The 72,089-nt window shown below is 38.9% G+C and overlaps 1 protein-coding gene across 1 annotated transcript; it reads left to right on the forward strand.

The window, feature by feature from the left end:
- The first annotated feature begins 25,719 nt into the window (after positions 1 to 25,719).
- BTLA (B and T lymphocyte associated) lies at positions 25,720 to 55,745 on the forward strand. Its single transcript, XM_005601997.4, has 6 exons — positions 25,720 to 26,123; positions 40,849 to 41,172; positions 47,238 to 47,273; positions 48,416 to 48,556; positions 50,366 to 50,412; positions 53,413 to 55,745. Exons 1-6 carry the CDS (start codon positions 26,036 to 26,038, stop codon positions 53,686 to 53,688), a joined length of 912 nt encoding a protein of 303 aa, XP_005602054.1. The 5' UTR covers positions 25,720 to 26,035; the 3' UTR covers positions 53,689 to 55,745.
- The last annotated feature ends 16,344 nt before the right edge of the window (positions 55,746 to 72,089 follow it).

The following is a 72,089-nucleotide window of genomic DNA, read 5'->3' on the forward strand; positions in this document are numbered from 1 at the left end:
AGATACTTGGAATGGTTTCAATCTTCTTAAATTTGTTGACTTGTTTTGTGACCTAACATGTGTTCTTTCCTGGGGAATGTGTTCCATGTGCACTTGAGAAGAAAGTGTAGTTTTTGCTGTTGTATGGAAAGTTCTGTATACGTCAGTTAGGTTGATTTACTCTATAATATTCAAGTCAGCTATTTCTTTATTGATTTTCTGGGTGGATGTTCTATCCATTATTGTAAATGGGATATTGAAATCCCCTACTATTATTGCATTGCTGTCAATTTCTGCCTTCAGATCTGTCAATATTTGATTTATATATTTAGGTGCTCTGATGTTGAGTGTGTTATGTATTTATAATTGTTATATCTTCCAGTTGAATTGGCCCCTTTATTATTATATAAAGACCTTTGTCTCTAGAGACAGTTTTAGACTTAATATGTATTTTGTCTGATATCGGTATAGCTACCCCTACTTTCTTTTGTTTACAATTTGCATAAAATATCTTTTTCCATTCCTTCTCTTTCAGCCTATGTGTATCTTTAATTCAAAAGTGAGTCTCTTGTAGACAGTATATTGATGGATCTTGTTTATTTATTCATTTAGCCACTCTGTGACTTTTGCTTGGTAAGTTTAACCCATTTATATTTTAAGTTAATTATTGATAAGTGATGACTTACATTGCCATTTTGTTGTTTTCTTTCAATTGTTATGTCCCTCTGTTCCTCTCTTGCTCTCTTCCTTTGTTATTTGATGACTTTTCAAGAGTGATTTGCTTTGTTTATTCTCTTCATCTTTTGTGTATCTAGTATAGGTTTTCTTGTTGCTTAGCTTGAGGCTTTTATAAAATATCTTGTAGTTATAATCTTCTATTTTAAACTGATAGCAACTTAACTTTAAATTCATGGAAAACACCGCTCTTTTACTCCCCCCACCCCAACGCTTTGTGTTCTTGTAGACAGTTGGCTTCATTTATATTGTGTATCCACAAACAAATTTTTATCTAGTAAATTTTGTATTAGGGTTAAAAGTAATTTGTGCACCACCCTTACTGTGTTTGTATATGTCTATATATTTACCTTTTTCTGTGAGATTTACACTTTCACATGCTTTTGTGGTGTTGTTTACCATGTTTTCATTTTACTTGAGCAAGTCACAGCTGAGGGGATACCTCTTGGTGTGGGTCCAGCATGCATGCACACTTGCTACAGTGGTGGAGCCAGTGTCTAATGTGCAGACTCACATGGAGTGTTTGCAGAGATAGGGCCTGGGGTGTGGGCATGGTTGCAGAAGAGTGGTGTCAGCTCTGGCACTGGGGGCCATGGGGTCCAGCAATGTGCACAGGTAGCTCTAGCTCTGAGGAGGGGTCAGCACTGTGCAGAGGCGTCTCTGGCCCTTGGGGTGAGGGCGCAGCTGCTACTTGGGTCCCAGCAGGGGATTGGGTACAGCAGTGGCTCCTTCTCCAGAGGAGGCACAGCATGTGGACTCCAGGCACCTCCATCAGCTGGTTTCAGCACATCTGTAGACGGTGGGGGTCCTTGGTGGCAAAAGCTTTGGGTGTCCACAGCAGTCATGAAGGCTACTGAGGTCCTCATGTTCTCCTTTTCCCTAATAGGGGGTAGTCACACTCATCTTTGTTAGCAATAAACTGTGCCAGACTGGGGGAAGAGGTGACATAGGTATGCTTCCCATGCTTTTCTATGCAACTATCCTTGGTTTTTGTGCTCCACAGGGTTTCTGCAGCTACTTTTTTGTGCTCTGGAGCTCTCCCAGAGCTATTGTCATCAGTATGTAGTTGTTTATTCATTATTTTTGGGGGTGAGGGGAAGCATTTTATCCTCCTAGTCTACCATCCTACTGATGTTACCTGTTTTCATATCTTTGGGGTAAATACTTAGGGGTAGAATTCTTGGGTCATAAGATATATGTGTAGTTGTATTTAAAAGCAGAAAACAAAAACACTGCCAGATCTTTTTCTAACATGGTATGCTACTTTACATTCCCACCAAGAATGCCTGAGAGATCTAGTTGCTCCAAAACTTCACCAACATTTGATATTGTCAATCTTTAATTTTAGCCATTCTGGTAGTTGTGGTGTCGAGTTTAAGTTTTAATTTGCATTTCCGTGATGACTAATAATCTTGAACATTTTTTCTACGTGCTTACTGGCCATATATATGTCTTCTTTTGTAAAGTGTCTATTTAGATATTTTGCCTATTTTTATTGGACTGGTTTTTTTAATTTTTCATTTGTAATTCTTTATATATCCTGCATAATAGACCTTTAGCATTTGTATGTTTTGCAAATATTTGCTTCTAGTCTGTGGCTTACCTATTCATTTTCTTAATTGTCTCTTTGAAGAATAGACTTTTTAGTTTTGATGATGTTTAATTTTTCAATTTCCTCTTTTCTGTTGCTTTCTGTATCCTGTCTAAGAAGGTTTTCTACCCATAAATCATGAACCTATTTGCTGTTTTACCTCTAAACGTTTTATTATTTTTAGCTATTGTCTTTATGTTTAGGTTTGTGTATATGGATGAAATACTGGTCAGTGTTCAGTCCCCACTCCCCCAATTTGTTTAAAAGACTTTCCCTTCTCCATTGGATTGCTTTGGCATCTTGTTGAATATCAAATGATCATAAAAGTATAGGTCTATTTCTGGACTTTCTTATCTGTTCCTGTGATCTACTTGTCAGTCCTTACACCAACATACCTGGTCTTGATTGATAGTTTTATAGGAAGACTTGAAATCAGGTAGTGTATATCCTCAAAGTTTTTCTTCCTCTTCCTAGATTGCTTTGGATGTTCTAGGTCCTTTAAATTTTCATACAAAAGTATAAATAAGTTTGCCAATTTCTACACAAAAAAATCCTCTTGGAATTCTTATTGGAAATGTTAAATCTGTAGACAAATTTGGAGAGAGTTGACATCTTCACAAGATTGAGTATTCTAATCCATGGATATGGTATATCTCTTCATTTACTTAGGTGTTCTTTTATTTATCTCAGCAATATTTTGCAATTTCCAGTGTAGATGTTTTGAACATCTGAAATTTATTCCTAAATATTTTGGTTTTTACACAGTTGTAAATGATATTCTTCTATTTCATTATTTGATTGCTTCTAGTATGTAAGAATACAATTGATTTCTTATATTAACCATATTATCATATAACCTGGCTAAATTGACTTATTTCTAGTAGTTATTTCTAGATTCCTTAAGATTTTCCAAGTACACAATTATGTCATCTGCATATAGAGATGGTTTTACTTTTTCTTTTTTAAACTTTATGCTTTTATTTCTTTGTCTTGTGTTCTTGCAATGATTAGGACCTTCAGTACAATGTTGACTCTAAGTGATATGACTGTGCATCCTTTCCTTGCTCCTGATCTTGTGGCAAAAGCATTCAATATTTATTATCAGTTGTCTTAGCTATGGGATATATGTAGCCTGTTGGGAGACAGTTCTCCATGAGTCTCTCATGTTGCTCTACATCTTGTAAGAATATGTATTAACCACCCTTTTGTTCTGGACTATCTTTTCAAAGATTTTTTTTATAGCAGAAAGCCTTGGAATATATGATATCTCCCATGAGAGCAAAGGGTGCATTTATTTACTGTCCAGTGTAATAAGGATAATATCTCCCTCTGGGGCAAAGCTTAGGCAAGTTCACTTGCAGCCCATTGCATTTGGGTTTGCTAAGCTCAAGATTCCTCTTCTGTAATGCAAACCACCATGTGTACAGGTGACACCTGGCCCTCGTTGTGTCACCCTTGGAGAACTGGGGCTTGAGAAAGTGGAACAAGAAAATGTTAATACTCTGACTACTGTTTTTGTTATGAGAAATAAACTGTCCTTTACACCTGACCCAGGAGACTTGTGTTTTCTGCTAGCATCCATTAAACTATGGCAGGCTGATTTGTTAACTTGTAAGTAGAGTAAAATCTCAACTCTTTCCAACTCTTGATAATGACCTCGATCAGATTGTGGAAAGTCCCTTCTATTCTTAATTTGATGAGATTTTTTTGCAGATCTGATTCTCGGGACTCTCTTCCTCTCCTAAATTGCAAATCACTTAATATAATAAATTTAGAATTTTCAATATAAGCGGTGCCATGCTTGTTGCCTCTCTGAATGATGATTACCACTATCCACCACCATATTAACATGTGCAAATTCAAATAACTTGTTCGTCTTGGCATTGAAAGGACTCCAAAAATAAAAATATGTATACTCCAAATAGGATTTGCCTTTTCCCTAAAATAATCTCAGGCTTCTTTTTTATTGTGAATGAGTGTTGAATTTTGTTAAATGCTTTATTTTTTCAATCTATTGAAATTGTATCTGAATTCTCCTTTATTTTATTTTGTTGTGAATTTCACTGATTTTTGAATATTCAACTAATCTTAATACAGCATATTTGGTTATAGTGTATTATCTATTTTATGTATTGCTGGATTTGATTTACTAATATTTTGTTAAAAGATATTTTGCATCTATGTTCATGAGGTATATTGGTCTGTAATTTTTCCTCTCCTTCCCCACCTTCTTCCTTTCCTTCTCTGTCTCTTTCTCTTCTTTCTCTGTATTTTGCAATATTTTTGTCAAGTTTTGATATTCTGGGCACACTGACCTCATAAAACTAGTTGGGAAAACTTCTTTTTTCTGTTATGTTCTGATGGGATTTATGTAAGATAGGTCATACTGTTTTTCCTTAAATGTTTGATGGAATCCACTAGTGCAAATGTCTGGGTCTGTATTCTTTCTGTGATGATTTGATAACAGATATAATTTCTTTAATATATGTAAACATATTCAAATTTTCTGTTTCATTTTGTACCTGTGTTAGTTTGTTGTATTTTTTAAAGAATTTGTCCATTCATCTAAGATGTCAAATTTGTTTGTATACAGTTATTCATTCTATTTTCTTTATTATCTTTTTAATGTATGTTGGATCTGTGGGGATAACTTCTCTTTCATTTCTTTTTTTTTCACTGAAGAAGACTCGCCCTGAGCTAACATCTGCTGCCAATCTTCTATTTTGCACATGAGCCACTGCCACAGCATGGCCACTGACAGACAAGCAGTGTATGTCCACACCCAGGAACCAAACCTGGGCCACTGAAGCAGAACACGCCAAACTTAACCATTAGGCCACCAGGGCTGGCCCCTTTTCATTTCTTATATTGGAAATTTATGTTCTTTCTAGCTAGAACGTTATCAATTTTGTTGAACTTCTCAAAGAACTAACTTTTGCCTTTAATAACTTTCCCTGTTGTTTTATTTCCTGTATTTCTGCTCTTCATTATTGTCTTCCTCCTACTACTTTAGGTATACTTTGCTCTCCTTTTGTTAGTTTTTTGAGCTTTAAACTTAGCCAATTAATTTTGACCTTTCTTCTTTTCTAAAATAGGCATTTAAAACTATAAGTTTCTCTCTAATCACTACTTTAGCTGCATCCACAAATTTTGATATATTTTCATTATCATTCTATTCAAATAGTTTCCAATTTCTCTTATGATTTCTTCTTTGACTCATAGACTATTGAAAAGTCTGTTGTTTAATTTCCAAATTAGAGAGTTTTTCCAAATATCTTATTACTCATTTCTAATTCAATTCAGTAGTAGTCAAAGTACATACTCTGTAGAATTTCAGTCATTTTGAGTTGATTGAGACTTGTTAGATTCCAACATTTGGTCTATCTTAGTGAACACACCATGTGCACTTGAAAAGAATATATATTTTGCAGTTGCAAGATATATTGCTCTATAAAAATCTATTAGGTCAAGGTAGTCAATAGTGTTATACAGATCTGTCTTTATTATCAATTCAAGTACATAAAAAAAATGTCATTCACTTTAGACTATGTAGTATGTATGAAAAGGAGGGAAAAGAGGGGATAAAAGCACCTTTTGTCTGTGAGTTTGATGTTTTAGAACTCTGACTTTATTATAATTTTACATTAAAGCTTTCTCTGTATAGTTACTAATTATTAGAACTAATGCTTGGTATAATTATGGTTAATTACCCATACCTGCTAATAGAAACAACAAAAGCTCCATCTTAAAAACTACATAAAAGTAAGAGGTTGTTGGTGACCTCTTGGGAGTGGGAGGAAAAAGAGTTAGGTGCAGGAGGAATTAGATCAGATTTGCGGCATCTTGAGTCATGGTTTGTCCTGCTCTTCAATGAGTCTGTTGTGTTATGACAGGTTTGCCAGGAAATCCCTTTTCCAGGGAAGAAAATGAATGAGCCCCATTGTATGCAAAGCATTGTGCAATGAACTTTACACATATCGGTTCATTTTCATTCTTTAAGAAACTCTATTAGGTAGACATAATTATCTCCATTTTTCAAACGACGACACTAAGATTAATTAAATTGTCAGGTTCATGAGGTTAGAAAGCATGGCACAGACGATGCTTTGTGTTCAATGTTTAGTTCGATGTTTTTCTTTTCTGGAAATGAAAAGTTTACTCCTCATCTCCGTTGCAGTTAAGTGGGGCCATGTGATAGCTCTTATCAGTGAGCTGAGATGAAGCAGCGAGAAGGCCCTGCATACGTCTGCAGTCTCTCTCTCTTCCCCTCGTACTGAGAGGATGGAACTATAAATAGAAAAACCTGAATTATTGAGTCACTGCTGAAGGCATGTTGCCCTGCAGTTGCCTGGACTTCAAGCAGACACTTGAAAAGTGAGGAATAAACTTGTTTTGTTAAACCACTGAGCTTTGGGAGTTTTTTGTTATTGTATCACAGCCTAATCTATTCTGATTAAAATAGAGGAAGCTGGAATTTGAACCCAGATCTGTTCAACTCTGAAAGCTATGGTTTTTGTACTACCTTTTCTGAGTCCCAAAGACACAGGAATCAGAGCGAATATAGAAGGAGGGGATAGACATCCTCCATTAGCTAGAGTTGGGGGGCTGGATATATGTTAAGAACCTAGTGGGCATTTGTTGACTATTTTTGAAACTACCAAAAACTGAGCTCTTTAGCTGCTCTGTGTACTTCTCATTACCAACCACACATCAACTGTACACTGAAAAAAAATTCCATTCTTGCATAGGTCTATCTTTGTTTTTAATACAGATTGCTTGACCTAAGTAGATATTGCTGTTAATTTCTGTTGCTTGACTCACCCCTTTCTTTTTTGCAAAATTTTGAGTGTGAGTACATATTTGCCTTTTTGGGATCTTAGATACTATAGAGCTGTAGTAAACAATATGGTAGCCATGAGCCACATGTGACTATTTAAATTTAATTTAAATGAATTAAAATTAAACAAATTAAAAATTTAGTTCCTCAGGGGGCTAGCCCTGTGGCGCAGTGGTTAAGTGTGCACTTTCTGCTTTGGCGGCCCAGGGTTTACCGGTTCGGATCCTGGGTGCGGACACGGCACCGCTTGGCAAGCCATGCTGTGGTAGGCATCCCACATGTAAAGTGGAGGAAGATGGGCACGGATGTTAGCTCAGGGCCTGTCTTCCTCAGCCAAAAGAGGAGGATTGGCAAGAGTTAGCTCAGGGCTAATCTTCCTCCCCCCCCAAAAAAATTCAGTTCCTCAGTTGCACTAGTCACGTTTCAAGAGCTTGATAGTTTGCTTCTGGCTAAAGGCTACCATACTGGACAATGCAGATTAGGGGAAATTTCCATTATCTCAGAAAGTTCAGTTGAACAGTGCTGCTATAGAGCTTTCATCCATTTTCAAAGGAATCTGACTACAAAAATGTTAAAAAACATTCAATTAGTATGGGTGGTTGACTCACAGTGTATAAAAGTATCTTTGTCCCTAAGAAGTGGGCTAATCCTGGGTTAATGATGATTGTGAAATGCCTGGGGTATGAAACACGAGGACCCAAAGCATAACACCCTGGTCCCTCAGGTTGCAGTAAAGGGAAGTTAGAGGGACCTCAGTCACTCGGGGCACCTCAGTCACCTCTTTTGGATGTGTGCATGAGACAGACCAGGGAAGGGCACTGTGTCAGTCTGCTTGGACTGCCGTAACAAAACACCACAGACTGGGTGACTTAAACAACAGAAATCTAGCTCTTCACAGTCCATGATCAAGATGCAGGCAAATTCTGTTTCCAGTGAGGACTTCTTCGTGGCTTTCGGGCAGCCGCTTTCCCACTGTGTCCTCCCACGGCCTTTCCTCTGTGTTGTGCAGGGAGAGAGGGAGAGAGAGCAAGGGAAATCTCTTATAAGAAAACGACACTAGCCCTGTTGGATTAAGGCCTCATCTTTATGACTTCACTTAACCTTTATTACCTCCTTACGCGTCCTATGTCCAAATACAGTCACACTGGGGGTTAGAGCTTTAACGTCTGTGTTGAGGAAGGGAGGGAGACACAGTTCCATTCAAACAGGCATTTTTCAGAGAAGTGAATCAATTCCTATAGCTGATGACAGAAAACAGGTAGCTTCTTCATAGAATAAGTGCTAAGGGGTATTGAATACAGAAAAACTTAGTAGTGTCAGCCGGGGATATGGAAGGCTTTCGAAGGAAATGAGTCATGCCCATTCATTCATTTATTTATTTGAGAAATAATTATCGAGCATCTACTGGATGTCTAGCGTGACGTTTGGAATTACGAACATGTAAGATTAACTGGATACGATAAATGCCGTTGACGATCTCCAGTCACCTGGGGGATGTGGAAATGCACACACAGGCAGATCTGTGTAAGGTGTTAGGAGCCTGGGATCCTGGTCTGGTGAGTCACAGATCCTGTTATGTAAGCTGGGGTCTGTGGTTCCGAGTTAATGTTTTTGTTTTAGATTTCCTGTGGTTTCTATGTGCCGTGATTGGAAATAATTAGAGATTACCTCAAAATAGGTTTGGGGAAAATCTAGCTCCCTGAAGGCCTGCTTCCAGCCTCAAAACACAGCAACACATCTCAAAATATTAGAGAGGAGGAGGAAAAGACTTCTAGTTCTCACTTAGGCAAGGAAGAGAGTATGGACAGAGTGATAATTTAGTCAGGCTCTTTTAGGGTCGATATTTAAGCACCAAACAATCTTGACTTTTAGGACAAATTTAATTCCCTTACTTTACAAACACGGGCATGAAGCCCAGAGAAGTTCAAAGGCTTGCCTGTGGTCACACAGAGCCCTGATGACAGAGCCAGGAACAGTATCCTGTTTTGGGGTCACTTCCTCTGAGTGCTACTGAAGCGTGTTGGTGTTTATTTTATATTTACCACCAATTATTTCAAAAACCAAAAGTAAGCTTGCAGAAAATTTAACAGCGATTTGGTATTGCCATAACAACCAAGCACTTGATCGTTTTTCTAGTAATTAACTTTTGTTGATTTTACAAAAGTATCCATCACAAGAAATTGGAAAGAGAAACCCGGCCTCTTAGATTGTGAAGCACGGCTCTACAGTGTGCTCCCTCTCAAACGGTACCCAGGGAAGGTCAGGTTGATTTCCTCCACACCTGCGGGGCGGCCTAAGCCCTGGGAGGCTGGCTTACGCAGGACAACAGCCCCAGGCCTCTGCCCTTCCCTCCATCCATTCCTCCTGCCTGCACCAAAGGTCGGTCTCTCCCAAAGGCCTGCCGTTGAACGCCTTCTTTTCTTTCTCTACACTCCCTTGAATTCTCATTTACTCCCACAGAGTCGCATTTTTAGACCTGTCTCACAAAACTCTGTTTCTTTCCCCAGCCCCTCTCTGATTCCAGTCTCTCATTTCAATCGTCGTACACCACCTAGTCAACATAGCTTCAAGTCTATAAAGCACAAGATTCTCTCCTCACCCACCAGAGCTCTTTGCAATCACTCAGGCTCAGACCCTCAGGTATCCTTACCCACTTCCCGTTTCTCAGCTCCCTGATGGTTCATCGTCATCATTTATCAAAAATCCATTTTGCTTTTTCCTTCATAACGTTTCTGGCACCTCTCTCTTCCTTTCCATCCCCACTGCCACCATGGCAGGTCAGTTCTTTAAGGATTGCAATGGCCTCCTCGCTGGTCTCTCTGCTTCCACATGCTCTGCCCTTTAACAGATCCGTCATGCATCCTAAAATGCTAGTTTAGTTGGTAGGACTTCCTCCCGTTTAAAAACCTTCAGGGACTCTCTATTATAAGATAAATTCCAAACTTTTACTCTGATTATAAAGGCCCTGTCCAAATTCCCAATCCCTTTCCATCCTTCCAGCCTTGTCTCTCACACCTCCGTCCCACGTCTGCTCCAGACAATTGGAATTTCCTGTTGAGTTTAACACGTTCCCCACACTTCCCTAAGCCGCATTTCTGTTCAAGCTATTTCTTCAGCTAGTGTGTTCTCACTCTCCTCTCGGACCACTAAACACCACTCATCCTTTAAAGACCAGCTCAGATCTTACTATTCTCTCTCGCCATTGTCAGAAATGATATTTCCACCTACCCAACTGCAGAATTTTGGTTGTGCCTCCACTGTGGCACTGAGTTCTTATGATTTTGCATTATAGTTATTTGTACACATGAAATCTTTCCTAGGTTATCTGCTGCTTGGGGACAGATGCATCACATTTTATGCATGTAGCTAGTATGTTGAATAAACATGACACATGGATTAAACAAAAACAATTTTATTTTTATCCTCCACAATTGCTTCAAACTTTATTCAGTAGCAGTCGTTTTTCCCCTGACTCTGGGTAAAGGCTCCAGCAGGCCCATGACTGTTCGGCTCTTTCTTGAGTAATAGATTGTCCTGGAATCATTTTTGCAAACACAGTTGTAATTTGGTAATCCCTATGGTCAATCCAAGGTAGAAAACAAAACCCCAGGATTGACATTAAGCTTTCTCTCTTTGCCTTGCTGGGATAGGCACCCTGTTTTCTGTTCTCGTTTCTTCCACTTCTTTCTTTCCTCACATTTGATGGGTTTTACTAAATTGCAATTATCCATTTATCTGTTCAATTGTCCCGTCTCTGGCCAATGAGAGCCTCTTCAAGTTGGCTCTGAATCCTTTTGCTATAAGCCTAGTAATCTTTCATAGCTTCCTTGCTCTCCTTTTGACAATATGTTCCAGGTTTATTTGGTACATTTTCCGCCCCAGGTCCTGAATCAACTGTTTCTCCAAGAAGCCCTGGTTTTTGTTTTTGTTTATTTTGTTTTGGGAAATGGTGTGTTAGCGCCACAATTCGGGTGCTAGAGATAGATGCTCGTTGATACTTGGTTGGTCATTGTTTCCAGGCATCTTCAGTGGACAGAGGAAAGTCCCCCCCCCCCCGTCCCCTCCTTCCTCCATCTTTCCTTCCCTTCCTCCTTCCTTGCCTTCTTTCCTTCCTTTTCTTCTTCCCATCTATCTCCTAGCTCTGTCATTACGTATATACGTATTTTAGAATAAAAAGCTTAATACCACCAACTAAAATGTGGGAACACGGCAGAGTCTTTGACCTCTGTCTTGCATCTGTATCTCCTTTCTTTCACAGAGACTTGTAGTTCTCAGAGACATAGGGGTTGATAGATTTAGATTATCCCATTATTACTTATCTACTATATCCTGTGTTACACATGTAATAGTCTTAAAATAACAATATTTTTTTATTTCAGGAAAATTTTTAAATTATATTTATTAGTATTTTTTCTCTTGCTTTGGTTTTCTTCACCAGGGAGTTATATTAACCGTATATTGGATCCTTTGCCTACTTTCAATATTGTTATTTTTTCTCAAATCATTTCTACCTGTTCATTTCATTTTTTTTCTTCTTCTCCCCAAAGCCCCCCCAGTACATAGCTGTATATAATAGTTGTAGGTCCTTCAGGTTGTACTCTGTGGGACACCACCTCAGCGTGGCTTGATGGGTGGTGCCATGTCTGCGCCCAGGATCTGAACCAGCAAAACCCTGGGTCGCTGAAGTGGAGCATGCAAATTTAACCACTCAGCCACAGGGTGCCTCCCTCCCCCCCGTTCATTTCTTTTGAATTTAAAAACTTGTCTCATTCTCACCTTCTATTTTATTAAGGCATTATCTATTGTGCTGATTCACTCTTGTGTTCCTTCTTGTTTAGTTTTTGTTTCTGAAATACGTTACTTTAATTTTTTTCTAATTCTTTTCTGAATTGTCACCTTATTTTGAGTTTTTCTGATCTAAATTATGTTGTTCTTTCAAGTCTTGTATATTTTAATTTCTTTTATCTTTTTAAAAATTTGTTCTATGGACATATCTTTCTGGCATACTTTCATTGTTTGTTGGGAAGTTAATCTGTTCTTTATTCTCTTTTCCAGTAATAACTTAGTATGGGATTTGACTTCAATACTTTCCTGTTTCTTAATTAGTTTTCCCAAATTTTTAGAAGCCTTATTAGGAAGGATTCAGGGTAGCTTTTCTAACTTCAGAGAGCACTATTTTCTGGGGTTCTTTTTTCTTTTTATAGAGTTCAAAAATATTGTGGCTTGCTTTTTGAACTCTCTTTCTCTCCCTCACCTTTATATGAACATTTTCTTCATCTTTATCATCCCAGTCCTGTTCTACTCTGATGCCACTCCTAGTAGTTACTACTCAGTGTAGGGCCCTTTTCTGGGAGGGAGCCATGGTGGTTCAGTTTGGAAAGTTCACGGAAACTAGTCTTCTCCAGCCCTCCTACAGCAGGCTCCTGGGATTATCTGCTAACGGGGCGGGCACCTCCCCTCCCAGTTTCAGCTACTATTTCCCATTTGGCCCACTTTGTGCTCCAGTGAGTTCCCTTGGCTATTTGGAGGTTCTGCTATTCTCAGGTCTGCAGATGCCCTGTCGCACCCCTTTGCTTCCTCCCGCACGCAGTGATACCACGCGGATTTATGGCTGTTGGTAGTGTGTCTTCATCTGTAGTCTGTGGGCCAATTTGTTACCTGGGAGTTTTTGTTTATTTGTTTGTTCTGGTATCTTTGCAGATGTCATTTATGAGTTTTTGGTTTTGCTATATAGTTGCTCTGTTTCGATGTGGGGATTTGGAAAGATTCAAAAACCGTGCCACTGCCACCCCCATCTTCCCAAAATGAACTCTTGAATTATGTTAAAAACACAAAATTTTCTAAAATTTATTCTGTCTCTCTTAATAAGTCCCTTTCAAAGAAAGGAGTTTCCTGTGATTCTTCAGAATACTCTCTCTTTGTTTTAAGTGTTCAAAAATACATGGCTTGCTTTTTGGACTCTGTCCCTCCTCCATTTTTATATAAACTTTTTTCAAATATGAACAATACTTTTACGTGGCTGTCCTATGATTTTTATCCTTTCTCATCCCCTCCCTTCCTTCCTTCCTCTCTTAAACCAAAACAAAAAATAATAAAAGGGTTGTCCGTGCTTTTCAGTTACTGACTTATAGCCAAGAGGAACTGCAGCCCCCCATATCCCTCGCCCCACTTCGTGCACACTGCCCAACTTCCAGTTGCTGGCACCTGCTCTTCTTTGCTTACAGACTTCTCCTGGCCCCCAAGGGCTTGCTTTGTTTACCTGAGCGGGAGGCTAGAAGCGCTACTGCCCCCCTTGGGAGGAGTCTCCAGCTAATGACTGATGAGAGTAGACATGGAAGATATGGCCCACTCGGAGATGTGCATATGCTAATCCCCCATATCTATGAATATATGAAAGTTATCCCGCAGAGGTGACTAAATTAATGATCTTGAGATGGAAGATTATCCTGGATTATCCAGGTAGGCCCAATATTATCACATGAGCACTTAAAAAATGGAAGAAGGAGGTCATTGTCAGAGAGAAATTTGAAAATGCTGTGTTCCTGGCTTTGAAGACAGGAGAAGGAACACCAGCCAAGAAATGCAGGTGCCCTCTAGAAGCTGCAAGGGCGAGGAAACACATTCTCCCCGAGAGCTTCCAGAGGCAGCCCTGCTGTCACCTTCATTTTATCCAAGTATGACCCATTTTGGACTCCTGACCCACAGAACTGTAAGATAATAAATTTGTGTTATTTTAGGCTACTATGTTTGTGGCAGTTTGCTACAGGAGCAATAGGAAACTAATAAAGTGACTTAAAACCCAGCTTCCTCAGTCCTTGAGTGGGACGGCTCTGAGGCATTCATTCAATGTTGGTGCTCAAGAGTGCCCAGGGGTGGGGAAGGTGCCTTATCTACAAGGGCAACTTCCTAAACGACAAATCACTTATTAACTTCCTTCCCTTTCCTGTGTAACTTTTCACTCCACTGCTGTGTTGAGAACTCCTGCAAATAAACTGTTTGCACTCCAGTCCTTGAATTGGGATTTGCTTCAGGGGAAACCTTGAATCTAAAACAGAAGTTGAAATGGCTTTGGTAAGAGACTGATGTAGGTACATGTTCAAATTCTTCAAGTTCAGATTGAAAGAGAGAGAGTTTTCTATTTATCATAAATTTTTATCGGTTATAAGATGCCGTGATGCAGAGTCTTGGGAAGTGAAGTGGAAGCCTGAAGCTCAGTGGTCACAAAACATAGACCCTATCTTTGCTACAGAGTCTTTTCTGGGGATGCGTTCATTGTGTCAGTCTTCAGGACTCAGAGTAAGACTGCATTGGGAGCCTCTAGAAGTGACTCCTAGGGCCTCCACTGCCACCCGGGACTGTGAATCTGAGCAGGAAGTTTGAGGCAGACACTGTAGATTAGCTCACTCTACGCCAGGATTTCTCAACCTTGGCACCATTAACATTTCGGGTTGGATAACTCTTTGTTGTGAAGTTTGTCCTGTGCATTGTAAGAGGTTTATCAGCATCCTTGACTTCTATCCACTAGATGCTATTATTACCCCCATCCCAGATGTGACAACCAAAAATGTCTCCAAACATTGTCAAATATCCCTAAGGGGCAAAATCAAAACTTGGAACACGGAAGTGAACATCATAAGGCAGCGGCCATGTGATTTTTCTGAAAAGTATGGTCGTGGAGATATTTGTTTTGTTTCTAGAATGGTAGTGATGAAGTTCTAGTCTCTGGCTTCACAGGTACTGAGTGCAGTAGAAGCAGTGTGATTTCATTATAACAGCCCTACTGGATAACTTGCTATTTCTCTCTGCTGTATTTTCTTCTCACTCTGTAGCACCTAAGTTGATTTCCTGGTGCTTCAAGAAATTTGAAATGAATCCTTTTCTGATTAAACTAGCTATAGATGATCCTGGTATCTGAAATGCAGTCATTTTTACCAGGACTGTGTACAAGGAGCATTGCAACCTAAATTGTGGCTTTGGCTTCATGAAGGAAGTAGGGAGAAAAATACTAAGAATTTAGAAAGATACTAAGGATTTAGATTTTGCTACCAGAAATAGTACTTGGTTAGGAGAGGCCATGGGCCCGTGGCCAGCAATCTAAGTAGACTGAGCCTTCAGTAATTTGGGATCTTGCAGAGTTAAAAAATTCAACTGTGGTGTTTACCCAAATGAGTTAAAAATTTCTGTCCACACAAAAACCTACACATGGATGTTTATAGCAGCTTTATTCATAATTGCCAAAACTTCTAAGAAGCCAAGATCTCCTTCAGTAGGTGAGTGGATAAATCAAACTGGGCTACATTCTGATAATAATGGAATATTATTCAATGTTAAAAAGAAATGAGCTGTCAAGTCACGAAAAAATGTGGAGGACCTTAAATGCATATTATACTAAATGGAAGAAGCCAATCTGAAAAGGCGACATACTGTATGATTCCAACTAGATGACGATCTGGAAAAAGTGAATTTATGGCCACAGTGGTTGCCAGGGGTTAGAGAGGAGGAAAGGAGGGATGAACATGGAAAGTTCAGTGATTTTTAGGGCTGTGAAATTACTCCGTATGATACTATAACAGTGAATAAATGTCATCATACATTTGTCAAAACCCATAGAAGGTAAAATACAAAGAGTGAATCTTAATGTAAACTATGGGCTTTTCAATCTGTCAGTGTTGGTTCGTCTATAGTAACAGAGGCACTACTCTGGTGTAGGATGTTCATCGTGGGAGATGCTCTGCCTGGAAGGGGGGAAGGGGGTCTATGGAAACTCTGTACTTTTCATTCCATTTTGCTGTGAACCCTAAAACCTCTCTAAAAACTAAAGTCTATTTTGAAAAGTCAACTACTTCCTTACCCGAACAGTGACGGCTGTAAAACTGCAATCTGTATTTACAGTAGCCTTAACTGTAACTGTGGCCTTAGAAGGAGATAAGGCTCTGATCTCAAGTTTTTTCAAACAAATACCTTAATAATTCTTTGCCTGATAGTGGGAGCTGACTCACTGATAAAGATCAGATTAAGAATAACCTTCCCACCCAATCTTCCTTCAAATAGTCTCGGGATAACTATGATTAAATGGGAGCTAGAGGATGGACAGAGCATAGCGGCCAGTAAGTCTTCTGGCTTAAAAATCCATGACTATACAAGCTGCTTAACTGTGGTTATTTGCATATGAAACTTACTGAAAAATAACAGAAAGAAATCCTACTAGGTTTTTGAGGGAATCCTAAGACTGTCTTGTAATAACCTGTGACTCTTAAATACCACACTGTATCTGGACCCCAACTTGCACAAACAGGAAGTAAAAGGATGAAGCTGTGCCCCCACCAAAGTCATCCTCTCCAATTTCCACCTTAACTGTGGTCACAAAGAAAAAGGGACCAGTGTAATGGAGGCTGTAATGCACCATCCAGATCCCCTTCAGGATGGAAGGACTTATTTCTCCAGCTGCTGGGAGTGTTCTGGCTGAGAGTTCCCAGCTTCTGTCTTGTCTGGAATTTTGCTGAAGAGAAGTTCTTTACCAAAGGACATACCACCTGGAGACAGTCTACATCCAATGACTGGTCAATGTGGGGACACAAAGTTCCCATCTTCTTAGCCAAACTTGAAAGTACTCTGAGAGGCCAAGCCAGTTTCAGACCTCCCCAAGGTTGGCTGAGGCCTTGCTGAGACTGCGTCACAGCCTTGTGTCTCCCTCCACTTAATCCTGCTCGCTTCCCTTCCTCTATACTCGATGATCCCTAGAGCACTCTTTCATAAATTTCGTGCATGCTAATCTCTGCCTCATAGTCTGCTTCCATGGGAACTTAGTCTTCACAAAACAGGAAGAAACTGCAGAGGGCAAAGGCTAGGGCAGTTGGATGCATTAACTGAGAAGTTCGTGCACTGTTGCAGCAGGGTACCCTCATTCTTGATCAGTAACTACCTATATTTTCTCTACACTCTTTTCTGAATAGAGTGTGTGTGTGTGCATCTTTTTCCTAGAAGCTGAAAAGAAATCATGTCAACATTTTTGCCCTTGGCCTAAAGTAGCCTTCTATATAATATGGAGCATTGATGTGCCATGGCCTAGAAAAGATATGCAGAAACTTATGCTATTTTTATCAAAATGGACCAAATATTATCCAATTCGAATTGACTACTGTCAGAAAATAATTTGAACTATGAATATATATTCTTTCTTCATTTTGGGAGACCACTTGTTCTAAAAGTGGAACTCTTTATTATTATGTTTTATTATTGCAGGTGGCACTCAACAATGAAAAATTGTTCACGAAATTTTTTTAAGCACTATTATGGAAATGTTGGGAGCATATAACTTGCCTTTTGAGTTCATAGTTCGTGGAACCATGAGGAGCTACATGTAAATCTAATGGATATGTGTTCTCGGAATACTTTGACTTTGGACAAGCCAGCAAGGTGAAACAATGCTATTGTCCTTCTTGCAGAGGGGAGTGTGTTCTTCGTGGATATTTAGGTGGCCAAAGTGGTGGATGTGGTAGAGACAGCTTTGGCCCTTGTTTCATAGTAATGGAACCTAGAAATTTAGTTAGCTATTTTTTCTGCCGAAACAGAAGATTTTATTTCCAAGTTTTCCTTGCAGGAAGGTGTGGTCATATGATCAAGCCATGTCAGTGTGTTGTTAAGTAAAAGTTTGGTGTTGGATTTCCAGAAGGTCTCCTTAAAGGGTCTCACTCATCCCTAAGGGCTGCCCCTTTTGCCCTTCTGCCTCTTTTCAAGCTTACAACTCAGACATGATGACTGAAGCTGAGATCATCTATCTTGGACCATGGACCCAGAAGATGGATGTTAGAGTTAAGATAGCGAAGCAAAAAGACAGAAGGAGAGAGGGTTGCTGCAATATCAGCCCTGTCCTCTCTACTTCTAAACCTCTTTTTGCATGTGAAAGAAATAATCTTCTGTTTTATTTAAGCCATCACTATTTTGGATTTTTCCATTATATACAGCTGAACTTAATCCAAACTGATACAGAATTCAAATGATGAAATCCGAAAATAGCCCCTTGATCTGTCAGTACTCTTCCAAGGGAGGATTAAGGACGTGCTGCCTGGTCTCCTCCATAGTTATCAGGTACACTGAGCCTCACAGGAGATTAATTAGGACTGAGAACTTCATAGCTTCTTGTGGTCCATCCTCATTCACACTATTTCTAAAAGAAATCCCGTGAAAGTTCTATAGTGAGGCAAGTTCCCTCTTGTATTAGTACAGAATATTTACTAGACATTCAACACTTTGACATCCCCTGGGAGTTTGTGTGATGGAGAGCAAAATAACATCACTGGTTACTTTTCTACTGCCACTGTAACAAATTACAACATAAGTTTGTCCTGGAGATCAGAAGTCCAAAATGAGTCTTACAAGGCGAAAATCAAGATGTCAGCAGAGCTAGCTCCTTTCAGTGGCTCCAGTGGGAGAACCTGTTCCTTGTCTCTTGCAGCTTCTAGAGGCTGCTGGCATTCCTTGTCTTGTGGCCACATCACTTCAACCTCTGCTTCTGTTGTCACATTGCCTTCTATTCCAACTCTGACTCCTGTGTCTCTCTTACAAGATCATGTGGTTACATCGGGCCCACCTGGATAATCCAAGATAATATCTGATCTCAAGGTCTTTAATGTAATCAAATCTGGAAGGTAACTTTTGCCATACACGGTAGCAGGTGTTCCAGGGTTCCAGGCTTTAGGATGTGAACAGATTTGGGAGGCTGCTATTCAGCTACCACACTCATCTAGACATCTTAATTAGAAATCATTCAGGAAAGGTTTTCTTTCCTAATTTAAAAGCAACAGAAATTGTTAGATATGGTTACTTCAAAGCAGGCAACTTCTATAAATCAAAAACTACTATTCAAATGTTAAGAGGCAAAACAAACTATTTGCTGACAATATAATAGGTGAGGCGACAGAGTTTAATATAGTCAATATATACACTATTAAATTTTTTAAAATAGTAAGAAAAGGGGCCAGCCTGGTGGTGTGGTGGTGAAGTTCTTATGCTCCACTTTGGCGGCCTGGGTTCACAGGTTCAGATCCCAGGTGCAGACCTACACACCACTCACCAACCCATGCTGTGGTGGCATCCCACATACACAATAGAGGGAGATTGGCACAGATGTTAGCTCAGGGCCAATCTTCCTCAGCAAAAAAGAAAGAAAGAAAGAAAACCACTAAGACTCCAATATCCTGATAAACAGTTAATTGTGCATGAATAACAAATCACAAATGATAAAACTCCCCCAAGCCTGTTCACCCTCCTTAACCATAAAAATCCAGAATAAACTGGATGTTTTACTTTTAAAATTATGATGATCACAACAAGATATTACTAATGGTAAGAGTGCAGTTAACCAGATCTTAATACAACTTGCCTCTAGGAATGTTGGTCTTTCTTGGAAGTTATGTAGCACTAGGTATTAAGACTGCTAAAAATGTTCATATCTTCAACCCAGTAATTCCATTTTTGGGAAATCATCCAAAATGCAGCAAAGCAAAAATGTTCATCTTTATGTGAAAGAATGGAAAAACTTAAATGTCCTGTAATAGGAAAATGGCTAAATAAATAGTGCTATAATTATAAGATGGAATATTATTCAGTTATTTAAGGATATGTTTCTGGAGAATACTCTTTCTAAATCACTTGGAGAAATGCCTATGATGAGGGCAGGGAGAGAAACCCTACAAGGCAGCCCGGCAGCCAGCTGAACGTCTGCTCAAAGGTCATGAGAACATTCCTCCTCCGGACCTGGGCTTTCCGAGTTTCCTCTCAAACCATTATGTTGGACAACTTAGACATATAGTTATTTGGGTTTATTAACACTGTCTCCAATCAGCATTAAAGGGATAAACAGGACTGAAATTCAGTTGGTTACCATTAGCATGGCTCTACCAAATGTTAAAATGTGAAATGCTGCTCTCTGCGCCCGTTGGTGAATGGCAACTCATTGCTGCCCTGGGCCCTCGAGTGCCCCCTGCTTCTTGAGCTCCCGGGACACGTCATTGGGATTCCTTGCTAGGACCTCCTCATCATTGATCAAGTAAAATAACCAGCACAGCTGGGACCTCCAGGAAGCTGCTCCAGCTCTGTGGCCAGCATGTGGCTGACTGGCACGATACTGGTTACTAAATATGTATATGAATTTTTTTTCATTTCAGAACAAACTTCTCCCAAATTCTTTCTTAGATCTTACTCTAAAATAAAGCTAACTCCATTTCATTTTGTTTTGAATTACTATTTACTTCATTTGCATGTTCTTTTTCTCACAAAGCCATATAAATAAGGAGAGGGTTCTATGCTAAGACAAATGAGAGTGGAGCCTGTGCCGTGCGGCTCTGAAAAAGGCTTTCACTTTATTTGGTCCAACACCTACGATGTTCTTAGCTACTTTCACTTTTATCGTCAAAAGAACATGAATTTTCCATGTTTCTGCCTGTTTTCTATGCCTGTTTTTTCACTCTTTTTCCCATTGTTTTGGCTGATCTTCAATTTCTCCCAAATTGACTAATTTAATCCTGCTATTTCTGCTAACTAGCATTCATGCCTTCCTTCTTCTATAAAATAGATTCCCCCTACGAAGAATATGACCCATTGAACAAGGGGTAATGGAAAGCAAAATAAAAAGTTGCGTATTTAATATTGTCATAACTATACAAAATTAATGAGTTAGATTGGGTTCTCCACAAAGCAGACTCTAAAACAGGATGAAATGTGCAAAGATTAGATTAGGGGAAATGGCTGTGAGAAAAAGTGGGGAGGTAGGAGAGCTGGGATAAGTATTAGACCACAAAGCAAGCTTGATCCCCAGCGACAGACAGCAGGAAGTAGGTTGGGTGGAAGCATGCTAGACTGCTGTGTACTCTAAGGAAGTTCGGCAAAGCTCTAGGGGAGCCCTTAAACCAGTCAGTCATTGGAGGAGTCCTGTGTCTCCCAGAAATGGACCTGCCTTGGTATTTCTGTTGTGTTCAGTCACTGTCTGGGAAGCAAGGCCCCATGGCACAAATGGGTGATGAATTTCAGAGTGCAGAACCTGGGGCTCCTGGTCAATTACACCCCTTGTAGTTAGAAATCTACAAGGCACACCGCCCTTATTTTCTGTGTAACACCCCTAGTGCTTCCAGGAAAAACAAGCTCATGGCTGCAGACCCTAACATTTTGCTGAGATCTGAAGCTGTAGGCACATCAAAGCAAGTGCACATCCACAAAAGTAAAAGATAAAACAGTTTGCAAAGCAATGATGCTTGCAAAAGTTGGTTTCATGAGGAAAGCAATGAGGTAAACATACACAGTGGCTCGAAAACATAGGCGCGTACAAATATAGTATGCACCGGTGCAGAGGATATAAGAAGTCAACTCAGTCTGCCCATGCTTTAAAGATACAAATAAACAAGACATCGGAACTCTATACTTTTCTGTCTGAGTGAGAGGGGAGAAAGGAAAATGCATTTATCAGGATCCTAGTTTTATGACAGGCACTGTGGTAGGTGGTTTCATATATGTTAACTTAAAATAAGTCCCTTATTAAATCCTCATAACAACCCTCATGGAAGATATTGTTCCTGCCTTACAGAGGAAGTAAGGGGGTTTAAGAGGTAATAGACTCAAAGTTAAGTAACTTGTCTGAGGTCACACATCTGGTAAATGATAGAACCAGAATACATCTCAAGTCTTCCAAGAGGAAATAAAGGTAAAAGGGCTTCTTGAGTATTCTCTGCATATATTTAATATATAATGCATAATTATAATAAATAAAATGCATAATAAAATAAAATAAATAAAAATGTATATGTTTTTTATTGCAAAGAATTTTTTTCCCAAAGCATCTTCAGTCTTCTGACTTTTACACCTGAAAGTCTTTTTATACCATCTTTCTGGATCAGCCTGATCCACCTGACAGTATGGGAGCAATCCTCTGACCAAAGGGATACTTCCAGGAGCCAAGGGGAGCAGTTCAAGACTGTCGGCATCCTCGCCCATCTCAGGTGTGGTGCCGATGACTGTGATCCCATCCTGTATCCCAGTTTCAGGAAGTGGTCCCTCCTTGGTTACCTATGCAGCCCTCCAGTCTTCCTGTGACTGCACATCTGCTTTGACTTGCTCCAGCCTGTGGGAAGATTCGAGCCTTTTCCCTGAGGGATAGTCTAAACGGCTGCACCCTTTTTTCGATCTGCTGTCCTCAGGCGTTTAATTCTTTCTGCCCTTAACTTCTGAGGGCTCCCTGCAGGGTTGATTCATCCTCGTGAATCTTTCAGAACTTAGACCATCTTTAATCTGTTACATTTCTCAGCTAATCAAAGCTTCGTTGTAACACTTACTTCAGAGTCTTGATCTCTATGCAACAATGACACCTATTAGCAAATCAACATTTTTAACTTGCTCCACTATCATTATCTTTTGGCTTGTTAATACAGGGCTTCCTGGTGTCCATCTTGTCTAAGTGAAAGCCTTTGTTTCAAGCATAATTATAGGTGCAATTTACTGATCACTGCATGCGTTATCTCAGTTAACCAACATACATCAATATTATGAGCACCTGTGTTCTGCAGAACAGGAAATCGAGTGTGGAGCAGATTTGGTTCTCTGGAAGCAGACACTGAGGTAGATTATGAATCAACACCTGTGAAAGGAAGGGGGTAGAAGCAAGATTGGGCAGAGAGAGAAGTCAAATTGTGATACAGGCCTAATGTAACCTTGACTGACTCAGCTGAGAGCTCTGAGTCAAATATTGCCCATCAGCATCCCATGTGAGGCTGAAATGGCCAGCCATTGCTACACTTTCCTTGCTTCATCACTGGATGCAGGCTATCATGGAAAAGCATAACCTTGGATCAGGAGAGTTTCAATTGAGCAGACCCTGAAGGAATTTACACCTGGAAGCTGTCTGCTAACTGCATTCCCCACGGCTAAGAGCAAATCTGTCCTTGAAGGGGGATCTGAGTGGTGCATCTCTGTGTCTACGACCGACTCTAAGAATCTAGGAAATCTATGAAAGATTCTACAGCTAGTTAGTAGCAAAGATTTGATACCAAGTCTTTGTGACTCAAAAGCCCATGCTCCCCGCCAATTCAAAATTGGTTTCAAATATCCATTCAAGCCAGCTATATCAGAATCACCTTAGCAGATTTCTTTAAAATAGGGATATTTGAACTCAGTTCTGTGAGATTCTCACTCAATGCATGTGGATGTGATCCGGGAATCCCACCCAGTTTATAAAAGTTCCCAGGCTGATTCTAAAGTACAGTCATATATAGAAACCATTGGTGTCAGCAACATTGATGAGGAGAGGGACGCCAGGGGGAAGAATGGAAAAGGTTGTAAATGCTGGACTACATTTGCAGTAGAGGCTATGCAATGTTTTTGGGGTGACAAAAAATTCAGAACCAAGATTCATCCCTCTGGGCTGATGTTATCTAAGGTGAGTGGCAAGACTTCTCCAGGATCCTGCATCTTGTTTTGTGATTGCTGTTTCTCTGATCACCCTGGAGTAAAAATATTGGAGGAAGTACAGCTGCTTCGTGATTCACGAAAGCAACTGAGTCTGTAAGTGAATGGAAGAATTTGCCCTCTAAGCAACTCCCAAGATGTTTGCAAAATGAATTTGAAGATGCCAAATTCTATTTTGTTTTTTTCTTTCACCATAAAATTGGATAGGTTCACGTTTTTAAAATGGTTTCTAGAATACAATGCAATCACTTTTAAGAATGTAGTACATTCTTTAAATTTGCACATTTGAATAAAATGTATAATTTTATGATCAAACAGTACATGATTATAATGGGTCAAAGGTCAAGATAAAAGCTTAATTCTAGATAAGGTGTAAATTTAAAGCAAAATCGACTTGTTGCTGAACTAACAAACTTCTGAGCCAGGCTTCTTTCAATTCTTCTTTACTAGAGTGAGAACAAGAGTCAGATTCTGAAGAAGGGTTTGTCTACAGTGCAGCTCTCAGGACTCCAGCTGTGGAGGGATAAAGGGCCAGTTATGCTGATAAAAGGCACAAAATAGATATTTTACAAAAATACATTAGATGCTACATAAGGTTTTTTGCAAATTTTATCTAATTAGCATGGGCTATTTATATGAAAAAATCTTTAAAATAGTGAATCATAAAGGTTTTGTGCTGAGAAAAACAGAGTTTATATGACTTTTCCCTGGTTTGGGACAATATCCTCCACTCCTTGGTTGCGTTGTATGGCTTTCGCCCTCTCATTTTAAAGAGACAATGAGCCTCGCCTCAGCTGCCACAGGAAGTTTGCATTCCACCTGGAGCCTGGGAAAGAAAGTTGTATAAATGCTGCATAAATATTTCACAGGATGTTTACTTGATAATAATGGAAGTTCTAAGAAGCTACATATAGTTGCTCTGTTACACTGTGGTGGTTGAAGGCATGAATATTTAAGTTCCAACACTAAAGATTGATATCAGGAAATTACAGTACTGACTGAGCTCTTTAAAATCAGGAACAGTGACTCATTCATCTTTGTGCCTCCAACCATTGCACAATGTCTGTTTGAATCAACAGATACCTAAATGTTTTTTGTATGTGTGTGAGGAAGATTGGCCCTGAGCTAATACCTGTTGCCAATCTTCCTCTTTTTGCTGAGGAAGATTGTCACTGAGCCAACATCTGTGCCAATCTTCCTCTATTTTGTATGTGGGATGCTGCCACAGCATGACTTGATGAGTGGTGCATAGTTCCACACCCAGGATCCAAACTTGCAAACCCCAGGCCGCTGAAGCGAAGCATGTGAACTCAACCATCACGCCACCAGGCTGGCCCCAGTGAATATATAATTGTTTTTTTTAACCTTAAGTACATAAAACCTTTGAAGTTTGGCCTTGGAAGAAAATCACCAGCCTCTGAGAGAAAGACTCACAAAATCAGCTTCTGTCAATGCCCACAGATTTCACAATTTTGATTTCTCATTTGGACTCTCAAGTGGGCAAGTTTAATTAGCTTCTATGATTAGAAGCTAAGCTAATTATTACAAATGGCCATGGAGAAAACAGTCCCACATTGACCCTGAGCTATCTGATCTTGAACTTTTCCATTTCTTCCTTTGTTGTTTCTGTTCTATTTAATCCAGACAATAACCACATGAAGAATGTTGAAAATGGAAGTTTCCTTTAATTGATATTCAAGATGTCATTTAGCTCGGAACTTTGTTCTTTAGAGAGAACATATAGCCAATACTCACGATGATCTTGTTCCATTGATATTTATCTACAGATTAAAGACAGTTGCCCTTTCCTCATCTGTTGAGGAAGTGCTTCCTGTCACTCATTTTCTCCATGCCTCAGACAAATCCCCACTGCTTTAATGACAATAAGCATTCTCATCTTACCATGACATGATATTTGGGAAGAAAAATCTGAATCTTTTACATAAAAGAAGTTTCATAATCACAAGCTATGAAAAGGGAGAAAATGTATACTTACCATAGGTACTTTTTACCATGAATTTCCTGAACTTGATTTGATTAAAATCTCAACCTAAAGATTGCAACAAGAAAGGTTTCTTTAGAGTTTAATTGCTCATTTCACTGAACTTTGAATGAGAAAAACCTCAATGTGGGGCAAAAAAGGTGGTAAGTGGAAGGAGAAGTTAGGGACTGAGCTGCTTTGCAGATCACAGCACTTGAAAGTGAACAGCCGCTGTGACAAGAAGCAAAACCACAGAGCAGAGTACCACGTAGTGTTTCTGTTCACTTTGTTTCACAAACTCTTCAGGCTCTTTCTACTGTCCTCTCTCCCCTCCTCTCTCTTTTTTATTTGTTTCACAGATGTCTCTGAGGTAGGTAAGTTGATTCAATCCTGAAGAATTCAGGGGAGGAACGGAAGCCATCTCCTTGAGAAGTTTGTCCATCCTTGATATACACAGGAAATGGAGACATCATCTGCCATGCTTGGAATTGGGAAATTGTTTTCAGTCTTCTTCCTAATCCCGCATCTGGGCATCTGGAGTATTGACGGTAAGGCAGCTACTTACATTGTGTCTTCTTTTATTTCTCAGAGGTGTGGGAGGCAATGTTTTCCTTTGCTGTTCTCAGTAGAATGTAGTGTTTATGTCAAGTGGATAATGGCAGGTGAAACGAAGTAGTTAGATTTTCTCACTGAAGACATTACAGGACATAAACCAAATTAGAACATGGTATTCAAATTGTGGCTTGGCTGATTTTCTTAAAAAACATGTTCTGATGGTAAGAAAAGAGAATTGGGCAGATGTTACAAATAGTTAAGTTCAAATTTATCACTATTACCAGCAAAAATGCCCTGGATGCCGTACTGTTGAGTAAATAGCTTGTTCTTTCCAAACTGAGGTGGGCAGAGAGCTGTAGTGCTCAGCTGTGTAGGCTAGGTGTTGGATAACTGGGGTTATAGCTGACTCCAAGGTTACTCTTTAATAACGTCACTAAATAAAAACTCGTGACTTACTTCAGTGGGCTATGTGCCTTGAGACTACTGAATGAGAAAATGCTGAGAAATGCGGGGTGGGAGCGTTCTGTCTTTGCTTCTGTTATGTTGAAAGAGAATGGTTCCTACCTGGGTGCCATTTGATACAGAAAATAGCTTGGGTTCTGCATAGACGATGTTTGGCTTCTTCCACAAAGATTTTATGCAGGCAAAAAAGCAATTTCTTCCTTCTGGTGAGTTCACTTGCTCCCTGACATTGACACAGGGGCCTGCTTCTCGTAAAGGGAGGAGGGCTCTAAATAGCTCGCAGAAATATCTGATTTTTCTCAGGTCTCGTTTCAAATATCCTGCCTTATTATCCCCCACACGTACTCTTATCGGTTTGTGCGCTGTGGTTTTAAATCGGAAAATATGGTCACTGAAATCCTATAGAATGTCATCTTCAGTTCTAGAATTGTATGGTTTTGAATTTGTCTTTGTGGTGCCAAGATGGCACAATTAGGTACAAAACAAAAATGCCCTCCAATCATTTAAGCATTTTTATGTTTGCGAGTATTTGATATTACATTGACAAGGTGCTTCGATGGCTGACTGGATTTTTCACTTTCCATCAGATGCCTACAATCACATAGCTGGAGTCAGACATTATTAAACAGAATTCATACCAACTTGGAGAATATGTAGACCACTCTCTGTGAAATGGAGTAGAAGAATTTTCAGTGCTATATTGCGCTGGAGTAGGGCACAACTTCTGCTCCTCCTCCCAATGTGCTTACAAAAATGGACTTGGCTGTTAGGACTGGGTTCATTTACTGGCTCTGCCACTTACTGTGTTATCTTGGTTAAGTTTCTTTTCCTCTCTTATCCTTGGTTTTCTCATTTGTAAAGTAGAGAGAATAATTGTACCTAAATTATGGGCCTACTGTGAAGACAATAAATGTAGCAAAATGGCTAGGGTGCCTGGCAGAGTAAGTGCACGTAATGAAAGCTTGATAAGTGTTAATGGCATTTTTGCTAATATTCTTTTCTCCAAGCCACTTCCATAAAATTCAGTTAAATGAGAAGTCAGTTTTAACGTTGTCATTTAAAATAGTTCAGTTTTTAAAACTAAAATAAAATGAATAAATGAAATATATTGCACAATATTTCAAAATATAGTGAATCAAATTATTTGGAAAATGAAAATTCCTTTGTCCCAGAAAAGCCTTGAAATGTTTGACAAGATTTATTCTCCCACACAGAGCTGATGGCTCTATTCCCTAAAACCACATTAATTTTAACCTTTATATCTCGAGGATTTCCTATGATTTACTTAATTACTGAATTATTTACGCTGGCACAGTTTCAAAATAATTAAAAGAAATTTTTTCTCCTCCTCTTCAAAGCAATGTGAGAGCTGTGTGCCTCTTTTCAGAGATGAGGCTGCTTTTGTAACAAGGTTGGAAAAAATGTAATTTCTACAAACGTCCTGCTTAAGGTCCTTCTTTATAATGGAATTATGCTTGCTTGCTTTTTGTGTTTCTGAAAACAAATTAGAAGGAAGTCTGCCCCTCAATATCTGGCCTACGATTTCTGTCCTGATGAAAGTCATAGAAGTGTCAGCACCTTCCCTTCATGGACAGATGGGCAGATTATGCGGGCAAGAACTAGGCTGCAGAAGAGACACTGTGTCAGTTGCTTGCCTAGTCGCCGATGAGCTGCTCCAGTTGTGAGGCCCTGGACCCCTTGTTCAGTTGAGGACCAACTGAGAGTTCTACCTCCCAGGAGGCAGGAGCATTGCAGTTAATGCCTGGCATTACATATGATCTAGAATGAAGGCAGTAGGAAATTTCTGATGGATCACTGCTTATTCTGACGAAAAATAATCCTAATCTGGTCTAGTACCAGAGGATGCTTATAGTTTGGCTCCCTTGAGAACACAGTAGTTAGGGCCAAGTGTCCATTTGGGTCTTGCCTGTGTCCTCTTTCCCCTTTACTGCGATAGTTCCTCATGGTGCATGGATCCACACTCCACCTCCCACACAGATTGTGCTGCTCCACCACCAACTGGCCATATCCTTGGGTCAGAGCAGACATGTTATGGCAGTAAGTGCTCTGCACCTGTTTATCATTCCTTGAAGTTCTGGTTTGTAGCACGGTGTCTTTATCAGGCTTATTTCCATGGCTTGAGCTATTTGTTCCTATTGAAATGTGCACATGGTATGCTAGAGATACAGCTCTCTGTCTTCTGCCAGATGCCTGTGCATTGCTCTTACAAAAATGCCTGCCACAAAGTGTGACTACCTTTTACGTAAATGTCTCGGAATACATTCTGCAGCTACAGGATTTCCTGGATTAAGGCATGAAAAGACTAACCCCTGTGCCGATAATGATGTTGACTACGCTTTCGTAACACTGACAGGCTCTTCAATGAATTGCTGCTTCCTCTGTCTCACTATCAAAATTTCCTTTATTGTAACGTTGAAATCAAATGCTTTTCCTTCTGCTTTACTGGGACTTTCCTACTTAATTTCCATTATTTGTGTTTCACCTTCACTTAGAGTTCAAAATTGTTGAAAGGAAAATGTCTACGGGCATCTTTAATCAGATCCAAAAATGAAATCCACGTTTTGCGTTGTTTCTTGGAGAGGCAGGGTGGAGTGGTGAGGATCAGAGACTCCACAGCCAGACTGCCTGGATCACTGGCCCACCTCTGCCATTTACTGGTTCTGGGACTGTTACCTCTCTGGTTCTCTTTCCTCATGTAAACAATGAGGACATGATGATGTAGACTTTATAGGGTTATTGTGAGTACTAAGTGAATTAATTCTATGAAACACTTAAAACAGTGCCTGATGCATCGTTAAGTGTTGTGTAAGTTTAGCTAACAATGGGTTTTTTTTTCCCTTTTAGTCCAAAATTTAATTTGCTTGACGATTCCCTTAAAATAGTTTTGGGAGACTGTCTTTCCTTTTGGGTTGACAAAAGTAGTCTATAAATAACTCTGGAAATTATTACCCACTATCACTTCCAATCCCCAAGAAAAGATAATAGAATTTTGGAGTCTTGCAATTTGAGTTATTCTGTCAGTGAATTGTTGTATCATGTTCAATTTGCTTCACTTTTCTAATATTTGCCATTCCTTACCTCAAAATAAGCTCAATATTATCCACCTTTCTGGTATCCTCTTGCGGTCATAGACTGTGATGTACACGATTATCTCTATAGAAGAAATTACGTGTGTGCGTGTGTCTATGTGTACACGTGTGGGGGTATCGTTTTAGTATGCTCAGAATCTAAGCATGTGTCATTTCAGGTTCACTGAACGGAGTCCAGGAGAGTGTTAGAGGGGCCATGTAGGCCAGTCATAGGGAAACTTCAAGTTTAGCTAGTGGAGCTCTCTAACTTCTCCTTTTCTCCTTCCTGATGGCCACCTGTATCTAAAGAACACAATCTGAAACTCACATATGTCACCAACAGCCCATTGTCCAAAAGTGGCTGTAACGAAGGCTGGGGCATTTAAGTTCCAGCTTGGTGGTTATGGGCCCATTTAATTTTCTTCCACAACATTAGAAGAGGAGAATTAATATTTGGGGACAATTGGCAGTTTTTACCCACATAGATATTGTTAAGTATCTTCTAGGGCTTTGAAAATGCCAATGAACATCTTATGTGATCTCTGTAGAGTGTGATCTCTGTAGTAGAACATTAGGAAGGTGAAGAACTATCTGGGAAAAGAGTGGGGATGGACTTTCTCTGTGTCCTTCCCATAACACACAGCTTACATTTTACACTGAGCATCATAAGTAACCACTCTATCACTGAAGGCAATATTTAGAAATATCCATGTTGGATTCTGATAAAATGCCAAATGCTCTCTTTTATGCTGTTGTCCACAGCTCCTAAAGGACGCTCTAGGCTTTTTCTGACCTGCTTTTCTTCCTGAAGGCACTATGACCAAGGTGGAGGGCCTAGCATCTCTGAAGGACAAAGCCCTCCGGAAGAGGCTGTTAAATCTTCCCTGACCAGAATGAATCTCTACATTGTCGACATGAATCAGTGTTCTTTAGGGCTCATTAAACTGGCTAAAAACCTTTGCTACTCCAGGGAGATGATTGCACATTGCCCAGTGAACACTCCTCCAGATGCTCAACCTTGTCACCTAGGGTGGGCAAGAATCTAGGGGAATGGAACACATGTGAACCCTCTGACCTGAGGAGACAAAGGAAGTGACAATAGGGAAGAACTGCAAGGGGACATCTGCCACTTGGTAGAAATGTAATTAAAAACTGGTGAGAGAAAGCTCAGAGAAGTACCCAAAGGCAAAGATTTTATTACTTTCGAGTTTTGACCAAGGCCAGCCTTGCTGGTTAGTGTAATTCTGTAGGAATTCGTCTCTCAGATAAAAGGACATTTTTCTATGGGACGTATTGCCTTTTGTCTATTATATTTGTTTGTCTGATGTATGTACCAGTCATTATGTATCACTGCTGATCCCCGAATGCGGTGGAGAGTAACTGTTCAGAACAGAGGGACTTGGGGCGGGCTTTCTGGGTTTCCATCTTGTCTCTGCCACCTACAGACTTTTCTCAACTGCTGTGTCACTTCCCTAAATTCCTCTTATTTAAGAAATAATAATACCTGGCATTTATTGTTTATCATGAGCCAAGCATAGTGCTAAGAATTCTTCCTGTGTGTTCCATTTACTTTCACAACTACCCTGCCAGATAGGGGCTTATGCTTTGGAGTTAGCCAGGCCCAGGTTCACGTCCTGGTCCTGGCTCTGCCTCCCACAGGCTAGTGATCTTGAGCAAGTGGCTTAGCTTCTCTAATACTTGGTTTCCCCAACTTAAAGATAATAGAGTCAGCCCCAGTGACCTAGTCGTTAAGTTCCACATGCTCCGCTTTGTGGCCTGGGTTCGGTTCCCAGGTGTGGACCTACACCATTTGTCTGTCAGTGGCCATGCTGTGGCAGTGGCTCACATATGAAATAGAGGAAGACTGGCAACAGATGTTAGCCCAGGGCGAATCTTCCTCAGCAAAATATATAAATAAATAAAAATAATAATCATAACTACCTCATAAAATTGTGAGGATCAAATGAAACAATATATGTATGGTACCTAAAAGTGAATAGCACATAATAATAACTCAAAAAATATTAGTCATATCCCTAATTTCTTCTGGCCAAGAGGATCTAGAATGGGTCTACAGCACTTTGATAATGCAGGGTGCGGTGCGCCTGTGGGCACGTGGCCATGAGTGTGAAGCAGTGATTCTGGAGGTGGTCTCCTACATGTGTCGAACTACCCATGTGCCATCCGACCTGATGATCACTAAAGCTTTCTGCTTGCCCTGTTCTTTCCTATCTCCAGGAGAAGAAATGGCACAGGTAATTTGTGAGATTTGCTAATTATGAGACAACACCGTGGCAAATACTAGAATGACTGTTTCAAGACAAATCAATTTCAGAATTATCCCAAACAAGATAAAGCAAAGAAATACGTGGCTTAAAGTCTTAAATTGCTCAATGTAACTAGATTGGACAGATAGTCTTCAAATTTTCCCATGAAATAGTCATATCACACTATGAGAAATTCCAGTCTAGAAGAAATAGCTTCAAAGTGTGCTAAATAAGTACTATATGAAAACAAACGTAAAGAGAAGTTTCACATACCATTAAAAAGAGACTTTTTAAGAGAAAATAGTAATAGAAAATGGTTGTGAAAATTCAATTTTCTTATTTCAAGGTCTTTGTTTTTTAAGCAAAGGGAATAAATATGGATTCATATCCTGTGTATTCTTGGTGTGAAGTTAATTCTTTCCAGTTCCATTTTTGCTAAAGGGATTTTATATTATGTGAATGTCTCTTTCTCTGTATGTGTGTAAGTTTGTGTGTGTGTGTGTGTGTGTTTTAGACAGAGAGAAGGTGCCTACCTCTGTCTAAAGACCAATATCAGACAATATGAACGGAGAAGAAGAAAAACTTAAACTATTATTTCACACTGCTTCTATGGCTGTGATCTGTATTACAGTATGTGTTGTTTGTTGGGTAGATGTTTGTTAACATCTTTCATCTCACAGCAGGGACTGAGGCTGTCAGTTTTCATTATAGCCTGAGATCACGTCACAAGGTTTTCCTTAAACTAACCCTTTACAAAAGAAGTTCTGATTTTAACATACGTATGGGTGCATCAAATTTCCCCAGGTTTTCCTAGCGCTTCTGGGAATATCTAACATGTGTACTGGGTTTGTTTACCACAGAGTTAAAGTAATACGTTTAATCAACAGTACATAATACTATATTAAATTAGTGGTGCCTGTATGAGGTGGAACTCCCCCACCCTCATCTGATGTCACCGTGTTCCCGATTTTGTGAGTCTATGCCAGCTGGCTTATAATGAGAAGTATGCCGTGTGTGCTTTCTGATGCTGTGCCTGTAATTCTTTAAGGCTATCCTGGTAGATGTCCTTCCAGGATCTTTGATGTGTGATTACGTGGATGTTGTTGCTGTGCATGGATTGGCCTTAACTACGCTCAAGCCCCTGGCTCATGGGATCCTGAAACCCACACCAATTTGCAAGGGAAGAGGCCTTATTCCTCTTCTTGGTAGTCGTCATATCTCCCTGCCTTTCGTTAAGCTAGCCCAGTAAAGGAAGACCAATTACACCACCTGCATCCTCTGGAGGTCTGTTTTCCTCCTGAGTCTGAATATTCTCTCCTTCTGTAGCCTCCTTACCGCGTGCTGACGTTTTTTTTATTTGTTGTTTGTCTACCATAGTATCTTCTTTTTTTCTTAAACATTGGCACCTGAGCTAACATCTGTTGCCAATCTTCTTTTTTTTTCTTCTTCTTCTTCTCCCCAAAGCCCCCCAGTACATAGTTGTGTATTCTAGTTGTGAGTGCCTCTGACTGTGCTATGTGGGACCCGGCCTCAGCATGGCCTGACGAGCAGTGCCGTGTGCCCGCCCAGGATCCGAACTTGCAAAGCCCTGAGCTGCCAAAGCAGAGCACGTGAAATTAACCACTCGGCCATAGGGCCGGCCCCCGTAGTATCTTCTAATAGAAGCTAAAATCCAGGTTCTCATCACAGAAAATTATTCGTCTATTATACCTTTTGTAATCATTTTAGTTTTTCAAAAATTATTTGTTTACACTTCTATGTTCAACAGTAACTCTTAAATCAGATTAAGGCAGTCTACATTCATTAGTCATTCATTTCTTTCAGCATATGTAACTAGCCATTTTGAACTTTTCATAATATGTGAGGATTTTTCAGTGGAGAGATAGTGAAGCTTGGTTGGGATTTTCTTCCTGGTAAAAGTTATAATCAAGGCATATGCTCTTTAAAAATAAGAAATAATTGTATTTCATATAAGATTCATAATCACAAATCTCTTTTATTAAGAGCTAATAGGTTTCACAAATTGCCTACCTTCTTCAGCTCCTGATGGTATTTATAACTGCAACTCCCCTTGCTCAGCTGGAAGGTACTGGATCATGCAGTTGTTTGCGGCTGGCATGTCTTTCTGATTGGCTGATCTGTGTCTGGGTGACCATGGAATGTCATTTATTAATTTTTTTTTTTTTTTTTTGGTGAGAACGATTTGCTCTGAGCTAACATCTGTTGCCAATCCTCTTCTTTTTTGTTTTTTATTTCTGCTTGAGGAAGATTAGCCTTGAGCTAACATCTGTGCCAATCTTCCTCTATTTTGTATGTGGGTTGCTGCCACAGCATGGCTTGATGAGTGCTGTAGGTCCACGCCTGAGATCCAAACCCATGAACCTGGGCCGCTGAAGCAGAGTGCACCAGCCTTAACCACTATGGCATGGGGCCAGCCACTAAATATTTTGACTATCACCCCTGAGTGGACATAAATCAGGTCTTCCCACACTGCATACTTGTGAGGTCTAGTTTGTCTTTAGTGGTTATAACTTAACCACTACTGGGTAGGTTGAGAGTACATACATTTTTCACCTCAGTGCCTTTTAGCCCATCTCTCTAAGGTTCAGCTGCGGCTGCTCTGTGCCCTTAGTGCACAAAGAGCATTAGTCAGAGTTGTGAGCAGGACGTTTTTCTCTTCATGAAGCCCTCTGTTCAGTCTCAGAGTCCTTCCTACCTTCTCACTTTCACACTTTTTCTAAGGCTGTTTCCTCCTGCAGAGACAAGTACATCCCATCCAGAGGGTTGTAGACCAGAGAAGAAGACAGATGCATAAACACATATTTAATTATGATAGAGTGAGGTGTGTCCCATAAAATAGCATGGGATGTCCCCCAGGCAGAATGTCAACATGATTTGCGTTGCTGGAGCACGGGGGTGGAGTGAGTGTGCCTAAGAAGGCAGGGGCTAAATGCCATTTGATGAAGTCTGGACATTTTCTTGCAGGTATTAAAGAGTCCCTGAAGGGCTTTAGGCAAAAAATCTTGCAATTGGATTTTCACTTTAAGAATACAAACTGTTACAGTGATGTGGAGAATGGATTGGGATGGAGACAGGGGAGCAAGGCCAAGTTTGGAATGTAGAAGACTATTGGTAGGCTGTGACAATAATCCACATGAAACAGAATGAGACCCAAATTAAGGCAGTGGCATGGAAACAAATTTGAAAGATACTTTGAATGCTGAATCAACTTGGTGACCGATGGGATGGAGAAGTAAAGGGGAAAGAGACCAGCTTGGCTCCCTGGTTCTGGCCCCTGTGATTAGGTAGGTGATGGTATTACACTGCGATCATGGGAGGACTAGGTTTGCCCCAAGGTGGGGTTTGGGACAGAGAAGATTCAGCCTCCTCCATGGAGCCTTTCCTGATTGACCTAGCCAGAAGGAACCTCTCCCTCTTGGAGATTTGAAAGCTCTGAGAGATTGCATCTTATTTAAGATAACCAAAGAAAAATCTGATGGGAAAATTGAAGAGCAGCGTAAGCCTCTTTCTGCATCCCCTTTGCGCTAGAAGCTGTTACATTACTAGTCATGGACAGTGGGCTATCTACACCCCAGGGTGTGTACGATAAGGGACTGCATTGTCTGTACAGAATTTAAAACACTCAATGCTTGGTCTACTTTTAATTATCACCATGTACCAGCAATTCTGAACGATATCAGTGATAGAATACTCCTCCTCTTAAAAGTATTTTTGGTCTAAGTTCTAAATAATTACTAGGGTTACTGCTGGGTTTTAATAATATGTATGTAAGCTTCAAATTAGCACATTTTTTTAGTACTTCTCCTTTGATAAACAGTGCCTTATATATGAAAGTTAACTCAGAGAACTTCCTACTTTTAGAGCTGGCCCTGGGCACGTACAAATTCAGCTGCAAGTGGCCATTTCGAGAGTAAATTCACAGTGATCAGAAATCACTCAAGCTTGCTCCAGGCAGTTGGTGTCCCCAATATCTGCGTTTATACATGTTCCTGAATTTAAACAGTAGATTTTAAATAAACAATAATACCACAGTGATTATAAAGCCAAAGAAACACAATGCAAGTGGCTTTATTGCTTTCATTCTATGCAATCATTTTAAATATTTACTTTTTTACAATTTAGAACAGTGAAACAGTAGGAACTGTGAGGTGTAAGTTTTTATTAATTAATATCTTTACAATTGAAATTGAAATGTATTATTCCCTTTAAAGTGTTAATTGTTTTAAAATTAAAGAACGAATCAAGAGAATAAAATTTACATTAGTGGTACAATTTTGTAGTTGCCTAAATTGTATCTTTTGTAGAATTTCAGTTTCAATAAAATTTGCTTGTTGGTTACTGGAAACTTATTTATATAAATGACTATGTCAGACGTGTAACTAAAGGACCAAAGTTCACATTATCCAGGTAGATATAAAAATTACTAAATAAATAGCTGTGCATTTTTCCTTTTTTGTATTCTAATATTATTTTTCAAATTTTGTTTAACTTGCGTGGTTTTATATATGGAGTCCAACAAAAGAAAATATTCACTGTCTGTGTTTCTTTTATGGCCACTTTATTGTCTGTTTCATTTCATGATCATTTCTGAAAATATTTTTCCATATAGAGAAGAGGGTTGTAAAAATAATGCTGTCTGGATATCAAATATGCTAGCTATGTCCTGGCCATGGAAAATACATACTGTAATAATACAGTAGTGGTTTTCACAAGAATTTTTAAAATGAGAGGCTTCCTAAACCTATAGTGACTTAAAAAGGAATGCCTCATCATATGAGAGTCTGGGGATGGTGGAGCCTTCATCCTTTTACTGCTTGTATTTATTTAATTATTTTTAGCATTGAAAATTCCCTACCATCAGATATGAATGTTTGAGGAAAATGGCAGGAACAATGACATCAGGGACAACAATAACTAATGTTGGCTGATAAGTCACAGCCAAAGCAGCTGTCACCTTCATCCCTATTCAGACAATGTTTATTTGACAAGATGAATTTCCTGGGAACAGCTTTGGCTATCCTAAGTGTCATGAGATGGATAAACATTATTTAGGATGAGCAACAAAGAAATGTCAACATACTCGTCAGATGGGAAATTGGAATTGTGCCATTTAGCTGAGTGCATCATTCCTGCACTCCAAACATCAGTTTTGGTCTCAGGGTGATGCAAGTGTTAATACCTTCTTTGTACAAAGAGGGAGTACTCTTGATGACTTCTATGCCCATTGGCCAGCCTGCATTCCTCTGGTCATTCCTCCATGCAAGAAAAATTCCTATGCCAGCCAATGTGACAGTCAATGATCCTCATCCTGCTGATAAGAATATGCAAGAACCGCAGTGATGTTTCTGTAATGCCACTGCAAGTCAGTGATGTGGTCAGGACTAACAGCCAGCTCTCTTCTCCACTCCTAACCCACTTGGTGCATTCCTCCCAAGCTAGAAGTGGAAGGCATGTTCAATTGTGCTACTAGCATTGGGTGACAGCTCGATGGCTAAATGAAAAGGTAACACATTGTAATGGTGAGACTTAGAAGTGATTTTATAGTGTCAGTCATACACTGAAGGAGGTGAAGTTGTGTAAGAAATCGAGGACCAGTGAGAATGGGTGCCTATCTCACCATCACACAATATGTTTGCATTTGAATAGTCATGTTCAAATGAATATTCTCGTTTTTAGCTATTTACATGACCTTTATAAATATCCCCAAAGAATCAGGCTTTGTATTCTCACATGGATAAGCAAAGTTTAAACTTCTCCCACCTAATGCTTATTTAATTTATTCTGAAACAACCATCGGTCTCCTACAATGCCACTATTTCAGAAAAGCATGTTCCAAGTGTGTATCAATTCCCTGAATCCGCCATGAGATTCTTGGCCTCTCTGCATTTGCCCTTCCATTATCTCAGTCTTAAAATGACTCCCTGTCCCATTCACTGCTCTGATTATCAACGAGCTACTCATTCACTAATGTACAGCTCAAATATAACCTTTCCATTAAGATGTGCCCCAGTAGTCCCAGCTGAAGTTAATCTTCTGCACACCTCAGCAGAGTTTGCACTTGTTTATGGTGTTATTTCATTCTCCCATTTGTCAAGCATCTCTATTTCTCATTAGAAGGCAAGCCCCTTGAAGCAAGGCACCTTGTCTAATTTATTCCTACACCCTCTAACACCTAGCGTACAAGATCCTTCTGAACCTTACTTTCAGTTTAGATAAACTGGAAGAAAAAAAAGAGTGGTAGAGAGTAAATTTATTCCAGAAAAGTGGCCTTGTTAGTTAATCTTGTCTCACCAATTAAATGACAAGCTCCCTGAGAGCAAGAAGGTCTTTGTCGCTAACGATCTTGTTGTTTTTCACAATGCTGGCATGGTTATAGGGTCCACAAACTATGACTGACTTATCCAAGTAGGTGAAAGTGAGGTTAGGAGGCTGAGATAGGCTACTAACTTGGTAGAGAAATGGACTTCTGGAAACAAGAGTTTCACTTGGCCTATCTACCTCCGACCATATTGCTCTTTTTGTGATAAGTCTAACCACATCCAGGTGTTGTATTGGTAGGCACTTCCTTTTGGTAAATTATCTCATCCTTTCTCTTCAATTTTTTGAAAACCTCATCCTCATAATTTAGCTTTTAGTTTGCTTTCATTTTTATTCTGAGTCTTTAGAAGCAACTGAATTAGGAAGGATTAAAGTGAACTTGTTTGAGGTCTCAGAGCAGCTATAATATATAAATATGCAGAGCTTCTAAAAGTTTTCTGCAGGTCTTTTGTCTCAGTCTGATTCCTGCAGACTCAATCAGGTTATAATTATTCTGAGAAGGGACTGATGCGATGTGAGCAGAATTATAGTGGGAGATTTATTGAGTGGTAAGAAAAAGCTGAAAATGAGAATATTAATGCTGGCAAGGATGTAGAAATAAAGTGGCACCTTATGTTACGTAGACAAGTACGTGGAATGCAGGGCTGAAAGTTGTCCTCTGGTTCAACATCTGACTAGCTCTTAGCCCTCTTTGTCTTTAAAAGAGAATTTTGGCTATAATCTCAGTCATACTTATGTCATTAAAACCTATGATACCAGAAATCTATTAAGAAGAAAGCTTGAAGATTATTGAAAGAAATGCATGAAGGGAATTGATTGGATATATTGCTGAAAAAGAAGTTCAAAAATAAAGACAGAGCCAAGAAAGAAGTACAAGGATGTAGGAAAAGAAACTTAAAGAGAAAACACTCTTAAGACTACGTGTTTAGTTTAACGCTACTAGAAAAATAAAGAGATATAAATCACTACAAAATCCTTAGCTAAAGGGAATCATGGCTTCTTTTAGTTATTTTATTTTGCCAGTTCTGGAGTAGAATATTCTATGATTTACATACACTCATGATGTAACTGATGCAAAAAGGTTAAGTGGTTGTCAAATTCGTGCCACTTCTCACGCTCATTTACGTGAGTCTCAAAGGGCCAATACAGTGCAGCATTGATCAGAGAATGAAAAATTCCACATAAATGCATGTTCTAAGGAATCGGGGTTTGCCGCTTTGGAGATCAAAACGTTCTTTGAAGTAACCATTTCTGATGAAATTCTTTGTAAAACGTATTGAACACTTCCTTGTTTTTAAAAGTGGATATATTAAACATAATTTAAAGTTTTATTCTTGGTTCAATCTTATCATTATGAACGTAGTTATTATTCTGTATTATACAACATGATTACGGCCTCTGGGCTAATTAGGATATGATAATGAAATTGTAAGAATTACATATAAAAATGAAATAAAATTTGGATTTTGCTATATCTATTTTGTTTGCTTTTTCATGTATTTTAGTTCTCAGTTATACTCCAGATGTTGAAGTTATCATATATACTTTCATAAGTTAAGGATAACAGAACTTATTCCACTATACAGAGAATTAAATTTTTTTTCTGTGCTGCAGATTTTCTATACAATTGGCAGTTACTAATTGATGGTTCATAGAAGATAATGGGAAAATCTGTTTCCAGGAAAAACTCTCCCACCCAAACAAAGAAAGGCATATTTCCTGTATGTTGGGCCAGTAGGCAGAACTTCAAAAAGAGCTGGATCACTGCTTCTCCTCCCACTGGGAAAACAAAAAAAAAAATCACATTATCGCAGACCATCTTATCTTCAGACAGTTATCTTGAGTTGCATGTCTCCTACATGGAAAAAGTCACGGAAAAAATTGCAAAGCGATATTAAAACCACTGGAAAGCAAGTAAAGAAAAATTTTAATGCCAAGTATTATAGGGAAATAATTGTCTACAAAATTTCTCTCTCACTCACTGGAGTATACCAGAGCTAGTAATAGAAAATGTGATTACTGCTCAAGAAATGTTACAGAGGAATGGCTAATGAATTATAGAATAATGGACTCCAGTATGAATTTAAATCTTGATTGTCGTAATTATTGACATATAATTTTAGGCAAATTATTATTTCAGTTTTCTTATCTGTAAAACAAAGTTCATAATAACATATATTTATTTCATTGTGAGGATTAAATGAGTTAAAATATTTAATGTGTTTTTAAACAACCCCTGGGATATAGTAAGTAATTGAAAAGAAACTGTTATTATTATTTGTACTAGCTGAAAAATAAAATATAATTTTATAGGAATAAAAATATCAACAATATTTTGGAAATTGAGTAAATTATTGAGTAATTGAGGAAATTATTTATTTTATTCAACAAGTATTTATTTGGTGCTAACTGTGTGCCAGACACTCTGTTAGTGAGGGTTAATTACTGGAAAATGTTATCTGGGAAAATTATAGAATTATGCTTGAAAAATCTTTGTTGAAGTGGCAAATGTCTCTTCCTTCCAGAACAGATTTGATTTTAATTTTGTTTTCATCTTTCAGGGGGAAAATCATGTGATATACAGCTTTACATTAAGAGGGACTCCCTACACACTGTCTCAGTTGGGAGTCCATTGCAACTGAAATGCCCTGTATCATACTGTGCAAACAGACCTAATGTGACCTGGTGCAAGCTTGAAGAAAAAAGCTGTTCATATCTTAGGAATAGACCTCAGACGCACACAAGTTGGGAAGCAAAGGACAATATTTCCATTTTTGTTCTGCATTTTGATCAAGTCCTTGTTAGTGACAATGGATCATACCGCTGCTCTGCAAATATTCCACCTGGAGTCATTGAAAGCCACTCAATAACCGTTATTGTGACAGGTGAGTTCTAGACACTGAGACTACCTAATATTTTTCTCATTATGTTTCAAGGAAAAAGAGGACCCAGATTCTCAAGTGATTATGTTAGATGCTGAACTCATGTAAAACATCAGAATACTGCCACACCTCACAGATTGTGATATAAGTGCACATACATGTCTGTGTGTATGTCTTGGGATTGAGTGAATTAGAGAAGAGCAGAGAAAAATATAATAAAAGTTATTGTTCTTGCCTTTAGGAGGTATAAAATTTATTTGGTAAGTCCAAAAATAGATCACTGAAATATGGAAAAAATTACAAAGTGAATACCATTAGTAGGAGACAGCTTTCTATTCTCTGTTTTTGTTTTCTTTTTCTTTTATTTTTCCTTCTATTTTTCTGTCCTTGACTTTTACTGATACTAATTCCTCAAAGTTATGTTTGTGGAGCTCAGATAGTTACATACTTGTCAGTAGTTCACAGTTTGCACAGAGGGCAAACAGAACACAAATAACCTGACTCCTGATGAGTTTTAGGAATATTGATATCTTTAGTTGCCTCCCCAGTCCTTCTCCATAGGCCCTCAATAGGCTCAAACAGCAGAGGATGGACTGATTGAGGTTAAGCTGGGCAAAACAAGGCTAAATGAAACATGGAAAAAAAATAGAGAGGAGTAGAGGAGAGTAAAAATATATTTGGTTAATGAAAATCCCACAGCTAACATCATACTCAATGGTGAAAGACTGAAAGCTTTCCCCCAAGGACAGAAACAAGACAAGGATGTAGGCTTTGCCACTTCTGTTCAACACTGAACTGGAAGTTCTAGCCAGAACAATTAGGCAAGAATAGAGAAATAAGAGGTATCCAAATTGGAAAAGAAGAAGTAAAATTACCTCTGGTCACAGATGGCATGGTCTTATATATAGAAAATCCTTTAAAATCCACAAAAACTACTAGATCTAATAAATGAATTCAACAAATTTGTTGTATGATCAACAGAAAAATCAGTAGTATTTCTATACAGTAGCAATGAACAATCTCAAAAGGAAATTAAGAAAATAATTCCATTTATAATAGCCTCAAAAAGAATAAAACACTTAGGAATGAATTTAACCTAAGAGGTGCAATACTTTACACTGAACAAAACGTGGCTGGAAGAAATTAAAGAAGATGTAAATAAATAGAAAGACAGCCCATGTTCATGGATTGGAAGATTTAATATTGTTAAGAAGGCAATATTTCCCAAAGTGAACTACAGATTCAATGAAATCCCCATCAAAATCCCACCAATCTTTTTTTTCCAGAAATGGAAAAGCTGATCCTAAAATTCATATGGAATTGCAACAGACCCAGAGTAGCCAAAAAAATTTTGAAAGAGAATACTGTTGGAGGACTTAACACTTCCCTGTTTCAAAACATAATACAAAACTACAATAATCAAAACTGTGGTAGTGGCATCAGGATAAATACATAGATCAATAGAATGGAATTGAGAATCCAGAATCAATCCATACATCCTTGGTCAACTGACTTTTAGCAAGAGTGCCAAGACCACTCAACGGGAAAAAAATAATTTCTTAAATAAATGGTGCTGAGACCATTGGATAGCCACATGCAAAAGAATTATTTGGACCTCTATTTCACACAATATACAAAAAATATGTAAAAATGGATCAGCTATTTAAATATAAGAGCTAAAAGTATAAATTCTATGTTTATATAAAGCTAGAATACTATGTTTCCTTAGAAGAAAATATAGGAGTAAATCTTCATGATCTTAGATTTGTCAATGGTTTCTTAGATATGAAGTCAAAAGCATAAGTATCAAAAGAAAAAAACAGATAAATTGTACTTCATCAAAATTAAAAACTTTTGTGAATCAAAGGACACTACCAAGAGAGTAAAAAGACAACACATAGAATATGAGAAAATATTAGCAAATCGTATGTCTGATAAGGGACTAGTACTCAGAATATATAAAGAATTGTTACAACTCAACAACAGACAAGCAACCAAGTAGAAAATGGGAAAAAGATTCCAAATGGCATTTCTTCAAAGAAGATATGTAAATGGCCAATAAGCACATGAAAAATGCTCAATGTCAATAGTTATTAGGGAAATGCAAATCAAAACCACGAGATACCAGTTCACATCCACTAGAATGACTAGAATTGTGTAAAAATGGAAAATCACAAGCGCTGACAAGAATGTGGACAAATCAAAACCCTCATACATTGCCAGTGGAAATGTAAAATGGTACAGCTGCTTTGGAAAACAATTTTCCAGTTCTTCAAAAGGTTATATATAGTTGCCACAGACCTAGCAATTCCATGTCTAGGTAAATACCCAAGCGAAATAAAAATACATGTCCACGCAAAAGTTTGTACATGACTGTTTATAGCAGCACTATTCACAGCAGCCAAAAAATGGAAACAATCCAAATGTCCATCAACTGATAAATGGATAAAGGAAATGTATATCCACACAACAGAATATTATTCAGCCATAAAAAGAATCAGGCACTAATACATGCTACAACGTAGATAAACCTCAAAAACCTTATTCTGAGTAAAAGAAGCCAGACACAAAAGATCACATATTGTCTGATTCTTTTTATATGAAATATCCAGAATAGGAAAATTCATAGAGATTGAAAGCGATTAATGATTAACAGAGACTGGGAGAAAGGGAGAATGACGAATGACTACTTAATGGGTATGGGGTTTCTTTTTGGGGTGATGAAAATGTTCTGACACTAGATAGTGGTGATCATTGCACAACGCTGTGAATGTCTCAAAATACTACCGAATTGCACACTTTAAATTATTAAAATAGTAATTTTTATGTTATTTGTATTTTACTATGATAAAAAAATATATTTGAATCAAAAAAGATCACCTTTTAATTATAAGAAATGAGTGGAGTTTCTTTTGTGGCCCATAAACTGACCTTGAAGGTTATTACAAAAGAGAAATATCAAAGAGGTTTGGTGCAGTGGTAGCGTGTCTGAATCTATATGTAGCCTCATTTGGTTACTTCTATGGACTCCATTTACTTGGATGCATACATTTTGTGTTTCTTGAAAATTAATTTATTATTTTACACGGAGACTTCAGAGTCAGACTTTAAACTCTCTTCAAGTAGCCCAATGAAGCAATCCTTTAAATCTCTTTAAAATCCTTTAAATCATGTTAAGATCTCTGAAAGCAACCTGATGAAGAAACGCTCAGTACTCTAGTGGTAGCTGCAACCCTCTGCTATGAGGCACAGAGATGTAAAAGGGATTTATGGCAGAGTTGGAGACTCTGTATTTGCAAATTTGAGGTCAAACTCATGCTGTTGCCTGTGACCATTGATGCACTGGCTTATAAATCTCTTTAGAATAGAGGCTTTGTCTTAAACATGTGCTTCTCTACAAATAGATGGTATAGTGTCTGGCACATAGTAGATGCTCAATAAACATTTCTTTGTAAATGAATTAAAGAACATAGTCTATGCAAAGTGAAAAAATTGCCTTTAACAACCTGGAGAAACCTTTATTGAGGATGTATGGAATGAATACATTTCTGGAGAGAAATTTCACTATTAATTTACATAATGAGATAAAATACCGAATTTTTTAAGAGTTTTTTTAAGTGGCAAAATAAATGATAAAAATAAGCAAAACTTGCAAATCATTACCCTCAGAATATTAATTATATTATTAAATATAAAATAATTAAGTGCCCTTAGATAATTTATATAATGTATATTAATATAATATATAATAAAATTAAATGCAGTGGTATTGAGTCCACTTTCCTTGGAAGACAAGACTCCTTGTGTAACTTAGTCTTTCTTCGTGGGAACCAATCCACTTCTGTACAAGAGGAAGGAATTTAGCCAGGGTCAGAGGCAAGCTAATAATTACTTATGGCACAGAATTCTCCCAGGAGTGTTATGGTTTCCACTCTGTCCCATGTTTGCGTTATTCTATGAAGACTACAGATGGTTGTCGTTTGTAAAATTTGCATAAAGGTGCCTGTTCTAGGGATCAAGTCAGGGCTGGAATTAGGATTAAGAATCTGGCTCCCTTGGAGAGGAGGGGCCTAGCTTCAGGGGAAAGGAAGCAGTGTTCTGTCTCAAACCCTGTCCCCTGAGGGAATATGCTTATTAGAGTCTGACTCTTATTAGGGTCAGAGTGTGAAGGATGAAATGTTGAAAGGGAAAGTCTAAGAGCTAAGTAGGAGACGTGAAGGGCCTCTGACATTTTTCCTTGAAGAGTGCTACTCCCCTAATGTCATACTCTCATATCTTTGTTATCACTTTGTTAATTAATGCTCCTGACCCCCTTTGGGATTCCCGGGGACTTGACCTTAGCCTTCTATTCTTGTCTGTCAACAACCTTCCACTCTGTGATTTGTTGCCTCCTTCAGCTTCTATGAGCATCTCACACCTTATTATCATCCTTTTAAATATTCTGATTAATTGTATGGAATGCTTGTCTTTGGTGTTTTGCCATTTTGGTCCACTTCCAGCCAAAACCCGTCCTAATACACTTAACTTGCTTAATAAACTTCTTTCATAATGTCACTCTTTTATTGAGTCCCCTGCAGAGACTCCTCAGTGCTTATAATATTAGGCTCATGTTTGTTAACCAGAGGCTTTCCACAGTCCAACCCCACTGGCCTTTCTGGATTGTTTCTGGATTCCGGATAGAACCTCTCAACTCCAGCCTAACAGCCCTCCTTGCCATTGCCATGCTTCCACCACAGTCCTTCCTATGTTGCTCTCCCCCTCTGTAGGACGCTCATTCGTCTGCCTCCACCTATCAAAATCCCATGCCTCCTGTCAAGCCCAGCTCATTTCCCAAGTTCTTATTGAAGCCTTCCATGTTAACCCTAGGGGGAAGGGATTTCTCTTTTCTATCAATTTTTATGCCATTTAAGGTCTCTGCCTCTCATTCATCACTTACTGGAGTAATATGGGCAAGTGTCTTTTATCCCATGAAGGATTATAATGTCCTGGGAAGTGGTAACTGTCGTATTTCTCTGGTCATCCCTGCTTCCTTTACAAAATTCAAATGAATTATTTAGGAAATGGCTTTGAACTGGGTTTGAATTTTTCCTTTCATGAAGTGATGAGAACAAACATAACAGAGAAAGGGTCAAAGGAAAATTCTTTTTCCTTCTGTACCTGGGAATCCTCAGTAAACTGAATATGAGGTGAGGAGAAAAATATACTCCAGAGTTATATTTAAGGACCATGACTTCTGTCAATCAATTTTGGAGGTATGATAAAAAATATTCCATTTTCTCCCCTTGAAATATCTTTTGAGGATATTGGAAATTTTTCTGTTTGGTATCGTACTCTCCTTTGCATTTTATGTTCAAGTTAAGAATTGATCCATGTAAGAACAGAGCTGTGATAGAGTGAGGGCTTGGATGCTTTGGGAAAAGTAATATTCTCCCAGAATGAAGAAAAGCACTTTGCAAAGCAAAGTCCCAGGGGAAAGGCTGGCAGAGCTGGGATCAGTCGCTGGAACATACATTGACCTATAACTCTATCCTCCCCAACCCACCCTTGGTCCATCCCTGATTAGGAACTTCACAAAGGCAGGTGGCCATCACCTTAGCAGGGAAGTGGGAATGGTGTGAGTGACCAGGATGTGAGAGGCACAATCTTTCCTTCAGCTTGTCATCAAAAGCATCCTTTCCGCGTGGCCTTCTACACTCACTTGGAGCACCTGCTGAATGTGTATATTGTTATTCCAAGAGCCAAACGGAAGCATACAGGCTGTCTTCCGTCCTTATGCTTATGGAGTGGGGAAGAGAGAATGAACACAGACAGATGAAGGTTGTGTTGTAATTATACAGTCTTTCTTTGAGCCTCAAAATAAACCCAGGGATTTACTTCGTGTCCGTGATGTTGAGGTGATGATCTGCCAATTATGCAAATTGCCTTCGAGCTGTATCACTGGATTCTCTGTTAGTGCGCAAATGCAGGAGTTTTCTCAGAGACTAGCTCTGATTTTGGACAGACCTGAGTATACGCCTTCACTGTTTTCACCGCCAATTTCAATTCTTTATCGTATTTTTCTGTTTCAGAACGGACTCAAAACAATTCAGAACACCCTCTAATAAGTAAGTATCAAACTAGTCAAATAAAATTAAGGAAACTAGAATGTTTGGTGGCTGGAGAAATAATACAAGTTGGATCTTCTTAACTAGGCGCATTTGTTTGCATCAGGTTATCTGTTGTGGGAACCTTACCACAACATACACTTCCCCGAGACAGCTGTGTCTGTCACTCCTGACTAAGACTGAGTTGCTTGTCCAATCTAAGCAACAGCTGCAGCATGAACAATGCAGCATTTGTTGCCACTCTGAATTACCAAACCTCTTTATGCATGGCTCCAGTAGCTCCTGACCACCTTTACCCCAAAACCAAGAATATGGGGAAGTGAATATCTATATGCTAACATATTTAGAAATAAAGCTTTCTTGCATTAAAAAAATTAACGCAAGTATAAAATTAAAGATGTGATGTACTCTGACATTTTCTATTCTGTGTTTCATTTTTTTTAACATTATTTGAGATCTATTAAATTATTTCATGACCCACTAATAAATTGCAACCTACCAGGGACAAACAGGGCCTTCATGTATATTAACATTGATCAATAATAATGAGTACTACTTGTATGCTCAGCAAAGCATATTTGGAGATACCAAAGTTATTTTGAGATCCCAAAAGTATTCAGTATTTGGAGATACCAAAGAGTTATGAAGCAACAAAAAGGCATTGTGTTAAAGGAACTTTAATTTAGTATCAGAAATATGTTGACTTGAGTCCCAATTGCCACTCACTAGCTGTCTGACTTTGGGCATTCTTCTCAAGGCAGGGGAGTGGATAAAAATAACGGCTTCCTTACTTTTCTTAAGTGGTAAATATGAGAGTTAAATAAGACAAAGGAAATGAAAGAACTTGGTGAAGCACTTTCTGAGAACTGTTATGGATATTGTTTTACAGGGGATTAACCCTAGCAGATTAAAGAATTTTTGCAAAAATTAAATTATAATGCAGAGCCACCTACACATGCTCAGCAATAAAGCAAGTGGGTGAGAGTCCTGAGGCCTGGGGTTCTTGGGGAAGGCCTCCTACAAAAGAAACAGAAGCATCAGCTGGAGGTCTCTTTCATTCAAGTTCTGACAATGCTGAGGGTGTTGCCAATCCTAATATATTTCAGATTTCCTAATGTCTTTAGCATTGACTAACATTTCAGATGCAACCAGTGCCTCAGCAACAACCTCCAAGGAAGAGACAGCGGACAAACGATGGATCCTGTATAGTTTTCTTCCTTTGGGGGGATTGCCTCTGCTCATTACCTGTTTCTACCTATTCTTCTGCCTGAGAAGGCACCAAGGTGGGTTCCGTCTCCCTCGGCTGCTCTGTGCCATATGTTTGGGATTCAATTACTAGGGACGAGAGATTTTTAGTTGGTTCCTATTGTTTTCTTTCCCAATACTGTGTCATAAACCATGGATAATGATTTCCTGGGGGACAACTCATCCTTCTACCACAAAGCCAAATGGATTAATTCAGCTCCCCTTTAGTCATGGTAAATCACGCTTACCACAGTGAGGTGCTCCAGGCAAGGTTTGTGGTAAGAAGGGCACATTGCTGGGACTTACTCATTCTACCTGTGTCAATCTTAGGTTTGCATGAGGAGGAGCTCTTCTAAACTTCAAGAGTGTTGAAATAATCTCAGATCAACAGGTCTGATTTGAGTGTCTGTCTGGTCCTCTTTTTCACAGCCACACCACATCATGCAGTCATACACGCCCTTGTCTAAATGAAGACCCGGTGTCCACAGAGGAAATTCATATGCCTGTGCTTTCTGTTGCCATCACAAACACATGCTTTAACTGAGCCCTCACCCAACAATAAAGCATTTGAAAATGTGGGTTTGGCTATGATGAAAGAGATGTGATATTTTGAAAACAATTCCTTTCTGCCTTTGTAAGAATTCCCTCAATGTCATGAGTGAACACTTAAACACAGTAATGGAGAGATATTTGGAGAATTCTTTCTTTCTTTTTTTTTTTTTATAAATACCATGTATTGAGTGTTTTCTTTTATTTTTTTAGATTGGCACCTGAGCTAACGACTGTGGCCAATCTTTTTTTCTGCTTTATCTCCCCAAATCCCCCCTGGTACGTAGTTGTATATCTTAGTTGCAGGTCCTTCTAGTTGTGGCATATGGGACGCCACCTCACCGTGGCCTGATGAGTGGTGCCATGTCTGCGCCCAGGATCCGAAGCAGCAAAACCCTGGGCCACCGCAGCTGAGCGTGCGAACTTAACCATGCGGCCACGGGGCCGGCCCCTGGAGACTCCTGACCTAGCTCTGGTCTAAACCACCTCAGCTCTCCCTCTTCTTCTTCTTCTACGCCAACTCCTCCCATCCCTTTTCCCATAACAGCAGCCACAGTCTAGCTATAGAAACTAAGCTAGACAGAGCAACCCTTATTTTTGCCACAAGAGAAAGCTTTGTCTGGGCAAAAGTGCTTCTGGTGTTTTGTGGTGAGCACTCTTGGAGCCCAGAACCTTCTCAGAATGCTGAGGGAATCCTCTGTAACCCCAACTCCACATCTGCAACTCTGAGGCCCTTCCCATGGTCGCTCTCCAGGTTTCACCACTTTTCCTAAGGCTGCTGTAACTTCTCTCAGAATTTCAGGAAAAGAGGCAGGAGTAAATCCTTTGATTTACCACATCCAAAGTCAAGTAGGCAACAGGAGATCCTGGCTAGGTAGGTGACAGGACAGCAGTTTGTCTGGCACTGAGTACAGAATGTCCCCAGAACAAGGATTTCCAGCCTTTTTAAAGTGATGTGCTAGATTCTGCTCCTTCCTCTTGGATGTGCCACAGGGCTCTCTGCAGTGAGAAGTGAGGATCCAGTGAACAAAACGGGCAGCATAGTTCTCACAACTGGGGTGTGTGTGCCATGCTAGTCACAGCAAATAGACAAGTCGAAACTAGTAACAACGCTGGTAGGCAAGTGGGTAAGCATGGTGGGAAGGCATCCCACCCCTGCTCTGGGGGCTGAATTTCAACCTAGCAATCTATTTCGTAACCCATATTCTTACCACAACCCTAACTTGCAGGACACTGGGGAAGAACTTTGTGGTGTTCTTCATTCCTTTTGGTTTCTTATTTTTCTTTTTGAATTCCAGGGAAACAAAAGAAGCCTTCTGATACAACAGGAAGGGAAATTAACCTGGTATGTTTGGTGTATCTGTTAAAACAAATGCAATCTGTGTTATACCACGTCAATATTTCTGTTTCTTAATGTAATGAGTCTGTGTAACACTTATCGTATGCCAGGCACTGTTCTAAGTACTGTATTTATCGACTTACTTTAAAAATGTATTTTTTTTACATTCACCTCCATCTGCAAAGATTCTTCAGGATTAACAAGTCTCATAATAAGGTCCTTTGGAAGGGCGTGGGTGGCAGTAGAGACCCTAAGCAGAAAAGTCAGAGACTGAATTGTATTACCTTGGCTCTACTCTTGGCCAGTTATGTGACCAGGCTATTCATTTATCCTCACAAAAATATCTTAAAGTCTTTCGGGAAGAGAGTTGAGAGTTAACGAGAGAATAAACTATAAACAACCTCATAAAACAAGGTGTGGTTTCTTGACAGATCACACCAGCAGATAAAGAGGCATGATCACAGGTCCAGTTACTATGCAAAGGTCCCTCGGGATGTGTGTGGGCTCCTTGAGGAAGAGACTTCCCAGACAAAGGGCCTCTTGGAGACCGTGCCAAGTTTTCCGAAAAGTTCTTAAAATATAAACTTAGACCTTTCTTTTGGGTTCAATATTGTGTAAATATAGAAACCCAAAGAAGAATGCAAGATGAGGCAACATATTTCTGAAAAAAGTTTTATGAAGCTTTTTTGTTAAAAACAAATAGTCGTAAGTGAGGTATTGCAAAGGAATTTGGGGGGGTTGTTTCAATACAGAAGACTAGAGATAAAGATGCAGTAAACTTCTTGAAATTTCCAGAAATACCAGAGGCAGATACAGCCAATAATTCTACATATAATATTAAATGGCATTCAGCATTCCCCACCAGGTTGCCTAATTTTAAATCAAACCAAATACATTCAACTTGATAAACTTGAATTAAGGTTTTAGTAAGAATCAGTAGGCATCGTTGTGTTAGATGATAAGGTTTCGTTTCCTGAAGTAGGGACATTTTCTTAAATATTATTTCCTTTCTTTCTATAGTGAACAACAACAAACTACGTTTTGTTACAATCAAATCTGAGAGCTATGAAACCATTTAAAAAATAATTTACTGTCCAAGCAAAGCCCCGATTGGTTAAAATGTAGTTATATTTCTTCCTGCGTAAGCAGGACAAATTATTTATGATTTGAAGTTGAATTCAGGAGGGGTGTTTCTGTTGTTGTAATTATTTGAGAATTTAGTTTTAAGGTGTTCCTGTCTTTCACAGGAATTCACAGTTTTGCCCTCATATGAATTGTGAAACATTTCAGAAAATAATCAAAGAGATGCCATATTAGATCTTTGAGACTAAAGATTTCTTAAGAAGGAAGTTGTATGGGAACCAGTGGAATAGGAATCCACAGTAGAGAAAGCAACTGGTAAAAGGTTGGCAGGTACATATAAAAGCCAGAGTTCCCAACTTATTCCAGAATGGTCCTTCAAGGGTATAAAAGTGCTCATATACTGAAAAACACTGAATTGTATATATTTTTTAAAAAGTGCTTTGTAAACCATAAAGTGCCATACAAATATAGAATAGCATAGTGCCTCAGTGTCTGTCATCTGTACCCACCACAGCATGGTGCACCAGCCACGTGGCACTCACCCACTTTGATGAGGTGCCACAGGAGAGGTCCAGCCTCAGAGTGCTGTGTGTGAAAGAGCCTTTCACCCTACTCATTCTAAGAATGTTTTCCATGGAAATGAGCCATGGGTGGGGTTGGGAGCCAGATAACTGAGTTGACAGACTTATACAGACTGAAAAGGAGGACAGGGACCTTGTTGATATATTGAAGATTTATGGCTGTGTATTAGATCACACGACAGTCTTCTCCTGCGCTCCTCCAAAGAGACCTTAACCAGGCTCCTCTGAGTGGAGACTGGAGCACTTTCCTTCCTTCTGAACCAAGAGACTGGGACGGTTAGAGCAATCCCTGCCTCTTTCAATTATCCAGCCTTGGTGTTACTTCCTGAGCAGTCACCCCTTGGAGGGAGGCAGTGTACTCAGGAGTCAAACTCCTAGCTTCTCAGGATAGAGCCAGACATGCTCGTGCGGTAGAACTCTGCCAAGGAGGTGGGGTAGACATACTACTGTGTACATCACAGTGTGGACGACAAAGGACCAGATAAGGCACATAGACTATCAGACTGTGGACCCGATACCTCAAAGGAGCTGGATCAAACTTCAAGGACGTAAATTGACTGGCAAAATTGGGACTAAAAAATTTGAAATAACAACCCTTAGCATTAACATGATATCTTCATTTTTATCAGGTGGGCCCCTTGTTTAGCTTGGAATGACTAACAAATAACTGAAGAGAGTGCAAACCATCAGGACCCATTTTATTTTTAATTCCCATAGTTTCACACTTTTCTCAGAAGCTTTAAGGTATTTGACCGTCTTTGGAAGCGTAAAAATTTTCTTGTGATAGAAATACCAGTTGGAATATTTTAGAACTTTTTCTAAGCTTTGGCTCCCCCCTCCTCAAAATTGACAGCAGTTTTCCAGTTCCGGGTTTCAAATCATAATAATACGTCTTGGATAACCCATAAAGTTTATTCTTTCTGCCCTCTTAGAGGATATCTGTTCTGCTTTATCTTTAATCATTTTATTCTAAACTATGTTAATACTATCCATTATATTGTAAGCTGCCTGAAGTCCTTGTGGAATATTTTACGCTTCTTTCATTAATTTTGGCTATGTTTTTCATCCTGAGGAAGAATCGAAAATCGTTCTGCAACCTCAAAAGTGACTAATAATACAGCACAAAATAACTATTTGAGAGGAACATAGTGGTTTTTGTCCTTTCATCCTTTAACCAGCAAGAATCTGCTAAAAAAGTAGATGTCAGCAGCATATTGAGGAAGAGTAGATTACTTCTCTCACTGTATAATGACTCAGTTTAGCCTACATTCATAGTTCACTAACGGATATGCATTATCACATCCTTAAGTGGGACTTAAAACACTCTTTTCTTCTCTTATAGGCTGATGTTCCTCAGCCCTTTAGGAGTGAGCACACTGAAGTGGGTACCAGGCAAAATTCCCAAACACTGCCATCAGAAACTGGAATTTATGATAATGACCCCCTGTTCGGGGTCCAGGAAGAGTCTGGGGTTTATTCTAACCCACGTCTGGAGGACAATAAACAAGGCATTGTTTATGCTTCCCTGAACCATTCCCTCGTTGGAATAAACCCAAGACAGGCAAGAAATGTGAAAGAAGCACCTACGGAATATGCCGCTATATGCGTGAGGAGTTAAATCTGGTCCCGGTCTCCAGCCATGACTACAGAATGATCAGCATGTCAGCACCATTGTCTGAGCCCACAGAATGTCAAAGAACATTCCTTGACCTGAGAAGTTTCACTTTAAGGAGGTTCATGTTGGTGCTTGGGTCTTAAGGGTCCACAGGACAAATAACTAAAATTTCTCCCGGGTGCTTCTTTGGGAGCCTTTTATACTATAGCCTTGAACAACAAAATCTTCTCTCCGAAACTATGTGATATCCTGAGTAGCAGAGTAGTAGAACATTTCAATTTAGCTACATTTTACCCAATATACAAACTCAATATTTTCTTTGGACCTATCAGAGACATGAAAGGAAGAGAGGTTTGTGTTATCTGGATCAGTTCGCTACACTCTCTTGAAAAATAATGTCCCAATTAACTAACTAGTCATAAATACAGAAATGTTTATTTCCAGTCAATCTTCCATAATAAGAAATTATGCTCTGTCAATCTAATACTGGGGTTTCTTAAATGTAAAGGAGAAATAACTTTAGATTTGGTGATATTACAAAAGAATGGAAAGAATAAATGGTGCAATAAAGATGTGGAGTACAGCAACTGGAAGCGAGGTAGATGTTCCCCATATCTGACAAACAAGTGCTTATTATATCTACCCTGTTAGATTGCTAAGCAAACATAGGTAGTCATGGAGCAACTAATGTATGGTGCATTTATAAACAAAATGGTGACTCAGTGTTTGGGTCACATAGACTAATATATATGAATGTGACATAATGCTGCTGAATTAACATACTTACAGGTATCTGAACAGGTATAAAAATCAGTGAGATTATTGTCAGGCAAGGGCAGATCGATGGCTTAAACTGCTTCATGGTTGACCTCATAGCAAATTAAAAGCACAATTAATAGAATGGAGAAAAGTCCAAAATATTTAATTGGCCTGTATAGGTCAACATACTTTCATTCACCACATCTGTGTCTTGCTGTTCTTCTTACTAAGGAAGAGAAAATCAGATAGTGAAGTATTACAGTTTGATAACCATTCCTTTAAAAATACTGAGGTTGCAGCTACTGAAGAGTATAGCAAGAAGAGATGCTTCCAGATTTTCTAAATTTCCAGAGTTCTTGAGTCTAATTATTTCAAAAACAGCCTACAACTTTTTTCAACAGCTTGAGGCTATTCAGGTTCTCAGGTGCTGCTACTATAATACAATAGACCTCATACAAAGTGGATAGCAAAGGTTAGGACCCATTTGAACCAATGTGTGAGCTGCTGCACAAACGAATGCGGGGGTGCGTGCGTGCGTGTGTGTGTGTGTGTGTGTGTGTGTGTGTGTGTGAGTTAGTGCGTAGAAGGAAGGGTAGGTGACTTACAGAAATTGTAAAAGAGAAACTGACAAGCTGAAGTTCTATTTCAGTTCTCTAAAGAAGCTCAAAATATAGAGTAAGCGGGTCATTACAAAAAAATGTATGAAAGTAATGTATGAAATTATGGGGACAGGAGTAAAATTTTTTGTCCCAAAAGATGAACTTGAGATTTTTGTGGCCAAGCTTTTCTTATGTAACTTTGGCATTAAGATTTTGCCCCTTAGATTGGGGTTACGGGTGTTGTTTTAGAGTCACTATTTTCTAGCCAGTATGATATCGTTAAACCTAGAATTTTGAGTAACCCTAATTCTAGGTAGACTCTTTTAGCCAATCTGCATTTTTGGGCAACTTAGGTACAAAAGGCGTATTAGAATAGCTTCTTGCGGTATTCTTAAAAATAGAAACAGGAAGCATGGGGAGGATGCATTTTGCTGTCCTTATCAGATAAACTCACAAAGCTGAACAGTTCCTTCATAATCTTCTTGAATTTAAAAAACAAGATATTTCTGTCTATTGTTTATAATATTCTTAGCATGCCTTACAGTAAAGACAATGTTGATAATGATTTCATCTCTGTAAATGATTTATATATGTATTTGTACCATCCTGCCAAAATCATAAATCATTTATGCTTTTATTTCTTCTTAATAAAAGGTGTCAGAGTTATATATGTATTTCCCAAATAAATCTATTTCAGTCTTATTTACATGGCTTATTTCATTAATGAAATGTGAGAAAAAGAATATGTACATAACTTAATGATTTTCCATGAATTTTAAGATTGTTGGTTGTTCCCAATAAGAAAGTCAAGTTATTAAAACTTATTTGGAATCAATTCGGTATTGGCTTTTGTATCAAAAAATGCATGGATGTGAAATAGAAGAGTGATTCTCAAACCTGATGGCACATGAAAACAGCCTGAAAAACTTGCTAGATTATCAACCTGTTGATTATCAACTCCCAGCACTAGAAGTTCTAATTCCGGAGATATGGCTCCATAATTTTCACCGTTAAAAGACACTCCCCGTAATTTTAATATAGGTTTCTCAATGTAGAGGCCAGTTTGGCATATGTGGTTTATTTGATCAGTTTTGTCCACCAATCAAAACTTTCCAGGCCCCAGAATTTATTCTCTAAACTGATCCCATCTGTATCTATCTATCTCCATATATGCTTTTTTAAAGAGCAGTTTTAGGTTCAGCAAGGTTGAGTGGAATGTAAAGAGTTCCCATTTACCCCCTGCCTCCTAATCTGCGTGGCCTCCACTATCATCAACATCCTTCACCAGGGTGGTACATTTGCTGCAATCAACGAACCAACACTGATGCACCATTTTATCAACCAAAGTCCATAGTTTACATTAGGGTTTACTCTTGGTGGTGTAATTCTATGGGTTTTGATAAGTGTATAATGACATATATGCTTTATTCTAGTAACCTACAGAATAGTTGCACTGCCCTAAAAATCTCCTGTGCTTTATCTACTCATCCTTTCCTCCCTCCAAACTCCTGACAACCACTGATCACTTTACTGTCTCCATAGTTTTGCAGAATGTCATATAGTTGGAACCATACAGTATGTAGCCTTTTCCGATTGGCTTTCACTTAATAATATGCATTTAAGTTTCTTCCCTGTCTTTTCTTGGCTTGATAGCCCATTTCTTTTCGGTACTGAATAACATTTCATTGTCTGGATATATCACAGTTTATCCAACCACTTACTGAAGGACGTCTTGGTTGTTTCCAAATGTTGGCAATTATGAATAAAACTGCTGTAATCATCCGGGTGCAGGTTTTTGTGTAGACATCAGTTTTCAACACTTTTGAGCAAATATCGAGGAACATGGTTGCTGGATCATATGGTAAGAGTATGTTTAGTTTTGTAAGAAACTACCAAACTGCCTTCCAAAGTGGCTGGACCATTTTGTATTCCCACTAGCAGTGAATGAGAGTTCCTGTTGCTCCACATCCTCATCAGCACTTGGTGTTGTCAGCGCTCTGTATTTCGTCCATTCTAATAGGTGTGTAGTAGTATCCCATCGTCCTAATTTGAAACTTCCTGATGACATATGATGTTGATCATCCTTTCATATACTTGCCATCTGTGTATCTTCTTGGTGAGATGTCTGTTCAGATCTTTTGCCCATTTTTTAATCAGGTTATTTGTTTTCTTATTGCTGAGTTTTATGAGTTCTCTGTATAGTTTGGATAACAATCCTTTATCAAATGTGTCTTTTGAAAATGTTTTCTCCCAGTCTATGTCTTGTCTTCTCATTCTGTTAATGGTCATATCATTATGCTAATGGTCATATCAGCACTTATTTGTCATTATGTTTGTCACCACATTAGATTGTGGACTTCTTATGGGTGAGGATTATGTCACATTCCTCTTTAGTTTCTTAACCCAGTACTTGGCACATGGTAGAAGTAAATAATGTTTAAGGAATGAGTGATTGTGTTTGTGAAGTCAGTTTTCTAGTCCATTGCTACTCAAAGGATGGCCCTCATATCAGTAGCATGGGCATCCTGGGAGTTATTAGAAATGCGGAATCTCTGGCTTTACCTACTGAATAAGAATCTGCATTTTCACAAGATCCCTCAAGTGATTTTTGAAGCTTGTGATCAATTTAGCCTTTATGAACTCTATCTCCCCCTGCTATCCTCCCCTTCCCCGACCCCTGCCTCCGGAGTCAGGTGTGGCAGGAAGCCAAGTCACATTCATAAAACAGACTCATTTGGAAAGTCCTATTTTAGGTAGAAACAGGAAGGGCCTCACCACCCAGCCCAGAAAGTAAAAATGGCAAGTGAGAAAGAAAACATTAATACTTTATAGAATGTTTGTGCTGAACTTGAGAACACAGGAACTGAAAATCCTGTGCTAGAAATCAAGTTACAGGTTCAAAAGGAAGTTCTGGGTATTAATCTTTAAAATCAGGCCCTATTCTGAAGTGAGTCAGGGTAAACATTCCATGAGAATTGCTTTATCTGCAAATGACATATGATCACATACTAGGTACCTACTGGTTTGCTAGCTTCTGAGGTGTCGTGTGTGAGAAAGATTCCCTTCCTGCCTCTCAGTGCTTGCAGTACAGACAAAGAGGTAGAAACCAAACAAAAAATTGTGAGCTGATAGTGGAATTCTGTCATGGAGGTAGGTGCAAAGTGCCATGAAACACCTAACTGTAAGTTCCTTGTGTATAAGGACCACGTCTTATTCACTTTAGTAGAATCCGTGGTCCTGAGATGCTATTTGGGGTTTTTGAGGGAAACTAATTAATCACATTCCTCTGTGTCTATAAATTCTTAATCAGTTGAGAAATTAAAGGAGTCAAATTGGGGGAAATACTAATATTGATAGGAAAGGTGAATTGGCAAGCATGGCTTGGGTCCAAAGACAAAGTAAGTTTCCTACCAATTCCTCCACCTAAATCCTGCTTGACTTTGGGACCTGTTTTTGGGAAGAGTTGAGTCTAAAGAGACATACCCAACAAGCCATGTGGGAGATGTCAGTGTGCTCCAAACCTCCTTAATTGCAAATGAATGAGAGCCGGAGAAGTGATGACAGTGTCCTTTGCCTTTGATGCAATGGTTCCTTCCTGAAGTTAATGTGGTAAAAGGGTGAGAGGTTCTGTTGTGCGACCTTGGGGTCTTCCTGGGTGTAATCTGAAACCAGCCCTGTACTCTCTACTCCCAGGACAGGGCGAGACCGAGACCGAGACCGGAGAAAGAGGCAGGCCATGCCAGATTGGCAGGTGGCAGGTTTATAAGCAAGGGAACTTACTGATGAGGCTTGTTTGGGTACTACAAGGTGAGTAGATTTCCACACACACCCACCAGAATCTTAAAGTTTATATAGAGGACTTACCTGGGTTCAGTCTCATATATAGTCCAGACAGGCTCATCACCACATTACTATCTCAAGCCTGTATCGTTGGGGCAGCTTCTGGAAGCAGGGAAGGCAAGCAAGCCACACGTTCCAAGGACAGGGGAAGGGGTGAGGAGAATCCAGTTGCCCAGATCCAGCTCATGGGTCAACTAGCAGTCACGTCTTTTTGGTGACCTCTTCTAACACTTCATCCCTCATGACTGGCTCTTACAATGTTTTACGTCCCTTCTCCTTTAACCATATACACCCCCCACCTTTGTAATGTGCCCTGAGCAGTAATCAAGGGGTAGTGCTAGCATGGCGGTGGCTCATTTGGCAGATAGCTGGCTGCACTGGGGGCTGATGTCACAGCAACAGCAGAGGCACATGTAAGAGAAAACAGATGAAGTCAATGATTACCAAAATCAGTGACAACTTTTTCCACCAAGAACCCTATGATGGAAACCACTGATTGATTAAGTCCCTTAGTCTGGGGGTTAAATCACTCGGGGCGTTCACCTGTGTTTTCATGTAATATAATAAAGATGATACATTAGCAGACTCATCAAGTATGAGCACAGAACATTCTGTTTGCATAATGGCACAGGTGGCTTCTTGTGAGGCAGTGATAATGTCCAAGGCCTTCCTGTTTTGGAGGACAGCTTTTCTCATTAGAGACATTTCTGGGTTCGGTAAGGACAGGCTTTGCTGGCTTCCTGGTCGAATTTAGTAAGGGCTTCTATGTGTGCTATAATGTCCTCCAGGCCAATGGAGGGAAAAAGACGGTGGCTAAATGATCGTACCAGTGGAAAACAGAACATGCCCACCTGGCCTTGAGGAGAGGGAGGTTGGCAGCTTTAAGAACTTGACGTGGCTGTGAATATCATATGTGTTGGCTGAGGGAGGCAGCACTGGCAGGCTTTAGGAGATGGACTGGGGGTGGGATATACCAGACCAGAACCCCCACATTCTCTCCTTTTTCAATGTGCATGTTCCATTCCAGGTATAGTGCGTTTCCACAGATCCGGCTTGAAGCAGGACAGTGGGATCCCAGTGGAGATTGAGTATTTCCTCTTCCCCCAGGAGTCTGAAGTAACTCACCCATCTTGGTAGGATGTCCCATTGCAAATCCCAGCAGGTAATTTCTTTCACAGATACAGTGAGGCTTGGTGTTTTCAGCAGCATGGCACGTTGATCCATGGTAAGAGTTGGAGCAATGGCTGTCTCCCAAGACTTCTATACCTTTGTGGTATTGGGTGCCTTGGCTGGGCTTCCCAGTCTGGCATATGGAGCAATGGACCCTACTGGCTGATCATTCAGATGCATTAAAGCTTGGGATAGTACTTTAGTCCACCCACCCAAGGTGATTTTACTCGTTAATAATTTAATTTGCTGCTTTAATATTCCATCTTTCTTTTCTACCAACCCTGCTTCTCGTGGGTTATAGGAGAGATGGAACCTCCATTCAGTGCCATGTTCTTTTGTCCAGTCTTGCACATCATGACCTTTGAAATGTGATCCCCAATCACTGTATGTGACAAGAGTATCCATACATGGTACTCAGCTTCTCTAATCCCCTAATGGTGGCGGCTTTGTTTGCACAATGATAGGGGAAAGCTTGGGCTAAGCCAGACGTGGTGTCTACACAATCCAAGGCATATTTAGAACCCCATTTGGAGGGAAGGGGCCAGTATAATCAATTTGCCAATTTCTCACCGGTTGGGAACTCCAGTGGATGGGCCCAGACTTCTTTGGCAATTGCCTTGGGCATGGTTTAGAACACAGAAGACAGGCTGTTAGTGTACTAACCAAGTCACTGTATTTCAACAGTAATTGAGCATCCTTGGCAATACACCATCCCATCCACATGCTTCAGTGGCTGCTCTTCCTATGCACTCAATCTGCTGTATCTACTGAAGGGTCAGTTGTTAGGGCTTGTACCTGGGCTAGGGTATCAGCTTCCTGATTGCCAGAGGGTGTCAGTTCCTTATGAACCGGGACATGAAAGACAATGAGGACTTCCTCAGGCTCTTGCAAGCAGATCCAAATGTCTTCCCACATATCCTGACCCCACAGGGTTTATTCATGATCATCCATCCCTCAGCTTCTTATTCTCCATGCCATAGGGTTGATCCCATTAGAACAGCCCAATTGTCATTACAAACGGTTACCACCAGGGCTCATGAGTGATCACCAGCCAAACTACTCTGAGTTGGGTCCTGCTGTAGTTCGTTTCTGTTACCATTCAGATGGTGTCAGTGTTACGCTGAATAATGACTGCAGTCCATGTGGACATACTGTCTTGACTGGATCCATCTGTATACCAAGCATCAGTAGGAATTTCCCCAACTCTCCCTTTACAGGCGACAGGTGCCACCACAGGAGTTGGGGGTTGGGGGCATCTGGAAGATCTACATACTCTACAGGGCCAAGCAGCCCCCACATTTCTAGAGACAGTGGACTGGAGGACAGGGTACTCCTCTGCTGCAAATAGGCATGCCACTTAGTCAAAGTGGGAGTTTGAGCCACAGCAGAGGTGGGTTGATGGAACGTATTCTCAACCCACCCCTTGGTAGAAAGGTAAGTTCTTACCACGATATGCTGCTCCTGCCCGAGAGGTTCTACCAGGAGGAGCACTGTGGACACTGCCAGGAGCTTTGGCTCTAAGGGGATATATCAGTTTTCTGCCATCTTTTAGAACTGGGATCAAAATCCTAGGGGTACTCTCTCCTTCTGTTGTCTCTGCCACAGTACCCAACCCATACCTTCTGGAATCACAGACACATCTAACTCAAATGGTAGCCCTGCTTGGGAGATGCCCAGAGCTTTAATCTACTTCCCTAGTATGTTTATCTTCTCAAAGGCAGCTTGCTGCTCTGATCCCCAGTCCCACACGTGCCCTTTCTTTATCAGGTGGTATAAGGGATGGAGGCACTGTACCATGTGGGGAATAAAAGTCCTCAAAAACCCCCAAATCCCCACAAAGGCTTGCATCTCTTTCATGTTCTTAGGGGTTAGATAGCCTTGCACCTTGTCAATCACAGCTTTTGAGACAACGCCATCTTACCCAACCAGACGATTCCCATGACTTTAAAGCAATGCCTGGGCCTTAAATTTTCTATGGGTTCACAGGTGAGCACTCAATAAATGGTAGACATCTGTTATTATAAACAGTATTTTATTATTGTCAGGAGGTCCTCAAGAATCATAAAAGGTAAAAGATTATGGAGTGATTATTAATGTTTGGTTATGAACCAAAGAAACCCCTAAAACATAAGACCCAATTTAATACAGCAGTCAATCCATGGGCCAGCTCTGTTATTGCTTGGAATACTTCCTTGGAAGAGATTTACTATAATATTGTCTAATTTGTATTTCTTAGAGATACACACTAAACATTAATATCACTCAAACAAACTTTGAGAACTTATGTGGTCCAGTCTCTACACAGAATTTTCATTTGACGAAATTACAAATTCCCAAAAATTTGAAAAACAATTCAATCTATGGTTGTTCAGTTTGGAGCTATCATTTTTAACCACTGTAAGCTAGCTTGAGAAAATTGGCGCTTTCTAACCTCTTTTTATTTGGTTATTGCCTCATAAGATTTGATGAAATTTTAGTCACTCCTTTTTTTAAACCCAAAATATTTATCAATTGTTAAACTTTATTAAGACTTGGAAAAGTTTATAAACTTCCATCCATCTGTACTTTTAGTGTTCCTTCTGGGGCACATGTGGAGGGAATAAATCAGCCTAAATCTGGTGATTAAATAGGTCAGAGGGCTGTAATTGAAAGATTGGATCTCAGAAACCTAATGCCTGAACTTAAAGAAGGATAATCCTCAAAGAATGATCTTGGCTTCCCTGATGGAAATGTCTGGGGGATGCTTTATACCAGCTGTTTGTATCTAGTCAGCGGGTAGGAAGATAAGCTAGACACTGCAGAGAAGTCAGGCAGGAGAGAGTACCAGGAGGGTCTCAAGGCTACTTCCGGCTCACAACTCCAACAACGGCAAAGACTCTTTCTCGGTCTGGTAGATTTCCCACCCAGAATGGGCAGAATCCTCCACAGCTGTATGCTACTAGCATAGGGCTATTTGGAGGCCTGAGATGTAGAAATTCTGTCAGGTAAAATATTATACTGCCTCATGCTTTATGTAACCATCTCTGAGTGATTTATAACCATATTGAAAGTACTCAGTGTTCTTTTAGCGGTTTGTTGTTTTCTCTTCTGCACTATCTCTATCTGTTCTTGGACATTGATGTAGATTTATTTCTCAGGTAGCTGGAATATTTCTTCCAATTTTTTTTTCCAGTAGAGTAAATGGGTGGTGTATTTTTTTAATCCATCTACATTGGAGAGTATACTTCTCTTGCCCTAATATATAGATAGTAACTTAGCTGGATACAGAATTCTTGGGTCAGTATTTTTTTCTTTCAAAATGATGTTGCTACTGTTTTATTTGCTTCTGAGATTGAGCATTATGGAAACAAAGTCTGTTGGAAATACAATTTTTTTTCCATTTTAGGTAACTTGTTTGTTTCCTCCTTTTCCTGACTAGATAATCTCAGAAATTATTTTTTTATCCTTGAAATTCTGTATTTCAAATAGCATATATCTTCTTTCTTGACTCTTCTCTACTTCTGAAATCTCAACTAAAAGTGTATTTTTTCTCCTGGATCTCTCCTCCATTTCTCTTACCTTTTGGCTAAGCATACTCAGTTCTTTTTCCAGTTTTTTTTTTTTTTTTGAGGTATGGATACTTAGTTCCACATATTTTATAATTCATTGGTTTAGCAATCTGCAGTATCCTGGTCACCACCTCTGCTGTTTCTTTCTTTCTTTTTTTGCTGAGGAAAATTCACTCTGAGCTAACATCTGTTGCCTGTCTTCCCCTTTTTTTCTTTTTGTATTAGCTGCCGCCACAGCATGGCCACTCACAGATGAGTGGTGTGGGTCCGTGCCTGGGATCTGAACCTGGGCCACCAAAGTGGAGTGTATCAAATTTAACCAATAGGCCACTGAGGCTGGCCCTGTTTTTTTTTTTTCAAGTATAAATCTTATAGAATTAAAACATTCATTGAGAAAAAAAGCACAAATAATAAGTGCATAGACTGTTGAATTAGAATTAAATACTTTTATGTAATCAGCACCCTTTCAGACCAAGAGACAGAATATGACTAGCAAAACAGAAACCCCTCTATTGCCTGCTCCAAACCATGCTTCTGCTCCCCAAGAAAACTATCTTGACTCCTAATACCATATATTAGCTTGAATGCTTTTGAAGTTGATATAAATAGAATTACACTATACATAATTTTTAGTTTAACGTCAAGAACTGTAAAAGGTCTGAGATTTTATCTTACTTGCAAGCTGAGAAGTTAACCTGCTGGGAGATGGATGCTGGGAGAAGATATGAGATTCCTGGACCAGAGACAAAAGATGTTCTCATTTATGCCACAGTGAACAGCATGAATATCAGCATATTTGTGTCAGTTCCCTTTCCCCCTCAAGTCCCACAGGGGTGATGCAGATGGGCCCAGATGGATGCCTGCACAAACGGTGGGTTCATTACAGGAGAGGAATTGGAAACTTAGGAAAACTGATCCTTTTTTAGTGGGGAGTAAGCGTGTCTGCTCTTTGCTCTGGAGGCAGACATCTTCTCCATCTTCCAAGGCTGTTTGCTATACAAACATCCTGGAAAAGATAGTCTGGAATAAAAGGGCTTGAGAAAGAATTAGAAAAGTCCTCTTCTTCTTTTTTTTTTTTTTTTTTTTATCAAACCTGGCTTATCTCCTATGAGAGAAAAAGCTCTAGAAAGCTTTTTGGCAGCTCTGTTGACTCAGAAAAAGCTCCATGAGCTAAGGAAAGAAAATGGCCACAACAAACAAAACTGGCTGAAGGAGAATTTAAATTCCAGCTTTTCCTCAGTGGTCCTTCTGGCTCTGCTATTCCACACACAGCCCTGAGCACAGGCCCTAGAGCATCAGAGGGTCCCCTGGATCATCAGGTCTCAGAGGAATAAGAGGGTTAAGGGGTGAGAACTCAGGGATCCTGAGTCCCATGCAGGTCTGATTCCACTTTCAAAGCAGCCAGGCCCCAGACACCCAAAACCACGGAGAATATTTGCCTGTGTTCTCTCTCTCTAAAAATTTGCTTCTTTTTAGTTTAACTGCAATTACTTACTTGATTCTACTGCTGCTCTTATTGAATTTTGGTAGAATTATATTTCCTAAAATAGCCTTTTTGAATATAGACAATTTAAATATAATTCTTTTGAATATGTTTTCTTTTCGTTGGAATTGCTGGAATTGGATAGTATACGTACTATATTTTGACTGAATTGATCTGTACACTGTTACTTAAACTGTAGTTAAGTTTGATGGCCAGGTCGAAGTATTTGAAACAATAAAGACCATCTAAGCTATAAGTTATTACAAGAAACCGTAAAAGTAGCTCAATACATACTTCAAAATAATTTTGTCCCAGATATTCCTTGCTGTTTAAGGTTTCTAAATTCTATGTAGTTAAAATTAATTTTTTCTTTAAAAAATATTGCATAGGGGCCGGCCGGGTGGTGTAGTGGTTAAGTTCATTCACTCCACTTTGGCGGCCCTGGGTTCACTGGTTCAGATCCAGGAGGCGGACCTGGTACCACTCATCAAGATTTGCTGTGGTGGCAGCCCACATAAAATAGAGGAAGATTGGCACAGATGTTAGCTGAGGGGCAATCTTCCTCACACAAAAAATTATATATTACATAGAATTTAAACCTAATTGTGTATATCATACATATACTATTACAAAATGCTCAGCATTATGCATATTATCTCCAAGGTAATTCTTTAATAACCAAGTATCAGGAAACCAGCAAGCCATTTGCATAAGACCTTTCTCCTCAGTCCTACAACGAAAAGTGGCATCTTGTTTTTCCTTTGGGAACTTATTTAAAATTTCCCATTTTTCCTCCTAACTATGACATAACAATGGATTAATGACAATCAGATCACGATCACATTAAATTGCAGTGGTTTAATTTGATATATTTGAAATTAGGGTGGGAAATCTCAGCCATGGCTGGCAAAGGCCTTAACACAGTTAGACATCTGTGTTAGCTAGACTTTAATTAAACAATTTTTATCAGCAACACTTGCTTTAAGATGTTATTTAATTACGCCTGATGGCACAACATTTTTATATATGTTTCATCCAATAATACACATGCACACATACCATTATCATGTGCATATGTAATACACATACACATGCAAATACACATGTAATAATCTTGGATATACGTTTTCACCGAATGTTAACACCTACCTGTACACATGTAACACACATATACATTCAAATACACATGCGATGCACACACAGACATAAATATACACATATAATAAGAAACAAGTAGACAATTACAAATTGAAATACCAACATATTTTAAATATAAATTAATATTTAAAATTTAATTACCTTATACTGTTTTTTTTCATTCTGTCACATCTTTAATTTAAAATAGAATTCACGAATTTTTTAAAAAATGGTATAATAAGATACATTTTTCTGACACTTCAATATTAAAATTTACATCCCAAATATAACAACTACTTGCTAGCACTTACTACTCTTAAGGACTTCTATCAGCATTTAATATAATACTTTTCTCCTCTGGCAAGTATTCAAATTTCATAATTAAAATATTTTTTTCTCTTTCAAATGTTAGGATCTTTTTCCAAAACACTTTTTTTTTTGGTGAGGAAGGTTGGTCTTGAGATAACCATCTTTTGCCAGCTTCCTCTTTTTGTTTGAGGAGGAGTGTCGCTGAGCTCACATCTGTGCCAATCTTCCTCTATTTCGTACGGGGGACGCTGCCACAGCATGGCTTGAGGAGTGGCGTGCAAGTCCGCACCCAGGATGGGAAGCTGTGAACCCTGCACCGCTGAAGCAGAACATGTTAACTTAACCACTACACTGCCGGGCGGGCAACTCCCAAATGCTTTTACACCTGTGAAGACTACATGTTTTACTATGTCATTGCTGCCATACCACTTAAAGTCCTGAAAACTCTCATAAGAGGTATCTTCCATAATTAAAAAAAAATGAGTTAATATAGCTGAATCTGAAGCTAGGTGCTGAAAATGCTATTTTATATCTATAAACATAGAAGCCTTTTATTGATAATGTCATGACCTTTCAGTGTCCATCACCTTTGAAAACATCCGTGGGTTTACAGGAGATCAAATGGAGCTGGCCTCACGCCCTCTTTGAAGTGGTTCACCACACGTTACTCAACCACATCCCCATGGGGTGCCGCAGTGATGGAAATTAGGAAATAAATAAAAAGTTGACCAAGTTATACCAAATAAGGACTTCATAAATTTGAGGCCAGCCACCAGAATCACATGATAAATTTTAATTAATAGATCCAATCTACTGAGAATATCAACCAATATGTTTACAATATATGAATAGTGAAAAGACATTAATTATTGCCATTGCTCTCGCAGGGGTTTGTGTAATGTTGCTACAAATCTATAAATACTTAAAACACCATCCCACCATTTCCAACGGTATACATGGCTTAACATTTTTTGAGAGATGAGATTTCGTGGTTTATATATAATAGGAACAACATTTCTAACATATCCTTAAATAATTAAGGATAATTAAATTATAGTTAAATTCATAAACTATAATTAAAACTCATATGTATATATGAATTCATATATATATATATCCCATTTTGGCTTGGAAGCTATCATTTAATATTGAAGTTTTGAGGATTTCTTGTGCATCAATCTATTATTGAGATTATATCCTTCTAATTTAGTAGAGCTGTGATGCTGTCATGGTTAATTTTGTGTGGACTGGGCCATGGGGTGCCTAGGTACTTGGTCAAAGATTATTCTGGGTGTTTCTGTGAGGGTGTTTTTGGATGAGATTAACATTTAATTGGTAGACTGAGTAAAGTAGATTGCTCCCCCCCCCATGCAGGTGGGCCTCGTCCAATCAGTTGAAGGCCTGAATAAAACAAAAATGCTGATCCTCCCTTGAATATGAGGGAATTATTCCTAATGGCCTTCAGACTGGGACACTGGCTTTTTTCCTACATTCAGACTCAAACTGAAATAATGGCACTTCCTGATTCTCAAGCCTGCCAGCCTTCATACTAAAACTACACCATTGCCTCTCCTGTTTCTCAGGGCTTCAGGTGCAGACTAGAACTGAACCATCAGCTCTCTTGGGTCTCTAGCTACTGACTCACTTTGCAGATCTTGGATTTGCCAGTCTCCATAATCATGTGAGCCAATTCCTTATAATAAATCTCCATCTACATAGGTTATATCCACCTATCTATTACATTATAGATCTTATATTATATACAATGTATATTATAGTATATTAGTATATATATAACATATAATATTTATTGGTTTATTTCTCTGGAGAACCCTGAATAATCACACAACCGACTTGTAGTTAATTATTTTCAGGATAATGCAGAAAAAGAACAAACTTAAAAATAGTATCACTGTTACTCATGAACTATTAACCTCAGTATTCATCGCTATTGTGTTCTATCACAATTAAATGCATATACAGAAAAACACTGTCTGAATGTAGATTTGATTAGGATCTACATAATATTTATTTCCAACAAAAGTTTTCCTAGTAGCTGTCACTTTCCTGGCCTTTAACCCACCCTCTTGCTTTTTTATTATCACTACCTTGAGTATCCCTAGGCATACTTCATTTTATTACACTTTGTTTTATTGTGCTTCACAGACACTGCCTTTTTTACAGGACCCTCCACCAGCAAAAAGGTTATAACTCATTGGAGGCTCAGATGATGGTTAGCATATTTTAGCAATAAAGTTTTTTCTAAATTAAGGTAGTACATTGTGTTTTTTTAGACATAATGCTATTTCACACTTAATGAACTACAGTATAGTGTAAACATAACTATAATATTCACTGGGAAACCAAAAAATTTGTGTGACTCACTTTATTGCAATATTTGCTTTATTATGATACTCTGAAACCAAAGCCACATATCTGCAAGGTGTGCCTGTATATAATTTACAAATTGTGTTTGCTCTGCCATCTGTTCTTGTAGTATTAACCAAGAGCTTGTTCTTCAAAAGAAGTAAATGAATGAAAGAAAGTAGCGTAACAACAAGCAAATGATACTGACTCATAATGCCTATTGCACCCCCCATATACCATTTAAATGAATTTCTCACTAGTTTTATAATAGCTATACTGTGACTTTTAAGCTACAAACTCCAAATATTATCTTCACTATTAAATTTACAATGCATGACATCATCTCTATATAACTTTGCTTGCCCTAAATAAACATTTAACATCATGAGCTTCATCATCACTCATTTTATTAGCATTTGTACCTTGAGATTCCTGTGTAGGTTTTGCATTACTAGTAATAGTGTCAAATATATACAGTCTTATGTGTCCAAAATTTTAATCTACTTCAACACTAATCATTTTTATGCCCACACATATTATTAACAATAAAATGATCTGTCAAAATACTTTTTAGATTAAACATTGCTTATATAGTCTCATAACTAACTTAACCCTTAATTATCTAAAAATTATTGAGATATCTACATTTCTCATTGATTTTCACAGTTTTATCTTCAGCACCCTTGTCAATATTAATAACCTAGCTATTAAAAATTTAAAAATAAAATATTTTATCTCAATACTATTTATATCACAAATATTTCTAATTATAACAAATATAATCATAAACTTATTTTATATTATGTTCTTCTAGCATTTAACTTCATTAGGATTAATTATAGTAGCATCCATAAAACCAGCTGAAATTGACCTCCATTCATAATTTCCCTTCCTTATAGATGATATAATTCCAGTTGTAGTATTATTCCCTCTTAAGTAAGAGCAGTTTTCCTACTAATTTGATTTTACCATATATTGGAAAACAATACTACTGTCCAAACCACAACAGCATGCCTACTCCTATAGCAACTCAATTTCCTACTATCTATAATTTATCACAAATTGGCATAAAAATTATGACTTTCTCAACTTCTAGATAATTAGAACTAATTATAGTAAAATAAGAATTAACCATTGACATTTAGCATTTGTACATATCTGCATTAATGCATTCTTCATGGCTAAGGTATCCACAAATTCAGGATTAACTATTCACAATCTAAATAATGAACAAGCTATCCCATAAATCAACAGCACTTTCAGAGGAGATATTTCCTATATCACCATTATTAATTGGAAATAGGAACACCATTCCTTGCACACTTTTATACCTAAAATCTAATCTGGAAACAACATATATTAACGGCTGTATCCAATCACTCTCTTTAATTGCCACTTTTGTTTACAGCACTCAAAACATGTTTTTTAATTTCTTAGATCGGCTACAATTTCTAATGTTAATTTTAATTTATGAGAATCACACTAGTTTATAAATTCAATGAAACATATTCTGGAAACATTTTTGTTAGTGGTATCATTCTAACACTGGTCAAGCCGTTCCCACAACTATGCAAGATTACGTAAACATAACTTTCCTCACTATGAACATTCTGAGTTTCACTCTAACCTTGGTTTCTCATCTAAGACCAAAAATTACTCATAACTCTTACGGATAATTCCATAGTTTCTCTCACAGACTTGGATATTTCCCAGTGATTATACATCAATTTTCGTACTTAGTACATCTCAAAAGAGGTCAAAACTTGATCACAGAAAATTTGTTTATTTCAATTCAGTTTACATAATCACAAATGACACCCAAAAATACTTAGCGAATTTTATTCCATTCTTTTCTCAATTCTCGTCTCTTAGATTTTCATTAATTATTTAATATCCACAGTAATGTCAAGAATATCAAACACACTGACAAACAACCTGACCTGAAAATACAATAATTAACCATCACAGCCACACAATAAACACAAACAGCATAATCATCAAACAAAGCCAATGTTTTCATCATTGAAAACTATCCAACTTTCTAAATTATCTAAATTATGTTAAAACACAGTTTTTAACTCTTCTAATGACTGAATTATTCAAATACAGAACCTCTAAAATTAAGCCTAAAAACACAATTCCCCAAATAGCTATGATTCAACCATAAAGCTTCCAGAAACTCTTCAGTAGCCATAAAAGGAGTATAAGTAAATGAAACAAACATCACACATGCACACACACACATAGCTAACACACACATAACGTGAAATGAATCCCACCAAATTCATTAGAATATCTCATCCAAGTCTATCACTCCTAATTAACATAGGATACCATAAATAGGCATTTGAAGGAAAAAAACCTCTAAAACCAAGAATAATATTTAATAAAAATATGAGAGAGTTCCTGGACTTTAGCCATAGCCAATAATATGGAAAATCTATGGTTCTTCCTCAAGAACTAATACTGCCCCAAAACAGTAACGCTAAGAGTTGCTAATGACTAAAATCTTAGGAAGTTGTCCCTATTCTGAATCTTTTACTGTTCCTTCATTGACTCCCATGCTCTCTGCAAAATTTTAGCCTGATTAAACAAGGACTCTTTACCAGCAGTAGACGTAACACAACAAATGTTAAAGGATTCTAGCTAACTAAACGTTCTTAGAGAAACAACAGCAGAATTCTCAGAGTGACACCAGTAAGATGGCAGAACAGGAGGCCTTTGCCTCTGTTTCCCTTCACAAAAATACCAATTAGCAACTATTCATGGACAAGAATGCTTTCGTGAAAATCCCAGAATCTGGAGATGAGACTGAGCACCCCTTGGGGCACAAAAACTGAGAAAAGCCACATCAGAAGGGTAAGAGGGGTGATTTCACTTTGACCACATAGCCCCTTCACCAGGCCAGCACAGTGCCACACCAAGAGGCATCCCCTGAGTCTATGGTTTCTCCAGTGGAGAAAAGAGAGCCTGAGGCAGATATCCAGTTTCCCCTAAGTTCTGGAGTGCTCCCTGGGAAGCCCACTTCTGTCTTGCCTCATGGTGAACATGAGAAGAATTGGCAAGGACAGACAACCTGGGGTCAGCTAGAAATAAAGAAGGAAGCGGGGCTCACAGTAACCAGCACACAGATAGTGGGGGTGGCACCACATTCCTATTGGTGACCTTATCTGACCAGAGAGCCCAGCCAGT

This window comes from Equus caballus, chromosome 19 (genome assembly GCF_041296265.1).
Source record: "Equus caballus isolate H_3958 breed thoroughbred chromosome 19, TB-T2T, whole genome shotgun sequence".
NCBI lineage: Eukaryota > Metazoa > Chordata > Mammalia > Perissodactyla > Equidae > Equus > Equus caballus.

What these genes read in the sequence shown, in the direction of transcription:
- BTLA (XM_005601997.4), top strand. Translation starts at nt 26,036, where the DNA reads ATGGAGACATCATCTGCCATGCTTGGAATTGGGAAATTGTTTTCAGTC. An exon ending in AATAACCGTTATTGTGACAG is followed by an intron (nt 41,173 to 47,237) that starts GTGAGTTCTAGA and finishes TTTCTGTTTCAG; the next exon opens with AACGGACTCAAAACAATTCA. An exon ending in CAGGAAGGGAAATTAACCTG is followed by an intron (nt 50,413 to 53,412) that starts GTATGTTTGGTG and finishes CTTCTCTTATAG; the next exon opens with GCTGATGTTCCTCAGCCCTT.